Below are 72,089 nucleotides of genomic sequence, written 5' to 3'. Positions count from 1 at the left end.
ATTGGCAACCAATGATATAGAACAGCATTGGGAAACATTTAAAGCGGTGTTCAGCAGAGTCCAGGAAAATATATTCCACTAAAAAATAAGAACAACTTAACACGAATGAGACACCATGGATAAATAAAGACATAAGGTAAAAATTGAGAGTAAGGGAAGAGGCATACACTAAATGGACAGACAGCAGGGTTTGCAGAGGCGCTGCTGTGACAACGCTGTGCCACGCGGATAGCACCCCGGGCCACCGTGCAACTGGCGATGATGTCATCACCGCGCACGTGACCCCTCATCGCTGCATGCTGATCCCTTTCCGCCCCGTGGGGGAAATTGCCCCGAAGTGCAAGCGGATGTCAACAGCAGCTTCGTGGGTCGCAAAGCTGGTCGACATTCACTTGCGGGGTGGAGATTAAAGGGAAGGTCGCTAGTGCTCCGCACCACCATCTTAATTGGGTCGGCTGCACTAAGTGTTCCCTCGCATGGTCTGGGCCGCCATCATGCAGCCCAGCATTCCGTTTTGGGCATTGAAGCACGTCAGCGCTACGTGGGGCATCTGTGTAGCACCGCAGTACTTGTCCCAGAAGCACCTCGGGACCCGCCACCAAAGGAAGTGGAGCACGGGAGATTGAGCTCCACTTTCTTTGACGGGTGTTAATTCCAATTCAATGGTGGGAGCGGGACATCTGCACCGGGCGCAGGAAATCCGGCCCCAGCAGGTTACCGCCCCCAATCAGGGCACAATGCAATTTCACCCCATATTTTCTAAATTGGAGGGCAAGAAGACATTAATAAACTTGTAGAATGGGTATATAATTGGCAAATGAATTTCAACACAGGTAAATGTGAGGTATAAGGAATATAAGGAGGTCAAATATTACTTGGAAAATAAGAATCTAGAGGAGCAAAGGGATCTGGGAGTACATATACACAAATCACAAAGTAGCAACGCAGGTTATTAAGGCCACAAAAAAAAAAACAAGTAATAGGGTTTTTTTTGGAAGGATAGAATTGAAAAGTAAATAGAAAACTTGTATCGAACCTTGGTTAGACCACACTTGGAGTACTGCGTATAATTCTGGTCATCATATTATGAAAAGGATATAGAGGTATTGGAGAGGGTGCAATAAAGATTTACAAGGATGATACCAGAAATGTAAGGTTATACCTTTCAGGAAAGAATGATCAGGCTGGGTCTCTTTTCTCTTGAAAAGAGAAGGCTGAGGGGTGACCTGATAGAGGTCTTTAAAATGATGAAAGCTTATGATAGAGTAGACACAGAGAGAGTGATCCTATTTGTGGGGAAAACCATAACTAGAAGCCATCAATATAAGATAGTCACCAAGAAAGCAAATCATCATCATAGGCGATCCCTTGAACGAGGATGAATTGCTTCCACACGAGTTCACAGATGTTTCAATGAAGGACCCGATATTCCAGACCTGAACTCCAATTGAGGGGGTGGAAGATGCCTGTGCATGGATTTTTTTAACGTGTGGTGACCGTTGCACATCAGCCACCACCAAGAAAGAAAATAGGAAATTCAGAAGAAACATCTTTACCCAGAGTGGTGAGAATGCGGAACTTACTATCACAGGGAATGGTTGAGAGGAATAGTTTATTTGCATTTAAGGAGAGGTTAGATAAACATGAAGAAGAAGGGAATAGGGAGTAATGCTGATAGTTAGATGAGGAAGGAGGGGAGGTGGCTCGAGTGGAGCATAACCGCCAGCATGGACTGGTTGGGCCGAATGGCCTGTTTATGTGAGGTATAATCCTATATAATCCTTTAAGTGCTTACATCTTGCTGCTGTTCTAAAATTTACTTAGGTGCAAAACACAATTGTGGCCCTCAAAGAATGAATAGATTTGAATTTATGATTTCCCCCTTCGTTTAACAGATGTTTCAAATTGAAAGTCAAACACTTTTCAGGTGTTTTTTCTTCTCGAGAATGTTAGCTCAGTAATATATCAGTTTGACATGGCGAGGCAAGGTTAAGATATTAAGGTAATTTAAAACTTTATTTCTGATTAGATCAATATGTCTCATAAAATTTGACAAAATGAATGTGTCAAATTCAAAGTGTTTAGAAGCAGAACCTACTAAAGCCTTTGAACATTATTGATTCCTTATTCATTTTCCTTTGGCAACCAACTCGTTAGCCATATGTGAAAAATCCCTTGTTAAAGTGGCAGTAATGACTTCCAATAGTTTCTTAAATTTTACAGCACTGCTGCAAGATTTTCATTAGTTAAGGTGTCCGACAGAAAGGATGAGGTAGAGTAACAATTATTTTAATCCCAGAATTATGCATTGTAGTGGAAATTAGACGTGCTGAATTCCACCTGTAATTTTAAGTGCATGCCAGATTAAAAATAGATTTATCAATGTGTGTGAGCGCGTTGCGAGTTTTGGAAGAATCATTAGGGAGGCTTTTTATCTAATTACCTGTACTTGAAACTACATAAACACAGGTTTGTAACTTCACTAAAAAGACCAGAAGACTCTCTAAAAGGTGTGAATAACGGTGTGTAAAGGTTGCCCTTGCACACACCCTCCCCCACCCCTGCACTGCCCCCCCAAATATGGATCTTATAATGGATTATTTTTGGTGTTGTGCTTTTATGTATAGAGTTATCAAAGAACAAGGCACATAATTCAGAATAGTTGAGGCTGACCGGGAGCTGGCTACTGCACAAGATTGTTCCCTTATGCTGCACACTCTGCTTTCCATAATAGGCTGCTGCATACTTTGCTGGTCTGCATCATGGATGAATGTTTGCAATTTCCTGAACGCGGACTCTTGATGCGGGAGGATCCCGACCATTAATCCGGGATTTAGGCAGGGTCAAAACGACAGCAGCCAGCAAGTAGAGCACAGCTACCTGTCTATTTAAACCTGGTAAAGATTTCTTACTGTCATTATTAGTGTTGTAAAAGGTAACATTTAAATGTGAATGCCTTGTAACACTACTTGAAACAAATGATTTAATGATTGGTTTTATTGTAGCAGCTTGGGGATAAGATTTTAGAGGTGAGGGAAAACTACACTTGCCTGATGATTTCTGGAGGAGTTTGGTAAGTTTCAAAAACTATAATTTATATACGTTTTATTCAATACACATTGTCTTCTTTCTAAAATGATCATTGGTAATTTACTTTACAACAATGAAGGATGTAACCAAGCACAATTTATTGATGGTCTGTGAACATTAATGCATCTAAATATTTTTAATATACATATCTGATACTATGGATTGCAATTCTACTTCTGTTTATCGGCAGATCTGTCTGTGTGTGCAATTATATCATTTTTAATGTTTTTTTTCAATACTGAAAATTCGGCCGTGAAATTCCACACCTTGGCGCTGGCTGATAATGGCCGGTGTCAGCAAAAAAATGGCAGCCGCCTCGCTTCTGCCCACCTCTGGCGAGGGCCGTGGCAGCCGCCATTTTGGGCAGGTCAGTAGCGCGGCCATTGCCTGCGTTCGTCAGAAGAATGCTATCAGTCAGATCGTGACATCTGCTGATCTGACACACGACCTGCTAATTTGGACGTCGCCGCTCATCTGCACGCCCTCTCCAACACACGAACAGCAGAATGTGCATTCAGCTGCAGGAGCGACCCCCACCTGCGGTACTTAAAGGTATCATCAACAACTTGCAGGTGACATGCCTTTTGATTTCTACTGGCTCTGTGTAAGTTTGTGTAACCGTTTGGAGCTTTCTACAGTTATTTAAAGTTGGTGAGGTTACAGGGATTGGTGCTGCAGGTGGAGAAGGCCTTGCTTCTGAATTCAACGGTTCTGCTCACATCACTTGCTCCCAGTCATGGGGCTCTACTTGCAGTCCCCCTCCCACTGGAGCATGACAGGGAGATGGAGCAGAGGCAGCAAAGAAGAAGACAAGTTGCTCACAATGGGAGGAGGAGGAATGTCAGGAGGGCTCTCAGTAGAAGGTCTTGCCCACCTAGGGTCTTCCAGGAGCAATTTTCCTACCCGCACATAAGCCAGGAGCAGTGTATTCAGCAGCTCCGCTTCACCAAGGAGATGGTCACAGAACTCTGCCACCTCTTGGAGCCAGACCTGCAGCCTCAGAGCAGGGCGATGATGACGCTGCCAGTGGCTCTTAAGGTCACCGTGGCTCTCAATGTTTTTGTCACCGGATCCTTCCAGTCTGGAGCAGGAGACATAGCAAACATCTCCCAGTTTGCTGTCCATCGCTGTAAGTGATATGTCAGAGAGGCTCTGTACTCTAGGAGGAGGGACTTCATTGCCTTCCCTCAGTTTGTGGACCAATATGTGCATTGTGTACTTCCACACCCAAAGATCCCTGGCATTAAGGGGCCTAACCACTGCTGACCGCTCAATAAACTGGCCAAGATTTATTATCTTTTATTTTTGTTAGGCCAAGATGAGCAGAAGTGCTCTTGCTGGCTCCACAGAAATACTCTGACCTTCTACCTTCCCCTGTGCAGCCTCCCCCGCAGGATCTCTCAGCCTCCGCTGCCCCTCCCTCCCCCCCCCCGCCCCCAACCCCCCCAGACCGGACAGTCAGCCATCCGATTTCCCACCCTCCCTGACCGGCAAGATTCCTCAGACTGTCCGATCAGCTGCGTGCTAATGAGGCCCAAGCACCAAGGCCTCTCGATGGTGCGATTGGGTGAGCAGCACAATCGCGATACCTGCCATCTGCCCAATTAGTGCACCGGACAAAAATCACCTCTTCGCTTTAAAAGGTATTTTTGGCCCTTTGTTATACCTTTGAGATATACAACAGCAGAAACAATTGGGAACAATCGTTGGTTACAATCATTCTCATGTCTGTTTTTGATTACGATTTCTATAGGACTTCTATCATGAGACAGATCGCAGGATACAAAGGGGATTGTGCAATTTGCTGTGTTCTCCCTCTCTAAACTATATAATCAACTCACAATTTAACTCATAACTTTCAATTAGCAAAGTCACACAAAAGATACATTAGTATGGCTCATTAGGCACTAAATAGATTTGTTTCCCTCAACTGTTCAACCATTTTATAAACATGGGCCCGAATGTGATGAAGGCCCCCACCCTCCCAAATGCCGCCCAAAGGACTGCCGCTAGCCGCCGAGGTACCTGACGGTACTTTGAGCGGGATTTTCATCGGCGAGGTCCCTTGAAGGTCGGTGGGCGGCAAATGAGTGACGTAAGCCACCAATCTGGGCGGCAGCCGGCGGGAGCTCTCATCCTCAGCGGCAAAGGCGCTTGCCGCCCAAGTGCCGCCGAGGATGGAGTCGGGCCCACGGAGGGTCGAAGAGCTGAAAAACAAAAGCATAAAAAAAAATGTTAAAACCATCTGAAGACCTTCAGAGCATCCCATCCAGGTAAGTCGCTGTGAAAATTGTTTTTTTTTAAAGTTCACTAACCTTTTTTTCAGGATCTTCCTACCTACCCTCGGGGACAGACCAGCCTCCAGCCAGCGGTCCACCCCCGATCTGGCGCCGACTCCTGCCTGCACCAATCTGCCAGCTCGGCGGGCAGGAGGTCACTTACGCCACTCAGCCATCCGCTGACGTCAGCGGTCGGTTCCCGACGGCTCTCCCCTCCCGCCCGCTCCAGCCCACCTCGAAAGTGGCACTGGGCGGATCTGCACGAGGAATGTCGGTGGCGTTGGGCGGTAAGGTGATCAAATTCGAGCCCATAAAATGGTTTCATTTATTTCTTAAGCAAATATTTTAAGTGATTCAAGTGGCCATTTGTTACTCAGGAGTCAGTCACATGATTACTATGCACAAGTGATTTTGCACTCCCATTAGCACAGATCCTCGAATCACAAGACCATTAGCACAGTTTGCAAAATGTCAAACTCCCTTGTGATATAAAATATCATCAGAACTGGAACTTCTTCCTGTTACTTTATTTATTCACTTTACATGGGTAGTACTGCATCTACAAGCTTGCATACGTAGCTGGTTTGTACAAATGGTGTTCCATTCTATACATTGTCCAACAGCGACTTTGGCACTCACTGAGTTAAATATTCAGATTAGTTCCATGACTAACTTGAGAAAGAAATAAGCCTCAGTCATGTTGAGTGTGCCTGGCGAGAAGTTCCATTGCCACGTGTGAAAGAGAGACACCCAGGACACCAGGGGCTGCATTTCCACGGGGTTGCTCCCACTCACCTCGATTACTTTGTTTACAACGTTTTTCCGTGGTTTCCGCAGCTCTTCCACCGAAGTTATGGCGGGCGAACTGCCACGGAGATTTGCTCTCAATGTTCTGGCCCCTTTACATTGACCTGAGGTTTCTGGGGCTGCCCCCCAGAGGGAATGGAGTGAATGCACCTGCAACAGTCACAAACCAAAGGGAGGTGGCGTGCCCAGTCCTCCCAGATCACTTTCCTGAAGGGCGCCCAGACACACGTGCACCTGACGAAACTGTTGCTGGTCCTTGCACCTGCCCCCCTCAGATTTGAGGATCTGCGAGGGCACGCAGCACAATGAGGAAGTCCTAAAAAGGTGTGAGTTTTTATTTTGCAAGGCCTCGTTGGATCCTCTGGGCTTGAAGGGAAACATAGAAACATAGAAACATAGAAAATAGGTGCAGGAGCAGGCCATTCAGCCCTTCTAGCCTGCACCGCCATTCAATGAGTTCATGGCTGAACATGCAACTTCAGTACCCCCTTCCTGCTTTCACGCCATACCCCTTGATCCCCCGAGTTGTAAGGACTTCATCTAACTCCCTTTTGAATATATTTAGTGAATTGGCCTCAACTACTTTCTGTGGTAGAGAATTCCACAGGTTCACCACTCTCTGGGTGAAGAAGTTTCTCCTTATCTCGGTCCTAAATGGCTTACCCCTTATCCTTAGACTGTGACCTCTGGTTCTGGACTTCCCCAACATTGGGAACATTCTTCCTGCATCCAACCTGTCCAAACCCGTCAGAATTTTAAACGTTTCTATGAGGTCCCCTCTCACTCTTCTGAACTCCAGTGAATACAAGCCCAGTTGATACAGTCTTTCTTGATAGGTCAGTCCCACCATCCCGGGAATCAGTCTGGTGAATCTTCGCTGCACTCCCTCAATAGCAAGAATGTCCTTCCTCAAGTTAGGAGACCAAAACTGTACACAATACTCCAGGTGTGGCCTCACCAAGGCCCTGTACAACTGTAGCAACACCTCCCTGCCCCTGTACTCAAATCCCCTCGCTATGAAGGCCAACATGCCATTTGCTTTCTTAACCGCCTGCTGTACCTGCATGCCAACCTTCAATGACTGATGTACCATGACACCCAGGTCTCGTTGCACCTTCCCTTTTCCTAATCTGTCACTATTCAGATAATAGTCTGTCTCTCTGTTTTTACTACCAAAGTGGATAACCTCACATTTATCCACATTATACTTCATCTGCCACGCATTTGCCCACTCACCTAACCTATCCAAGTCACTCTGCAGCCTCATAGCATCCTCCTCGCAGCTCACACTGCCACCCAACTTTAGTGTCATCCGCAAATTTGGAGATACTACATCTAATCCCCTCGTCTAAATCATTAATGTACAATGTAAACAACTGGGGCCCCAGCACAGAACCCTGCGGTACCCCACTAGTCACTGCCTGCCATTCCGAAAAGTACCCATTTACTCCTACTCTTTGCTTCCTGTCTGACAACCAGTTCTCAATCCACGTCAGCACACTACCCCCAATCCCATGTGCTTTAACTTTGCATATTAATCTCCTGTGTGGGACCTTGTCGAAAGCCTTCTGAAAGTCCAAATATACCACATCAACTGGTACTCCTTTGTCCACTTTATTGGAAACATCCTCAAAAAATTCCAGAAGATTTGTCAAGCATGATCTCCCTTTCACAAATCTATGCTGACTTGGACCTATCATGTCACCATTTTCCAAATGCGCTGCTATGACATCCTTAATAATTGATTCCATCATTTTACCCACTACTGAGGTCAGGCTGACCGGTCTATAATTCCCTGCTTTCTCTCTCCCTCCTTTTTTAAAAAGTGGGGTTACATTGGCTACCCTCCACTCGATAGGAACTGATCCAGAGTCAATGGAATGTTGGAAAATGACTGTCAATGCATCCGCTATTTCCAAGGCCACCTCCTTAAGTACTCTGGGATGCAGTCCATCAGGCCCTGGGGATTTATCGGCCTTCAATCCCATCAATTTCCCCAACACAATTTCCCGACTAATAAAGATTTCCCTCAGTTCCTCCTCCTTACTAGACCCTCTGACCACTTTTATATCCGGAAGGTTGTTTGTGTCCTCCTTAGTGAATACTGAACCAAAGTACTGGTTCAATTAGTCTGCCATTTCTTTGTTCCCCGTTATGACTTCCCCTGATTCTGACTGCAGGGGACCTATGTTTGTCTTTACTAACCTTTTTCTCTTTACATACCTATAGAAACTTTTGCAATCCGCCTTAATGTTCCCTGCAAGCTTCTTCTCGTACTCCATTTTCCCTGCCCTAATCAAACCCTTTGTCCTCCTCTGCTGAGTTCTAAATTTCTCCCAGTCCCCAGGTTCGCTGCTATTTCTGGCCAATTTGTATGCCATTTCCTTGGCTTTAATACTATCCCTGATTTCCCTAGATAGCCACGGTTGAGCCACCTTCCCTTTTTTATTTTTACGCCAGACAGGAATGTACAATTGTTGTAATTCATCCATGCGGTCTCTAAATGTCTGCCATTGCCCATCCACAGTCAACCCCTTAAATATCATTAGCCAATCTATCTTAGCCAATTCATGCCTCATACCTTCAAAGTTACCCTTCTTTAAGTTCTGGACCATGGTCTCTGAATTAACTGTTTCATTCTCCATCCTAATGCAGAATTCCACCATATTATGGTCACTCTTCCCCAAGGGGCCTCGCACAATGAGATTGCTAATTAATCCTCTCTCATTACACAACACCCAGTCTAAGATGGCCTCCCCCCTAGTTGGTTCCTCGACATATTGGTCTAGAAAACCATCCCTTATGCACTCCAGGAAATCCTCCTCCATCATATTGCTTCCAGTTTGGCTGGCCCAATCTATGTGCATAATAAAGTCACCCATTATAACTGCTGCACCTTTATTGCATGCACTCCTAATTTCCTGTTTGATGCCCTCCCCAACATCACTACTACTGTTTGGAGGTCTGTACACAACTCCCACTAATGATTTTTGCCCTTTAGTGTTCTGCAGCTCTACCCATATAGATTCCACATCATCCAAGCTAATATCTTTCCTAACTATTGCATTAATCTCCTCTTTAACCAGCAATGCTACCCCACCTCCTTTTCCTTTTATTCTATCCTTCCTGAATGTTGAATACCCCTGGATGTTGAGTTCCCAGCCCTGATCATCCTGGAGCCACGTCTCCGTAATCCCAATCACATCATATTTGTTAACATCTATTTGCACAGTTAATTCATCCACCTTATTGCGGATACTCCTTGCATTAAGACACAAAGCCTTCAGGCTTGCTTTTTTAACACCCTTTGTCCTTTTAGAATTTTGCTGTACAGTGGCCCTTTTTGTTCTTTGCCTTGGGTTTCTCTGCCCTCCACTTTTCCTCATCTCCTTTCTGTCTTTTGCTTTTGCCTCATTTTTGTCTCCCTCTGTCTCCCTGCATAGGTTCCCATCCCCCTGCAATATTGGTTTAACTCCTCCCCAACAGCACTAGCAAACACTCCCCCTAGGACATTGGTTCCGGTCCTGCCCAGGTGCAGACCGTCTGGTTTGTACTGGTCCCACCTCCCCCAGAACCGGTTCCAATGCCCCAAGAATTTGAATCCCTCCCTGCTGCACCACTGCTCAAGCCACGTATTCATCTGCGCTATCCTGCGATTCCTACTCTGACTAGCACGTGGCACTGGTAGCAATCCCGAGATTACTACTTTTGAGGTCCTACTTTTTAATTTAGCTCCTAGCTCCTTAAATTCTTTTCGTAGGACCTCATCCCTTTTTTTACCTATGTCGTTGGTACCAAGGTGCACCACGACAACTGGCTGTTCTCCCTCCCATTTCAGAATGTCCTGCACCCGCTCCGAGACATCCTTGACCCTTGCACCAGGGAGGCAACATACCATCCTGGAGTCTCGGTTGCGTCCGCAGAAACGCCTATCTATTCCCCTCACCATCGAATCCCCTATCACTATCGCGCTCCCAATCTTTTTCCTGCCCTCCTTTGCAGCAGAGCCACCTACGGTGCCATGAACTTGGCTGCTGCTGCAGTCCCCTGATGAGTCATCCTCCCCAACAGTACTCAAAGCAGTGTATCTGTTTTGCAGGGGGATGACCACAGGGGACCCCTGCACTATCTTTCTTGCACTGCTCTTCCTGCTGGTCTTCCATTCCCTATCTGGCTGTGGACCCTTCTCCTGCGGTAAGACCAACTCACGACACGTGATACTCACGTCATTCTCAGCATCGTGGATGCTCCAGAGTGAATCTATCCTCAGCTCCAATTCCGCAACGCAGACCGTCAAGAGCTCGAGGCGGATACACTTCCCACAGACGTAGCGCCCAGGGACACCAGAAGTGTCCCCGAGTTCCCACATGGTACAGGAGGAGCATATCACATGGCCGAGCTCTCCTGCCATGCCTTAACCTTAGATACACTTAAATTGGTAATAACAATGTTACAGTTCACTTACTGATATAAAAAAGAAAAGAAAAGCTACTCACCAATCACCAGCCAATCACTTACCTCATTGGCTGTGATGTCACTTTTTGATTACTTTCTACTTCTATTTTGCTTTCTCTCCTGCTGTAGCTGCCTTTTGATAGGCTGCTCCCGCGTCTCACCAACTGCCGCTGGCTCTCGATCTCCCGCTGGGCCTTTTATAGGCTGCTCCCGCGTCTCACCAACTGCCGCTGGCTCTCGATCTCCCGCTGGGCCTTTTGATAGGCTGCTCCCGCGTCTCACCAACTGCCGCTGGCTCTCGATCTCCCGCTGGGCCTTTTATAGGCTGCTCCCGCGTCTCACCAACTGCCGCTGGCTCTCGATCTCCCGCTGGGCCTTTTGATAGGCTGCTCCCGCGTCTCACCAACTGCCGCTGGCTCTCGATCTCCCGCTGGGCCTTTTATAGGCTGCTCCCACGTCTCACCAACTGCCGCTGGCTCTCGATCTCCCGCTGGGCCTTTTATAGGCTGCTCCCGCGTCTCACCAACTGCCGCTGGCTCTCGATCTCCCGCTGGGCCTTTTATAGGTCGCTCCCCTCTCACCAACTGCCGCTGGCTCTCGATCTCCCGCTGGGCCTTTTATAGGTCGCTCCCCTCTCACCAACTGCCGCTGGCTCTCGATCTCCCGCTGGGCCTTTTATAGGCTGCTCCCGCGTCTCACCAACTGCCGCTGGCTCTCGATCTCCCGCTGGGCCTTTTATAGGTCGCTCCCCTCTCAACAACTGCCGCTGGCTCTCGATCTCCCGCTGGGCCTTTTATAGGTCGCTCCCCTCTCACCAACTGCCGCTGGCTCTCGATCTCCCGCTGGGCCTTTTATAGGTCGCTCCCCTCTCAACAACTGCCGCTGGCTCTCGATCTCCCGCTGGGCCTTATATAGGTCGCTCCCCTCTCACCAACTGCCGCTGGCTCTCGATCTCCCGCTGGGCCTTTAATAGGTCGCTCCCCTCTCATCAACTGCCGCTGGCTTTCGATCTCCCGCTGGGCTTTTGATAGGCTGCTCCCGCGTCTCACCAACTGCCGCTGGCTCTCGATCTCCCGCTGGGCCTTTTATAGGCTGCTCCCGCGTCTCACCAACTGCTGCTGGCTCTCGATCTCCCGCTGGGCCTTTTATAGGCTGCTCCTGCGTCTCACCAACTGCCACTGGCTCTCGATCTCCCGCTGGGCCTTTTATAGGCTGCTCCCGCGTCTCACCAACTGCTGCTGGCTCTCGATCTCCCGCTGTAGCTGCCTTTTGATAGGCTGTTCCCGCGTCTCACCAACTGCCGCTGGCTCTCGATCTCCCGCTGTAGCTGCCTTTTGATAGGCTGCTCCCGCGTCTCACCAACTGCCGCTCTGGGAAGAGACTGGTCGCTGTGTATAACGCAAACTGACCAGCCTGGCTTTCCTTGGGAGGTGTTGTGGAAACAAGGTGGGAAGGGCAGCAAGGAAGCGTAAGTATTTCTCTCTTCATAATTTAGAGCCTTAAATTCAGATGACACAGTCAGAATGTGTGGAGGGAAATAAATAAAAAAATAGAATAAAAACAGGGAAGACATGGGAAAGGAAGGACGTTGGGAGGTTGGGCTGAAGGAAGGTGAAGGAAAAGGGGAGACATGGAAAGGAAGGTATTCCTTTCTGCTTTAGCATTGAAAATTAATCAGCATAGAACTTAACTGAATTCTTTAAAGCCATTTTGTACATGGTTCCTGCTAAGTCATGTTAATGGTTATTTTAGATGAACAGTTACATTCTGCTTCATTTTTGTGGGGAGTTACGGAACATAATTTAACTTTTTACAATGCAGTCTGGAACAAATGTAAATAAAAGGAATAAATGCATGGAGTTCTACTGTAGATGCCCTCCCCTGATGGGCAGTGCACAAGACACTGCTGTATTTATTTAGTTGATTGCCTGTTTGTGTGTCACTCAGTCAGCCAAGTTTAACTGCATTTGGGGATCAGCTGCTTTAAACTTTTGGGTCTTTCAGCCATATCTGTGATTATTCTTGGATAAAGTTCATTTTTATCCATGCCTCATCCTGTGAAAGAAAGACAAGGAGGGGAAGTGCAAAAGAATTCCATTGAAGGAATAGCCGTAACACTTATAGTGGCCTCATCTTTGTTGCAAACTCATTTTGAGGCATTTGTCAGAGGGGCAGCCTCGTCCTTTCTGATCATTAAAACGGATTCCCCGGAGAGTTGCTTTCTTTTATCAGCTAACAGCTGTGGGAATTAAACCCTGCAGAGGAGGGGAAAAAAAATCACAGAACAAATTGCTGGCAAAATGCCCAGCCATTTATGTTAAACCTTCAACATGGAGCGAGGGTGGGTGTCACAATTGCCGCTTTTTCAACTACATGCAAAATGCGCATTCAGTAAAACGCAACGTGAAGTTACGTATCTGTTGTGTTTAAGGAAATTAAATCATACCTGCAGGAAAGAATCCAATACCTCCTTCAGAGTAAAAGTGTCTTTGGAGCACCATCTTTTGAATCTGTTCATTTAGGGTATTTTCAAGTATTCAAGAATTATTGAATAGCATCTGCCTGCAGCTTCATGTGGCTGAGCACAACATCAACGGTTTGACTATGGACAGTGGCCAAGAAAGCATGGAGGTGATTAATGTCACTCAGCAATGTTCCCTCTAATTTTTTTTTCCGGTGCGTGGCCCCTTTAAAGATTTGTGTGGCCCATTTACATGTTTGCGCATGCGTAGTTTTTTCCATTTAAAAGCCGGTGAGCGGCTTGCACGGGACCTTCAGGCCACAGTGCAGCCGTACAGCTTAACGGTTGTCACTCAGTCTGTGGCACAATTTAGCTCATTTACAAAGCAGTAGTGTTGAATTACCTTTAACTCAGTCTTCATTAAACTCCAAACATTTGGGACCTGATATTTACCGAGCTGTGTGTTCGGAGTGGGGGATTGGTGAGGGGTGGGGGATTGGTCGGGGGGGGGAGTGGGGGGGGGAAGTTAGAGACTGGAAACCCGGAAGTACGGTTTTCCCAAATGTCTTGCAATTTTTAACAGATGGACGTGTTCACAACTTCTTTCTCCACGTTTCCTGCCCAGCAGCCAGCCTGATTATCGGGTCAGCCTTCAACAGAAGGATGCAGTGGAGGAGCAGGTAGGTCTAGTGGGGGGGATGTGACTGCGGGGTGGGGGTTAGATTTGGTCAGGATGGTTTTACAGGGTAGTTTGTTGGACAAAACACTCCTGCCCCTCCTGGCCCACAAGCAGTGCTGTAAAGGTGCTTCCCTCATAGATCCAGCCCTACTTGCCTCCTTTATCCTGCCGGATTTCCTGAGGCCTGGGAAATCCAGCCAACGTAAATTAAAAATAGAAATCATGTTAAAATGGAGGAACGCAGCCTCCTTAAAAGCTTTCAATGACTGATCTGCCTGCTGATAGCGGATTGGTCAACCACCCCGCCCCCTGTCCCGCCTCCATTAAAACAGCAAGTGGGTGGGTTCTAGGTGTGTTGGGTTCGGGTTTGGAATTTTAAAAATTTAAACTTCCCACCTGACCCAAACCGTCTCATTTTTTTGGGGTTAAAATTATTCTCCTTGTTGTCAATTTATTATATTCAAAACATGTCATTTTGACAAATATTACTTTGCCATCATTCACGTTGATTTATTGATGTGAAGCAAAAGCTTGTGAAGCAACAGGACTATTTAAACTTAAATGTGGGTGCTGATATAAAATTTGCCAAATGATTTATTTTACACAGCTGTGATGCAAGACATTTTGGTTGAAACCAAAATGGGGCGGGGGGAATAAATGTATGTTTTCTCCAATTCATCATTTTATTTGGTGAATAATTGTGATTACCACACAATGTCCCGAAGTAAGACTGTCTGAGCTATGACCAACAGGATGAGATATCGCCCAACGAATAACCATGTTTTAATTGTCATTAAGGACAACTCTTGCGTGGTCCAGGTGCAGTGCAACAGGAATACTCCAAAGAAAACTTTCACATGTCTTTTCTGGTTTTTGGGGACCAGCTTCTCTGTTTAGCACTGCATAAGAACATAAGAAATAGGAGCAGGTTTAGGCTACATGGTCCCTCGAGCCTGCTCTGCCATTCAATACGATCATGGCTGATCTGATCATGGACTCAGGTCCACTTCCCTGCCCGCTCCCATAACCCCTTAATCTCTTATCGGTTAAGAAAGTGTCTATCTCTGTCTTAAATTTATTCAATGTCCCAGCTTCCACAGTTCTTTGAGGCAGCGAATTCCACAGATTTACAATCCTCTGAGAGAAGAAATTCTTCCTCATCTCAGTTTTAAATGGGCGGCCGCTTATTCTAAGATTATGCCCCCTAGTTCTAGTCTCCCCTATCAGTGGAAACATCCTCTCTGCATCCACCTTCTCAAGCCCCCTCATAATCTTATCCATTTCGATAAGTTCACCTCTCATTCTTCTGAATCCCAATGAGTAGAGGCCCAACCTACTCAATCTTTCCTCATAAGTCAACCACTTAATTCCCGGGATCAACCTCGTGAACCTTCTCTGAACTGCCTCCAAAGCAAGTATATCCTTTCGTAAATATCGAAACCAAAACTGCACGCAGTATTCCAGGTGTGACCTCACGCAAGCAGCATTCGAAATAAAGTAAATGAGTTGATGGCACAAATCATTACAAATGAGTATGATTCGGTGGCCATTACAGAAACATGGTTGCAGGGTGGCCAAGACTGGGAATTAAACATATGGGGTATCTGACAATTCGGAAAGATAGACAAGAAGGGAAAGGAGGTGGGGTAGCTCTGTTAATAAAGTATGATATCAGGGCAGTTGTGAGAGAAGATATTGGCTCTAATGAACAAAATGTTGAATCATTGTGGGTGGAGATTAGAGATAGTAAGGGGAAAAAGTCACTGGTGGGCGTAGTTTATAGGCCCCCAAATAATAACTTCACGGTAGGGCGGGCAATAATCAAGGGAATAATGGAGGCATGTGAAAAAGGAACTGCAGTAGTCATGGGGGATTTTAACCTACATATCGATTGGTCAACTCAAATCGCACGGGGTAGCCTGGAGGAGGAATTCATAGAATGCATATGGAATTGTTTCTTAGAACAGTATGTAACAGAACCTACAAGGGAGCAAGCTATCTTAGATCTGGTCCTGTGTAATGAGACAGGAAAAATAAACGATCTCCTAGTAAAAGATCCTCTCGGAATGAGTGATCACAGTATGGTTGAATTTGTAATACAGATTGAGGGTGAGGAAGTTGTGTCAGAAACGAGCGTACTATGCTCAAACAAAGGGGACTACAGTGGGATGAGGGCAGAGTTGGCTAAAGTAGACTGGAAACACAGACTAAATGGTGGCACAATTGAGGAACAGTGAAGGACTTTTAAGGAGCTCTTTCATAGTGCGCAACAAAAATATATTCCAGTGAAAAAGAAGGGCAGTAAGAGAAGGTATAACCAGCCGTGGATAATCAAGGAAATAAAGGAGAGTATCAAATTAAAAACCAATGCGTATATGGTGGGCAAGGTTAGTGGGAAACTAGAAGATTGGGAAAATTTTAAACATCAGCAAAGAATGGCTAAAAAAGCAATAAAGAAAGGAAAGATAGATTACGAAGGTAAACTTGCACAAAACATAAAAAAAATGGTAAAAGCTTTTACAGATATATAAAACGGATAAGAGTGACTAAAGTAAATGTTGGTCCCTTGGAAGATGAGAAGGGGGATTTAATAATGGGAAATGTGAAAATGGCTGAGACCTTAAACAATTATTTTGCTTCGGTCTTCACAGTGGAAGACACAAAAACCATGCCAAAAATTGCTGGTCACGGGAATGTGGGAAGGGAGGACCTGGAGGCAATCATTATCAATAGGGGGATAGTGCTAGACAGGCTAATGGGACTCAAGGTAGACAAGTCCCCTGGTCCTGATGAAATGCATCCCAGGGTATTAAAAGAGATGGCGGAAGTTATAGCAGATGCATTCGTTATAATCTACCAAAATTCTCTGGACTCTGGGGAGGTACCAGCGGATTGGAAAGCAGCTAATGTAACGCCTCTGTTTAAGAAAGGGGGCAGACAAAAGGCAGGTAACTATAGGCCGGTTAGTTTAACATCTGTAGTGGGAAAAATGCTTGAAACTATCATTAAGGAAGAAATAGCGAGTCATCTAGATAGGAATAGTGCAATCAAGCAGAAGCAGCATGGATTCATGAAGGGGAAATCATGTTTAACTAATTTACTGGAATTCTTTGAGGATATAACGAGCATGGTGGATAGGGGTGTACCGATGGATGTGGTGTATTTAGATTTCCAAAAGGCATTCGATAAGGTGCCACACAAAAGGTTACTGCAGAAGATAGAGGTATGCGGAGTCAGAGGAAATGTATTAGCATGGATAGAGAATTGGCTGGTGAACAGAAAGCAGAGAGTCGGGATAAATGGGTCCTTTTCAGGTTGGAAATTGGTGGTTAGTAGTGTGCCACAGGGATCGGTGCTGGGACCACAACTGTTTACAATATACATAGATGAACTGGAAGAGGGGACAGAGTGTAGTGTAACAAAATTTGCAGATGACACAAAGATTAGTGGGAAAGCGGGTTGTGTAGAGGACACAGAGAGGCTGCAAAGAGATTTGGATAGGTTAAGCGAATGAGCTAAGGATTGGCAGATGGAATACAATTTCGGAAAGTGTGAGGTCATCCACCTTGGGGAAAAAAAACAGTAAAAGGGAATATTATTTAAATGGGGAGAAATTACAACATGCTGAGGTGAGAGGGATCTGGGGGTCCTTGTGCATGAATACCAAAAAGTTAGTTTGCAGGTGCAGCAGGTAATCAGGAAGGCGAATGGAATGTTGGCCTTCATTGCGAGAGGGATGGAGTACAAAAGCAGGGAGGTCCTACTGCAACTGTATAGGGTATTGGTAAGGCCGCACCTGGAGTACTGCGTGCAGTTTTAGTCACCTTACTTAAAGACGGATATACTGGCTTTGGAGGGGGTACAGAGACGATTCACTCGGCTGATTCCGGAGATGAGGGGGTTACCTTATGATGATAGATTGAGTAGACTGGGTCTTTACTCGTTGGAGTTCAGAAGGATGAGGAGTGATCTTATAGAAACATTTAAAATCATGAAAGGGATAGACAAGATAGAGGCAGAGAGGTTGTTTCCACTGGTAGGGGAGACTAGAACTAGGGGGCACAGCCTCAGAATACGGGGGAGCCAATTTAAAACTGAGTTGAGAAGGAATTTCTTCTCCCAGAGGGTTGTGAATCTGTGGAATTCTCTGCCCAAGGAAGCAGTTGAGGCCAGCTCATTGAATGTATTCAAGTCACAGAACGATAGATTTTTAACCAATAAGCGAATTAAGGGTTACGGGGAGCGGGCGGGTAAGTAGAGCTGAGTCCACGGCCAGATCAGCCATGATCTTATTGAATGGCGGAACAGGCTCGAGGGGCTAGATGGCCTACTCCTGTTCCTAATTCTTATGTTCTTATGTTCTCACCAAATCCCTGTATAACTGTAGCAAGAGTTCCCTGCTTTTATACTCCATCCACTTTGCAATAAAGGCCAAGATTCCATTGGCCTTCCTGATCACTTGCTGTACCTGTATACTAACCTTTTGTGTTTCATGCACAAGTACCCCCAGGTCCCGTTGTACTGCAGCACTTTGCAATTTTTCTCCATTTAAATAATAACTTGCTCTTTGATTTTTTTTCTGACAAAGTGCATGACCTCACATTTTCCAACATTATACTCCATCTGCCAAATTTTTGCCCATTCACTTAGCCTGTCTATGTCCTTTTGCAGATTTTTTTGTGTCTTCCTCACGCATTGCTTTTCCTCCCATCTTTGTATTGTCAGCAAACTTGGCTACGTTACACTAGGTCCTTTCTTCCAAGTCGTTAATACAGATTGTAAATAGTTAGGTTCCCAGCACTGATCCCTGTGGCACCCCACTAGTTACTGATTGCCAACCAGAGAATGAACCATTTATCCCGACTCTCTGTTTTCTGTTAGTTAGCCAATCCTCTATCTATGCAAATATATTACCCCCAACCCCATGAACTTTCATCTTGTGCAGTGACCTTTTATGTGGCACCTTGTCAAATGCCTTCTGGAAGTCCAAATACACCACATCCACTGGTTCCCCTTTATCCACCCTGTTCGTTACAGCCGCAAAGAATTCCAGCAAATTTGTCAAACATGACTTCCCCTTCATAAATCTGTGCTGGCTCTGCCTGACCGAATTATGCTTTTCGAAATGTCCTGCTACTGCTTCTTTAATAATGGGCTCCAACATTTTCCCAACCACAGATGTTAGGCTAACTGGTCTATAGTTTCCTGCTTTTCGTCTACCTTCTTTTTTTAAATAGGGGTGTTACATTTGCAGTTTTCCAATCTGCTGGGACCTCCCCAGAATCCAGGAATTTTGGTAAATTACAACCAATGCATCCACAATCCCTGCCGCTACTTCTCTTAAGACCCTAGGATGCAAGCCATCAGTCCAGGGGATTTATCCACCTTTAGTCCCATTATCTTACTGAGTACCACCTCCTTAGTGATTGTGATTGTGTTAAGTTCCTCCCCCCTATAGTCCCTTGATTATCCACTGTCGGGATATTGTTAGTGTCCTTTACTATAAAGACTGATACAAAATATTTGTTCAGAGTTTCTGCCATCTCCATGTTCCTCATTACAATTCCCCGGTCTCGTCCTCTAAGGGACCAACATTTACTTTCGTCACTCTTTTTCTTTTAAAATACCTATAGGACCTCTTGCTATCTGTTTTTATATTTCGTGCTAGTTTACTTTCATAGTCTATCTTCCATTTCTTAATCATTTTTTTAGTCATTCTTTGTTGGCTTTTAAAAGCTTCCCAGTCTTCTGTCCTCCCACTAGTTTTGGCCACTTTGTATGCCCTTGTTTTTAATTGGATACCGTCCTTTATTTCTTTAGTTAGCCACGGATGGCTATCTTTTCTTTCACACCCTATCCTCCTCACTGGAATATATTTTTCTTGAGAGTTGTGAAATATCTCCTTAAATGTACGTCACTGTTCATCAACCATCCTACACTTTAATCTATTGTGTGTGAAACTAATGACAGATTACAAGTGCCATAATATGTCAGTCACTACTGTTAAATCCTGAAGCAACTTTACTCTATGTAAATGATGCCATGATTTGCCTAGCATATAAATATAAAGTTCAGCTTTAATTGTCAGGTTTAAGTACGAGTGCGTTGAAGAGTTAACTTACTGTACATTCTGTCTAAGCCCCCAGACACAGCATGCCTTGTATACAGGCAGCTTCTCTTTTTCAATTTATTAAATAGCATCAGTCCAATGTTATGTATTACTTTCAACACCATGCCATGGTGATCCAAATGTATCACCCTTTGTTTCCCTGGCGGAAAAATACTGGGGATGAAAGTCCGGCTAGTTGTTGTCTCAATTTACCACAAAGCAAAAAATGCTAATCTAAGTGTTGAGGCTACTTTGGGTGGTATTATCATCGTTTTTCAGATTGTAACATAGCTTTTACATAGTGATGAGTCTTAACCAGTTGACTAAAAACACTTATGAGCTGACTGTCAGGATTAGATACAATTAACTTCAGCAGTGCAGCAAATGCTGAGTTGTGGCATGTTGTACTTTACTGGCAATCCAGACTATGCCTTCATTTCTACTACTAATATGTGTGTCAGACTAAATAAATTGTGAACACCATTCTAATGTTTCGTACGTTAATACTGGACAGTTGAATCCACATTAGCGTTGATGCAATATCTGCAAATAACTCACTTTGGGCTGCATTTTTTTGAGGGGAATTGGATACAAATGCAACATTTGCATGGAGAAAAGAACTTCTCCGTTGGACAGGTTAGAAGCAGGAAAAATGTTCCCGATGTTGGGGAAGTCCAGAACCAGGGGTCACAGTCTAAGGATAAGGGGTAAGCCATTTAGGACCAAGATGAAGAGAAACTTCTTCACTCAGAGAGTTGTGAGCATGTGGAATTCTCTACCACAGAAAGTTGTTGAGGCCAGTTCATTAGATATATTCAAAAGGGAGTTCGATGTGGCCCTTACGGCTAGAGGTATGGAGAGAAAGCAGGAATGGGGTACTAAAGTTGTATGATCAGCCATGATCATATTGAATGGTGGTGCAGGATCGAAGGACTGAATGGTCTACTCCTGCACCTATTTTCTATGTTCCTATGTTTCTATGTTACTGGTACAAATTAAGGTGCCCTTTGCACAAGTATATTAAGGATAGCAGGACTCGCAGGTTAAAGGAGCTCCATGTATCAGAGCATCTGTGTAACTATCATTACTTGTACCCAGTCATGTGACCAACATACTAAAGGCTTCAACTCCACAGGTAAAATGTTACAGATTCACACCCCGAGAATGGAAGCATGGTGATTGTGCCCCAGCTAGTAAATGCTAGCGGGGATGGCACTGGGAGGCATGTTCCAGGAGATCAAGGGAATGGTAACATAGTGGTTATGTTGCTGGATCAGTGATTCAGAAGCCTGGACTAATGATCTAGAGATGTGAGTTCAAATCCCACCATGGCAGCTGGGGAATTTAAATTCAGTTAATTAAATAAATCTGGACTGGTAGTGTAAGGGGAGGGGGGCAGGGGTGTTTCTGCCTGTCTCTATGAGGGGGTCAGGTTCCCTTCTGACCAACTTGAGCGGTTTAGAATTGCTCCCCCTCCCTTGGGTTCTGTGACTCTGGATTTATTTGGGGGGGGGGGCTGACAAAAGTGCAGAGGACACTGGTTTGATGCAAAGAACTTTGTTTTTATTACAGTCAAGATAATACAGGCTTTTTACTCTAGTAAGAAAATACAAGGCCAGGCTTACAATCAATCTAATAAAGAACAATACAAGGAAAGGTACAAGGTCAAACTTAAAATCACTCTAATAAAGTACCATACACTACACATTCAAAGGGGGTTGCAGTAAAATTATACCTTCCACCTCCCAAAACCTAATTCTAGCTAGGTTAGATTCCAGGGCAGCAGGAACTTATGCTTACCAATCCTTTTGATAGTTAATGGTAAATGGTGATGTTCTTCCTTCCTTCAGGACTTCAAGACTTCGAGGTTGGAGAGTCTCTCCCCTCTCTCCTCTTTCTCTCTCTCCTCTCCCTCTCTCCTCTCCCTCTCTCTAACCTCTGTTGAAAACAGTGGCCAGTTATATGATTTCAGTGTTCTAATCTTGCCACCCAATCTGTTCACAATCCTTTGTATAATTTTGGCGGGCTTGGTTCTTCTTTGTAATATTTTGTCGGGCTCATTAAGGTTGATATGTCTTGGGTGGATTGATGTTCAAAAAACTGTTTCCTGATGGAAATATTAGTTTGGTAATTGCAATGTCCTTTTGTGCTTAGTCTTTTGCATAGAGGCTGGATTGGGCCTCTTTGTGATGTATATGCTGAAATGGTTTGTCCAGACCCATGTTGATGGGGAGCTATCTCTGGGTCATACTGTGATGGTAATGTCTCTTGTGGAGGAAGATTTTCAAATAATCATTCTTCCAGACAGGTTAACTCAGTCCTCACACCCAGACAGTTCCAATAATCAAATGAACTTCTTTTGTTCCCTAGGTCCGCCCACAGGCTTGAATTTGTCTTGTATAAGTTCATAATTCTATTAAAGTTTGTAGTTTTTTTCCATAGCATTTTAGAGTTCCAAACTTTTCAGTAGATAGTCCCAAATTAAATTTCCTTTCGAATGAGCCCAAACACAAGGTGGGGGGGGGGGGTTCTGGTGAATTTTGCTCTCTGCAGTTCCCCCTGTTAACACTCTACACTCCTTGAGTGTCAAACAAGGTAAGCAAAATTCCTGCTCCCGAGAGTCAACGTTCCCTGCATTTATACTAGCTAAGCATTACCCTGCATCCCCCGTTGAAATGCAATGCAATATACAGGCGAATAGTCATTACAATTCGGTTATAGCATAGAGGGGGTATGATGTCCCTCTTTTACTCGGTTTTCACAGTAAAATGACGGTATACAGTCAAACACAACTTTAAGTAAAGTAAAATAAACACACATAGTAACACATTCTCAAATCGCATAAAAGGTCCATAGTCAAACACGTTTTAAGTTCAGTAAAATAAAGGTACATAGTCAAAACATTTAAGTAGCACTCTTACAACACTCGCGATGTTGAGGTTTATAGCAGGTAAAATCAAATGCAAATTAAACATGGTAGTATGGTATCACCCCTCCCTGCGCGATTCCCAAGTTCGGCCAAGGAGCGTATAGCACCCTTTGGTGCCTGACCTGACGGCCTCTGCGTTTCACTCGGCAAGTGAGACACCATAAGTAAAGTATAATCACGAGTTGACAAATAACTAAAGTGTGGGAAGCAATTTGGATCCAGACTGGGACCTCTATATTTCTGAAAAGGTCCCACCAAGGCGGAATGGTGATCTCAAGAATCTTTTTCACTATCTCAATGGTTTTCTGTTCTAGAGTATAGAAGTGTTTTTATGAGATAATTACGGCTTTTAGAAGAGCGGCAAGATGTTCGGGTCGAGGGGGAATTGCATAGCCAAAATGCACAACATAATCCTGCAGGTTTGTAATGTTTTCCTTCACAGTGAGGTGGACAGTGGAGGGTTCAGGAATGGGGACAATCCGTTCCTGGGCCACTTGAACTGATGCCTCAGATTTGAAGCAAAAACTGCTGTCACTTACCAGACATCAGAAGTGTCCATGTTGGTAGTGGTGACACAATATGTCCCACCCCCTATGTATGCTACCTGTGCAGGAACATGGTTTTGTGCCATTACTCCCATGGTGCAATTAATGGGCTGTGCGCCAGCAGCTTTAAACCCACACTGTGACTTTGAATGGGCACTCAAGTACTGGGGACACAGTATTACGTGTGCACCCCGGCTCCGGCACCCGGAGAGGTCAGTACCCGTTACAGCGTGTTCCCACTTTATGACATAGGGTGGGACTGCTGCGAAACGAATGTGTGCACCTCCCTGAATAACTTCAATGTTCTTCACCCGGTATACCGGTGCGGGTTGGGCTGTTTCACCCATGACCGGCATTCTTAATATTATTCCCATAATGGTGTGGTTAGATTTCCCACAGTCTACTGGGACAGGGTAGGCTTCAGAGGCTAGGCGGAGCTGGCACGGGCTTAGTGAATTGCTGTACGGGTAGAGGGCTGCAAGGTGCTTGTTCCTGATCCAAGAGGGGACTACACCTTGTTTTAAATCCACCAGGTTGTTGCGGCCCTCGCCCAACAACCATGCCCCATATAATACGCACACCTCGTTCTGTGCAGCCTGGTCAGAAGCGTTTCTATCCTCCCGTATAAGTGCATTCACTGTCTGTGCATGTTTTTCCAGCTCAGCCACTATTTCTTTTAAATGGACAGTCATAGCCTGGTCCTCATGTAGTTCTGATCCTACTACAGTATTCTCCTGTTTCAGGATTTTTCTCAATTGGGTCTTTAAACTGTTTATCTGTGTTTGCAGTTCAATGCCATCGAGGCTATTTATTACACAGGATGCTGTATTGTAGGTAGTGAAAATGTTGTTTATGGTTCCCCTTCTAGGTCTCCCCGAGCCCATGGTGTCCCTAGCGTTTAGGGTGTATAGATCTGCTTTGTCTACATTTCCAAAGGCTAAATCATAACATTTCTTGAACATGTCTCTAAGTAGGGCCTGGTATAGCAGCTCTGTTTCCTTCCGACACCATGCAGGCAGGTGTACCTCGGTAAGGTTTAATATTACTTAAGCTACTGCATAATGTACCCCCTGATATAACACCTTTTCGGTCGGTACCAATACTAATTCGTTTCCAGGTCCATGGTGATGGTAGGACACCTTTCTATTACTGTGCGTATTGGCGGGGTTGTGGGTAGTGGTTTCTTAATGTGTGCTCTTAGTTCGGTGGTGTTAATTGGGAGTGGGGAGTGTGGAACCGCGCACCTATGTAGGCTAGAATCCCACCCCATCCCGTCCCCTTCATCTTGCCATTGCCTGGCGAAGGCGATCGATATGCCTGCGGGACAAATACTCTCTGATCCTCACATGCAAACATAAATTCCTTGTTTGGATTCCCACCATTTGTCCCAGCACACTGTCACTCCTCCCCGTGTCCCCGTGATGGTGTGGTGTGTATCATTACCGAGTCTTTCCCAGTCCGATTCCTGGTCCCATGCGTCTTTGCTGAGTTTTCTGAGCCACCACCGTCTTCCCAGGGGAATGTTCCCTGTGCAAGTCAAACACATACGCTTTCCCTCTGTAACACTGACTCGGGCAGTGATGATCCGTATCCGGGGGCATGAAAGTGAGGCCTCCCCGTAGGTAAAACCTTCCTGGCTGGAGTAGCGGGTAGAATTAGATCTCAGCCACCCTGGCCATCTTCCCTCGTGCGCGTAAATGGCGAGTTTTTCCACGTCCCGGGGGCCACCCCCGGCGGTTACGATCGGTGCTCTTCCTCCTGAACACCCGTAAATGAGGGATTCTTCCACATCTCCTCGGTCGCCGCTGCTCCTCCTTATCAGGACGAGCAGAAACAGGATCCTTCTCATGCTGTCCACTTTCCTGTAGGGGCACATAAAACAGATTGTCTAGCCCTGAGAAAGCTCTCTGGCTTGACAAAGGTGACTGAGTTCCAAGTTGGGCTCATAGTCTTTAATTGACTGGCTGTCTTATTCAGTTCCTTGTGGACTGATTGCCTTTAACTTTATCTCACAGTCGTTCTGCTTGTTATCTTACCGGTGTTTCCTTAATAGCCATACCGGGAGATTCTTCTTACTCCCGGGGATTACCCAGCCTGTGCTTCTTTTAACAGCTGCACAGGTAGATTCCTTTCCTTACCCCAGTTAACTAATACATATATACTTATCATTACACAGATAATCTTACACTACTCTAAATTTATTCACTAAACATACTTAAATTCATATTGCTAAACATCCTTAAATTCACATCGCTATATATGTACATCTGCCACCCGTCTCCGGGTGGCCAGGTTAATTCCTGCCTTCTCGCTTTCTTCTTCTTCTACTGGGTGTCCAGCGAGGTAGGTGATAGATCGGTCTGCACCGCCTAACTCTAAGTACCCTGACCGGACGTGGGTTTGAGTCCCACACTATTGTGGGAACGTCCCCTCCGATGCTGCAGCATACCGCTCCTTTGGGGGTGGCTGCCTGGTTCCTTTCTTCCCCTGGGGGTTCTGTCTGGTTGAGGGCTACGGGCTGGGGACTCTCACTTGGTGGCTGTTCCACCGCTATCTCTTCTGGGGGTTCCTGGTTTCCCGAGGCTACCGGCTGGGTGTCCGTGCTCGCAGGCTGGTCCCTGACCTTAGGTGCCCTTTTGCGACTGGTCCCTCTCCCGGGGTTGAACCATTCAAATTGGAGCACTGGTGACCACGGTGTCTTTGGCCGTGGTGTGCGGGGAGTCCTTCTTAAGGCTCCGGCTGCTGGGGGTGGATCCGAGTCCCAAATGATTGGGGGGACAGCTCCTCCAGTAACACAGTTCACCGCCCCTCTAGGTACAGTCTGTGGGTCTGCCACGTCCCCTGTGGGATCTCCACAGTCGGGGGCTGATGGCTGGGGGTCCCTGTCTTTAGTGCGGTTTACAGTTTTTGATTGTCCCTTACGTTTAGCTGCTGGCCCTGGGTTGAAAAGTTTGCACTGATTTATGTGGAACCACTTTGTACGGCAGGGCAATTTTATGGCATAGACCATGGGGCTTGCCTTGTCGGCAATGTGGTACGGTCCCAATGTGGTAGTGCCTCAGAGACCCCTACTCTAGCGTAGTTTCTCACCATAACCTGGTCCCCTATCTCACACTCGTGGTGCTTGCGGGGTTCTAGCAGCAGTCAGTTGCTCCGATGCTGTTTTCCCATGTTGCTAGCAGCCTGCCAGTGAATCTCTTTAAAGGTGTTCAAACAGATTCCTGACAAAGCTGTCTCGGTTCGCTTCCCTAAGCTGACCTTCACTTGAATACCGGGGCTAACACATGGGTGGGGGTGCGCATGGCTCTGCAGGTCATGAGCTCGTACGAGGAGTACCCCGTGCTCTTTGACTGGCTGGCCCGGATCCCCATGAGGACTAGTAGTACCCCCCCCCTTTGGGTGAGTCCCTGTCTCTTTGTGCAGCCTTTCTTTGATGGTATGGTTTAAACGCTCCACAGGCCCGGATGACTGCAGGTTGTGGGGGTGACATGCCATTTCCCTCTGATGCTGAGTACCTCAAGGGTCTCCCTGCATCACCTGCCCGGTCAAGTGACTCCCTTGGTCGGACTCCACGTATTGTGGTAGTCCCCATTGGGAGAACACTTCTCTGTCCAGGATCCTAGCTGTTTCCAGGGCAGTGGCTGTTTGGCATGGGAAGGCTTCCACCCATTTAGTGAATACGTCCACCAATACTAGGCAGTACTTGTAACCTCCCTGGGCAGTGGGTAGGGGCCCGATGTAGTCGATTTGGATCGAATGCCAGGGTCCCTCTACCCTGATATGTCCCATAGACACCTTTCTTTTCTGGGGGTCAGGGTTGTTGGCCGCGCACACCAGACAGCTAGCGCAGAACTTGTGGACGTCTTCCCTGAGTCTTGGTCACCACCCTGCCTGTTCTACTCGTTGCCAAGTGGTCTCAGGTCTGGGGTGTCCTGCTCCTGGACCCTCGTGGGCCAGCTGGAGGAATCCCATTGTTCCCCCCTGAACAGCATGCCGCCTTTAATGGCAATTGCTGCGGCGCCCTACGGGCCGTCTACCCTTTCCCCTTTTGCTCGCATGTTCAGGACAGTTTTGAGGATGGGGTCTTGGGTCTGGACAGTTTTTAGGTCCGGGGGCAGAGCTATCCCTGCCTTCCCTGCTGTCCCCATCCTGCCCCTGACTGCTGCAATGAGTCCTGGATTGTACGGATCCCAGAGCTTGCCCGTGCGGGCTCCCTGCTTGGCTAACATGTCAGCCTGCTGGTTTCCCTCGCTACGGGATTCAGTGGTGGAATGTGCCTTCACTTTATGTATGTAGATATTCCCTTCCTCCCCTACGGCTTTCATGATCTTTTCCAGTAAGGGCTTAATTGCCAGGGGTCTCCCGTCTGTGAATGTGTATCTGCGGCGGGACCAAATAGCCAGGTACTCCATACATGAATTGCATGTAAACATACTGTCTGAGCAAATTGTGTATGGGGTAGGGAATTCTTCGGGGTGTGTGACTACATAGACCACTGCAGGCAGTTCAGTGTGCTGGGCGCTCAGAGTACTGGGGAGTTTAATTGCCAGGGCAATGCCTGCCTTGGGGTCATAAACTCCGCAGCCTGTGAGTCATTCACCCGCAGATACCGTGCTTGAACCATCCACATAGATCACTCGGCCCATGGAATGTAACCCAGCCCGAAATCCTATGTCAATTTCCCATACCCCTTCTATGGAACACCGATGGATTGCCCCTGGATAAACCATGTTGGCTGCGAGTCTTGGCTCGCAGAGACCCTTTACCCTTAGATCCATTTGAGAGAGGAGCAGGGTCCAGTGAGCAATGCGGGCACTGCTCACTGTCCCGTCCTTGATTCTCCCATCCAGGAGCATTTGGGTGGGTGTCTGGTGGGTAAGGAGTGTGATAGGGGACCCCCCCCTGTGAAGATCAGTGATCTTTTCACAGCCCAGTGAGTGGCTAGGAGGTGCCGCTCACAGTTGGAGTATCCTTTCTCCACGTCCGTGAGTATCCTGGAGGAGTAGACCACTGGTCTCAGCCGGCCGTGCCGCTCTTGGAGCAGTACTGCACTCAGGCTGTCCCTACTGGCTGCTAGCTCCAGGAAAAATTCTTTATCCCCATCTATGGCCCCTACAGCTGGCATGGTCTGCAGGTCTTTCTTGAGTTGGATAAATGCTGCCTTGCAACCTTTGTCCCATTCCCACTCCACTCCCTTGTGTAGGAGTCGTAGCAGAGGAGCTGCTGTGGCTGCATAATCCTCAATGAAGTCTCTGCAGTACCCGGTTAGCCCTAGAAAAGATCTTACTCCTATTACTGTGTTGGGGGTGGGTAACTTCTGCACTGCTTCCCTTCTAGCTTTGTCAATGGCTCTCTCCCCAGTGCGCACAGCCAGTCCCAGGAATTTTACTTCCTTCAGGCCGATCTGTGCCTTCTTGGGGTTTACTTTAAATCCCTCTTCTTTCAGCAGTTCCAGCAGCTTAGCCAGCAGTGGGCCATGTTCCTCCCCCTCATCCATGGACAGGAGCAGGTCATCTACATACTGTACTAATTGCTGGGGTCTGCTGAAACTCTTTAAACAGTTGGCCACACACTGATGGAAAATACTGGGGCTATTGTGGAAGCCCTGAGGGAGACAGTTCCAAGTATATTGCTGTCTTTGATATCTTCACAGAGCACAGCACACACAGCTTCCAACATGGCAGGCAGCTCTCTTGAAAGCCTCCGGAATCTGCCTGCTTCTGTTTATTATTAACTCTGCAGTTGCAGTACATAATACGTCCACATTCACAGTGTGGAGCTACAAACATTACAAGCTTACAGACATTACACTTCTCCCTCCTCAATGAAGAAGTTATTATAACAAACATCATACATAACGTTCAGGTTTATACATAACACAGGATATAAACTTTTTTTTTCCATATTTACAAATTTAACTTGATCACTTGTTTTCTGTTTCGAAGAGGATACCTTCACTCTCAAACAGAATCTTCCAAACCTGGTGTCGAATCTAAACTCATCTGAGGCTCATCCTGAGGAACGTTTTCCTCCACAGAATTTCCTTGATTTTCATTTGAACTCACTCTAACTTCAGGCTCTTTGTTTTCCTGACTCGGACTCAGACTTTCATTCTGATTCTCTCCTGGATTTGTTTCCAGTACATTGGATTTAGAATTTGCTACTGGTGTATCAAAACTATCTGATGAGTCAGAAATAATTGAATCATTCCCAACTTCAACTCCTTCCATGTCTGTAGGTAAAATATGATCAATATGAACAAACCTAACCTGTCCATTATCAAACATCTTTACCAAATATGTGCGAGGACCACATATCGTCACCACTCTTCCTGATAACCACTTTAACCATTTATGGTGATGGTTTTTCACTCTCACCTTCTGGTTTAATTTCACACTTCTCTCTTTTACTCTACCTCTATCATGATTCTCTTTCTGTTTTAATTGTGTCTCTTCAACGGACTGTGCCAAATTTGGTTTTAACAACGAGAATCTGGTTCATGGCTGTCGTTTGAGAAACAACTCTGCTGGTGTTCTACCAGTAGTTGTGTGAGGAGTATTTCGATATGTAATCAAAAAATTAGCCAATTTGTAATCCAATGTCAACTGTCGTTTCCTTGGATTTGGATCTAACATTTGTTTTATGAGGGCACGTTTTACAATGTGTAAAGTGCGCTCTGCTGCACCATTCGAAGCAGGATGGTATGGTGGAACCTTGGTATGTTTCACACCATTTTTGCTCATGAATTGTGCAAATTCTTCTGAACGAAATTGTGGTCCATTATCCGAAACAATTTCTTCAAGGAGGCCAAATGAAGAAAATAATTTTCGTAAAATGTCCAATATTTTACTTGTTGTTATTTTCCACATTGGAAACACCTCAACCCACTTCGAATGGCTATCAATCACAATGAACAATTGTTGTCCTTCTAACTCAGCAAAATCAATATGTAGCCTTTGCCACACCCTGGGAGGCCATTTCCATGGCTGTAATGGTACTGGTGGTGGTTGCTTGCTTACCAATTGACATGTCGTACACTGACTCACGATGTACTCTATATCTTTATCAAGACCTCTTCAGCTGTGACTGGCAGTTCATCAATGTATGAAAAATGAAACACTTCTTCCCTATCGGGTGTAACTTGTGATGGGAAAGGCAACCTAGACATGGCATCAGCATTATGTGATCAGCTGATCATCTGTATCAATATCATATGTATATGCTGACAAAATCAAAGCCCATCTCTGCATTCGGGCTGCAGCTAATGTTAGAACTGGGGGCTTTGGATGGAGGATTGCTGTTAGGGGCTTCTGGTCTGTAACGATGGTAAACTTACGACCATACAAGTATTTGTGAAACTTCTTGACCCCAAAAATTAATGCCAAAACTTCCCTTTCAATTTGCGCATAATTACTCTCACTGGCACTGAGAGTGCGTGAAGCAAAAGCAATTGGTCTCTCCTCCCTACTACATGAGAGATCACTGTCCCAACTCCATACGGAGAGGCATCACGTGCTAGCTTAATCTCCTTAGATATGTCATAGTGAACTAACATGATGTTCTCTACCAATTTGCTTTTACACACCTTGAATGCTATATCGCATTCTTTTGACCACTCCCAATGGATCTGTTTTTTCAAAAGTTCATTCAGTGGATGTAATACTGTAGCCAAATTTGGTCGGAACTTCCCATAATAGTTCAAAAGACCCAAGAATGAACAAAGTTCAGTGACATTCCTGGGAGTGGGTGCATTTCTAATTGCATCCAATTTTTCCTTGGTTGGATGTAAACCATCTTTGTCTACTCTGTACCCTAAGTACTCCACTGAGTTTTTAAATAACTCACACTTACGAGCAGACACTCATACTCTGTGCTTCTCTAGCCATTTGAGGACTTCATTCAATATGTTACTATGAATTTGCATATTTGGTGCTGAAATTAGTATGTCATCTAAATAACATACTACCCCTTCAATACCTTGCAAAATCTGGTTCATCACCCCTTGGAATATGGCAGGGGCGGAAGACACTCTAAACGGTAGCCTATTAAATTGATATAGGCCTAGGTGAGTATTTATAGTCAAACATGACTTGGACTCCTCATCTAGTTCAACCTGTAAGTAGGCATTCGTAAGATTCGGTTTTGAGAAGATCTGACCACCTGTCAGTGTTGTGAACAAATCTTCTATATTCGGCAATGTATTGGGGACATTACCCTCTAGAACCTGGTTTACGGTTACCTTATAATCACCACACAATCTTACCTTACCATCAAACTTAGGTACAACAACAATGGGTGTAGCCCAATTACATCTATCTTACAAATAATGGTCTCAGTCTCTAGTCTTTTGAGTTCTTGCTCAACTTTCTCCTTGAGTGCATATGGTATGGAACGTGGCTTGTAGTAAACCGATCTAGCGTCCTTCTGTACCCTGACACTCGCCTTGAAGCCTTGGATCGGACTGCCCGTTTCGCAGAACACCTTCGGATACTTCTTGATAACCTCATCCGTTGATGAAAATCTCGCTTCCACACAGAAAATCTTACTCCAATCCAGCTTCAGTGAGCTCAACCAATTTCTTCCTAGTAAAGCAGTCTTGTCTCCTTTCACTATTATTAGAAGCAAGTTCTGAAATTGATCTTTATATTTCACCGGTACGGTGATACGACCTACCACAGGAATTTTCTCTCCCGAGTAGCCTCGCAGCTCTATCTTGGATTTCTCCAGTTGGAAATCACGCAATTTGTCGAGGTACAGTGACTCCGGTATTACACTCATGGATGCACTCTTGTCAATTTCCATTGGTACCTTGAATCTTGCAACATCTATGTGGATTTTGATGCTTTCCGAATCGCTGTCCATTAACCTCGTGCTCCTGATGACGTGTAACTCTAACATCTCCTCGTCCTGTTGTTGTTCTTCCATGCTATGTAGTCTCTTTGGATTTCTACTCATAGCTTTGAACGCTGGACTCGTAGCTTTAAAAGCTGGCTTACCCTTCAGTTGGCATGCCTTCGCAAGATGCCCAGTCTTTCTGCAGAAGAAACACTCTGCCTTCACGTATGGACAACTTTGAGCAATGTGTTGTCCCAGGCACCTATAGCACGACTTCGACGCTCTGGTAGAATTTCCAGTTTCTGAGACTTTCGGCCATGCCCGTCTTTTACTTTGAACCTGCAGGTGATTTACCTCGGTTGACTGACAACCGTAATTATTATTTAATTCTCGGGAATATTGTTCGGCCATGCTCATCAACCTCGCTGTCTGACAAGCAATCTCAAAAGTCAAGTCATCCGTCGTCAATAACTTCCTTCCGATCGCATCATTTTTCACCCCACAAACAAAACGATCCCGTAATGCTCGGTTTTGAAAGTTTCCAAAATTACAGTGCATCGATAGCTTTTTTAATGCTACGATGTAATCACCGATACTTTCATCAGCCTTTTGATTCCGAATACGGAAACGATAGCTTTCAGCAATTCCTAACGGCTTGGGGTTATAATGCTGCTCCAGCTTCGTTAAAATCTCTTTAAGCATTGTGTCCTTTGGCTCGTCAGGCACAAGCAGATTTACAAGGGTTTCGTACAATGTCGGACCTGCCTCCGATAAGAAGATCGCTCTCTTACGTTCCAACACAGCCCAGTTCTGGACTGCATTGTCTGGAACTTTGATTATGTTATTTGCAGTGAAATACATTTCTAGCCGATCCACATACACTTTAAAACATTCCCGGTTGTGTCTATATTCCCCCAAATGTCTGATTACACCTGCCATTTTAATCTCTAGCTGTTCACACTGTGTGTTGCATTTTACCTCTGATTTTGTAGCTTTTTTCCAAAGACAGAAACTTGCAAAGTCTCTCTGTTGGCTGGCTGAATCCTTCCCCAACAAAATTTAAGCTTTAAATCATCCGAAAAATCCCATCTCATCGCCAAATGTGATATATTCACAGAGCACAGCACACACAGCTCTTAACATGGCAGGCAGCTCTGTCAGAAGCCTCCGGAATCTGCCTAGTTCTGTTTATTGTTAACTCTGCAGTTGCAGTACACAATACGTCCACATCCACAGTGTGGAAAGCTACAAACATTACAAGCTTACAGACATTACACTGACCTTTAACGGTAAAAGCAAACTTGTACTGATCTTCACTTCTTAAAGGTGTGGACTAGAACCCGTTGGAAATATCCAGCACCATGAAGATGGTCACGGAGGCTGGGATACTTCCAATGAGATCGGCGACAGCAGCAACAGTGGGTGCACAGGCGGGGATGTTACGGTTGAGTACTCGATAGTCCACCGTGGCTCTCCATGAGTTGTCCGGTTTCTTAACCAGCCACAATGGAGAGTTCACATGGGTAGTTATTGGTCTCAATATCCCCTGTTTAACCAGCGAACCCAAGACTGTTTCCATGTCTGCCTCCGCCTCCCTGGGGAAGTTGTACTGTTTCTGTGGTCGGGTCATGAGGTCCCCATCTATGCTAATCTCGACCCCATTTATTCTCCCACAGTCATGTTTGTGAGTGGCAAAAACTGCAAGGTTTTTCCTCACATATTCTTGATATTCTACAGGGGTGTTACTGACCAGTGATTCAAGGTCGTAACCCTCCTTTGGTTTCATGGTGCACACCGTCCCTTTTCCCTGTTTTCCCGGGATAACCATCACCTCACTCTCCTGTCCCATACAGACTGACCCCCAAAGAGAGTGGTTTCTTGAATCCACTAGGATCCCATGGCCTAGGATGAAGTCAGCCCCCAGTATCCCCCTCCCTTCCTGCTCCCACTTCATCAGGACACAAGTCCACTTAATGTGGAGTGTACCTAAATGAATGGAGAGCGGAATGGAGAATGAGCCAGTCTGTTCAGTGCCTGTGAAACCCACCAAGCTGTAGGGGACCCCGTTAGACAGAGGTGAGGCGGCGGGGTTAGCTGCATAGACAAGGGTGCTTGAGGCACCGGTGTCCAACAGGTAAGTCCCTTTCACCTTTCCCACTTCTATCTGTACGGTCGGTCTCCCCCCACGCATCATACTCGAGGGCACACAGGTGGACAGGCTACGCCTGTCCGAGTCACAGTTTTGGTTGGGAGGGGGCAGATGGGATCTCGGTACCGATGGTGGTGGCTACCTTCCCAGGGTCATCTAACATGGCTCAGAGCGCAGTTAAAAAGGTCTCAAACGAGTAGGGAGGGACTGGCTTATCTGTCTCGGTCTTTTGGGCAGGGGCTGGAGAATTCTTTCCTGCATATTCTTCCAAGGATTTTTACAATCCCTTCTCCAGTGCCCACTCTTTCCGCACCCAAAGCAGATACGTTTTGTATCGGAGGAGTTGCCCCCCTCGTGGCGCCATTCCCTCTTGTCTTAGTTAAGTCGGATTTTGTGAACTCTTCCCTTTTGTGGGTGCTCTTCTGTCCCTCTGCCGTTTCTGTAAGCTAGGGTCAGTTGCCTAAGCACTCCCTGTTCTGTGGCTTGGGAATCTCTAGGGTCGAACCAGGTCTCAGCCTTGGTTCTTATTCTGGGTAAACTGTTAGCTACCAGGCTTCGGTGCCAGTGTGCTAATTTGTCCGGGTTTAAATGATCTCTGTCTATGTCCCCAGTACAGGTGCTTTTGTACACCGGCCACAGTCGGTCTGCGAGAGCCTGTGGGGTTTCTCCTGTGAGCTGCACCGTTTTCTCTACTCGAGAGAAGGGACTCCCGTCATTGCAGCCCATAGCTTCTAAAATGTCTTTCTGGATGGCAGCAAGTGTTTTCTGTCCTCTTTTGCTCTCAGTCGAAAGGGACCGGTACAGTTTGCTATCTAGAGATAGGAGAAGCATCTTTGCCATTTCTGCATCATCGGACCCATTAATATCCCCTGCCTGTTCCACTTCCACAAAGTGAACCAAGGGGTCTCCCTTTGGAGTGAGCTTTCCCAGGTGGCTTATCATAGCCCTAAGCTGGTGGGGAGTGTGGGGGACCACAAACTGACTTTCAGGGGCCCTGGACCCCCGTTAAGGGTGGGCGGGACAAACTTCTGTTGTCGGACCGGGCACATTGGCCCTGGTTCTGGCTCTCCCTGTTCTGGCTCGCCTCCCTCTCTTCCCTGCGGCCAAGCCGAGCTGAAACTCGGTGCTACAGGTGGTGGTGGTTCACTATCCCTGTCCGCCCCGCAACTGATTTGCCCCTCCTGCTGCTGAACCGGTGTAGTCACCGGTGCCACAGGTAGTGGCCAGGTAGTTTCTTCCTTCTCTTCCAGGTTTATCTGGGGCATACCCCGGCTTATTAGGCATACCATGCCTTTTGCCTTGGACAGAGCAAGGTTTAAACTTTTAATTTGTTGCTGGCAGGGACCGAGGTCTCCTGATTCAAATCCATTAGTGCTAGCTACTTTATACGCTGCTTGCACATCTTTTAATCTTTCCTGGAGCTCTTTTACTTGTAGGGTGAGACGAGTGCTTTCCTCCCTCAGTGACTTTTCATTACTTTTGGCCTCGGTAACCTGACACTGAAAATAATCCTGACTTTTTTTAAACCTTTCCATTATTTGGGTCCTTTCCTGTTTTAGTTTATGGAGTTCTCCTGACATAACCCTTTCCTGATAGTTCTCTGCGCATTCCCATAACTCTGCCTGTAATGTTTCATTCATTCTATCTAGCAGTTGGACCTGTCGCTGGAGACAGACCAACCAAATTGCTTTCTCTACTGCTTCTTTGTGATCTTTACTTGCTGTCCACTGGGCTGCAGCGTCAGCCAGATGCTTAGCGCAATAGACTAAGCACCCATTCCTTAGTTACATTCACTTTCTTATACACATAGGTGGAAATCCTCTCTTCCATTTTGGTTCTTTACCCCAAACCAGCACTCTCTACATCACATCCGTGTACCAGAGTCCTGCCACGGTCACCATTTTGTAAGGGGGGGATGGGGTGTGTGTTCTCTATGAGGGGGTCAGGTTCCCTTCTGACCAACTTGAGTGGTTTCGAATCGCTCCCCCTCCCTTGGGTGCTGACCTCTGGATTTATTTGGTGGGTGTGACAAAAGTGCAGAGGACGCTGGTTTGATGCAAAAAACTTTGGTTTTATTACAGTCAAAGTAATACAGGCTTACTACTCTAGTAAGAAAATACAAGGCCAAACTTACAATCACACTAACAAAGAACAATACAAGGAAAGGTACAAGGTCAAACTTAAAATCACTCCAATAAAGTACCATACACTACACATTCAAAGGGGGGTTGCAGTAAAATTATACCTCCCACCTCCCAATACCTAATTCTAGCTAGGTTAGACTCCAGGGCGGCAGGGACTTATGCTTACCAATCCTTTTGATAGTTAATGGTAGATGGTGATGTTCTTCCTTCCTTCAGGACTTCAAGACTTTGAGGCTGGAGAGTCTCTCCCCTCTCTCCTCTCTCTCTCTCTCTCCTCTCCCTCTCTCTAACAGTGGCCAGTTATACGATTTCAGTGTTCTAATCTTGCCGCCCAATCTATTCACAATCCTTTGTATAATTTTGGCGGGCTTGGTTCTTCTTTGTAATATTTTGTCGGGCTCGTTAAAGTTGATATGTCTTGGGTGGGTTGATGTTCTAAAAACTGTTTCCTGATGGAAATATTAGTTTGGTAATTGCAATGTCCTTTTGTGCTTAGTCTTTTGCATAGAGGCTGGATTGGGCCTCTTTGTGATGTATATGCTGAAATGGTTTGTCCAGACCCATGTTGATGGGGAGCTATCTCTGGGTGATACTGTGATGGTAATGTCTCTTTTGGAGGAAGATTTCCAAATAATCATTCTTCCAGACAGGTTAACTCAATCCTCACACCCAGACAGTTCCAATAATCAAATGGGCTTCTTTTGTTCCCGAGGTCCGCCCACAGGCTTGAATTTGTCTTGTAAAAAGTTCATAATTCTATTAAAGTTTGTAGTTTTTTCCATAATCACTTTAGAGTTCCAAACTTTTCAGTAGATAGTCCCAAATTAAATTTCCTTTCGAATGAGCCCAAACACAGGGGGGGTTCTGGTGAATTTTGCTCTCTGCAGTAGTGACCATTAAACTATCTTCAGAAGCAGTGCAAAACACACATAAGTCAGATGTTTGCACTTTCTGCAACGTGGCACTATGTTTTACTTGTGGCGCCGTTGTAGCTACAGTTAATGGAGAAAGGAATGTCAGCCCCTTAGAGACACAAGTGTTGAGATTCCTTTCAAGGATATCACATTCCACTCATTATGGGCTTGAATTCAAAAACAGGTATACTGAGGAAGGAATCAAACACAACTGTTGGAAACAGAGAAAAGAACATGTTTGACACCATTCAGCATTGAGTTGAAAGGAAACTGTGTTATTTGTGCATGTTTTGTTTTTGGTTTACACTGACCGCCAATATCTCTCAGTTTGGTGTTGAAGAAGTAAGGAAAGCTGAGCCATTGTTTATACAGTATGTCCTGAACCTGCCGTTCCAGCCTGCTGCAGAAGAGTCTCCATTTTTCAAGTGATTTTTCATTGCAAACTCATTCCATTGCATTAGTACAGAAATATGACGAGTCTCAGACCAGCAGTCCACCATATGAAATAAGGCTCGTATTTGAGAGAAACTTGCCATGTATTCTTCTCATCAAGTATATACAGCATGTATCAAAAGTTTTATGCCTGATAAGTTTCATCAGAGAATCGTGCAACCCAAAAGGAGGCCATTTGGCCCATTGTGCCTGTGCCGGCTTTTTAAAGAGCTATGCAATTAGACCCACTTTCCCACTCTTTCCCCATAAACCTGTAAATGTTGCCTTTTCAAGTATATATCCATTTCCATTTTGAAAGTTACTATCGAATCTGCTTCCACCACCCTTTCAAGCAATGCATTCACAGCTCGCTGTGTAAAAATAGGTCTCCTCTTTACCCCTCTGGTTATTTTGCCCCCTCCCCTTCCACCAGTGCAAACACAAGTCCAAAGGAAGGAATATATCTTTAAATAGCTTCAAGCAAAGAAGTCCAGTTTAATCAGAAGCTTCATTTAACCAAGGGAAATTAAAGATGCCAAGATTAAATGCCATCTTTTTTATGAGTACCAAATATTTGAAACATTTATTCCAATTTTCTCCACAAATTGATGTGCACTGAACAGATTGAAAAGGACTGGAGCGAGTTAAGTCGGCCTGATTCTTTAATAACTTTGAAGTTCACCCCAGGAGGGCTAATGAAAGATAAAAAGAATGATTTTCAGCTGGAAAGAAAAAAACATTTGGGCAGCAGATAAAACTTTGCACATGACAACCACAGAATCTTGTTTGTTTTCTGCAAAACAAAGGGCTTCAATGTAGCAGTCCAAAATATACTCATTAAAAGCAGATTGTCTGCTTGACTGTGGTGCATAAAATACTCTTTGTTTGATAAATCCCTGTGCACAGACTGTACACTGCCAAGTAGAAGGAATGTTTGGAACTCAATAAGGTAGGCATATAGTTCTATAATTGGTCTTAGGTCTGTTTTTCAAACAGTAAAAATATATTTGTTATTCCCCTAGTAAAGATCGTTTCTCTAATGAATATAGCCTGCCTTCAAGAAAATCTTGATTAATATTTAAAATCAACAAATTGGCAATTTGCAGGCAAACTCATTAAATTCAGGCCCAAGAATTCTAGTCGAATAAAGTCTGAATGTTCATTTCATAAACTGCACAGTCTGTGTTTAAAACCTGTCAAAGAGGGAAAAAAACAACCTCAAAGTATCATGAACATCTGCTAGTCTTGTTACAGATTGCCCTGTATTTGCTTTCCTTGGTTGTTAAGGGGGGTAAAACAGATACAGATCTTGTCAAGATTGTATTCAGTTCACATTAGGTTGACCTGAACTGAATCCAATACCCTGGAAATTAGGGTTTTCTAGATTTAAGTCTTACGTAGGGCAGTATTCCACTACTGAGAATGCATTGCTGATGTATGTGTCAAGTTTTCCTTCACCAGGATGTTTGCTTTGCCAGCTTATGTCAGCATGATGAAAATGGCCTGCTGTGAAGCCTAAACCACCTAAAAGGTCAAGGGTCAGTATTTTTACACACCCAAGTGTAGTTGGAGAAAATAAAACTGGCATTATTTATATTTGACCACATGATGTGATTTGGCTGCAAATTCATGAGTTTGAAACTCTAATACAAACCATGCTTAATGCGTAAGGGAAATTCAATCCAAAGCACCCTTGAAACACTACTTATTTTGGACAGCATCTAATTGGGTTACTGCAGCAATTTTACATGTTTCCAGATGAAACATCCAGCACATCGAGGAACAGGATCACACAGTTTGCCAAATTTATGCAATAAATGACGGACCATTATGTGAGAAACTAGGAAATTAAACATAACATTTAAAAAGATCTACATTACTGCTGTGAAATGATCTCCCAGGAAAAGGATCCTCTAGGAAAGAGTGATCATAGCATGGTTGAATTACAAATTCAGTTGGAGGGTGAGAAAGTTGGATCTCAAACCAGTGTCCTGAGCTTAAATAAAGGAGATTACAAAGGTATGAAGGCAGAGTTGGCTAAAGTGGACTGGGAAAATAGATTAAAGTGTAAGACATTGATGAGCAGTGGTGGACATTTAAGGAGATATTTCATAACTCGCAACAAAAATATATTCCAGTAAGAAGGAAAGACTTTAAGTGAAGGGAGAACCATCCATGGTATCAAATTGAAAACAATGGCATACAAAGTGGCCAAGATTAGTGGGAGGCCAGAGGATTGGGAAATGTTTTAAAAACAGCAAAGGACGACTAAAAACATAATAGAGGGAAGATAGATTATGAGAGTATACTAGCAAAAAATATAAAAACTGATAAGAGTTTTTACAGGTATATAAAAAGAAAGAGAGTAGCTAAAGTAAATGTTGGTCCCTTGCAGGATGAGAATGGGGAACAAGGAAACGGCAGAGACTTTGAACAAATATTTTGTATCGGTCTTCATGATAGAAGACACTAAAAACATCCCAATAGTGGATAATGAATGGGCTATAGGGAGGGAGGAACAAACACTATCACTAAAGAAAAAGTACTCGGTAAGATAATGGGACTAAAGGTGGACAAGTCCCCTGGACCTGATGGCTTGCATCCTAGGGTCTTAAAAGAAGTGGCTGCAGAGATAGTGGATGCATTGATTGTAATCTGCTAACATTCCCTGGATTCTGGGGAGGTCCCAGCAAATTGGAAAACCGCAAATATAACGCCCCTATTTAAAAAAGGAGGCAGATAGAAAACAGGAAACTATAGACCAGTTAACCCAACATCTGTCATTGGGAAAATGCTGGATTCCATTATTAAGGAAGCAGTACCAAGACATTTGGAAAAGCATAATGCAGTCAAGCAGAGTCAGCATGGTTTTATGAAAGGGAAATCATGTTTGACAAATTTGCTGGAGTTCTTTGAGGATGTAACGAGCAGGGTGGATAAGGGGGAACCAGTGGATGTGGTGTATTTGGATTTCCAGAAGGCATTCGATAACGTGCCACATAAAAGGTTACTGCACAAGATAAAAGTTCACGGGGTTGGGGGTAATATATTAGCATGGATAGCGAATTGGCTAACGTACAGAAAACAGAGATTCGGGATAAATGGGTCATTTTCTGGTTGGCAAACGTTAACAAATGGGGTGCCATTGGGATCGGTCCTGGGGCATTAACTATTACAATTTATATTAATGACTTGGATGAAGGGACCGAGTGTAATGTAGCCAAGTTTGCTGATGATACAAAGGTGGGTGGGAAAGCAAGTTGTGAGGAGGACACAAAAAATCTGCAAAGGGATATAGACAGGCTAAGTGAGTGGGCAAACATTTGGCAGATGGAGTATAATGTGGGAAAATATGAGGTTATCCACTTTGGTAGGAAAAATAAAAAAGGAAATTATTATTTAAATGGAGAGAAATTACAAAATGTTGCAGTACAGAGGAACCAGGGGGTCCTTGTGCATGAAACACAAAAAGTGAATATGCAGGTACAGCAAGTAATCAGGACGGCAAATGGAATCGTGGCCTTTATTGCAAAGGTGATCGAGTATAAAAGCAGAGAAGTCCTGCTACAACTGTATAGGGTATTGGTGAGGCCATACCTAGAGTACTGCATACAGTTCTGGTCTCCTTATTTAAGGAGTGATATACTTGCAGTGGAGGCAGTTCAGAGAAGGTTCACTAGGTTGATTCCTGAGAAGAAGAGGTTGACTTATGAGGAAAGGTTGAGTAGATTGGGCCTATACTCATTGGAGTTTAGAAGAATGAGAGGTGATCGTGTTGAAACATTTAAGATACTGAGGGGGTTCAACAAGGTAGATGCAAAGAGGATGTTTCCCCTTGTGGGGGAATCTATAACTAGGGGGCATAATTGCAGAATAAGGGGTTGTCCATTTAAAACTGTGATGAGGTGGAATTTCTTCTCTCGGAGGGTTGTAAATCTGTGGAATTCTCTGCCTCAGAGAGCTGTGGAGACTGGGTCATTGAATATATTTAAGGTGGAGATGGACAGATTTTTGAGTGATAAAGGAGTGAAGGGGTATGTGGAGCCGAGCCCAAGATCAGATCAGCCAGGATCTTATTGAATGGCGGAGCAAGCTCGAGGGGCCAAATGGCCTACTCCTGCTCCTATTTCTTATGTTCTTATATACACAACTTGAAGTGTCATGGAGTGAAAATACATACCTGCTGCAATTTATCCTTCATTTTGTAATATCTGACTTATGGAGTAGGCTGCAATTAACATTCATGCTGACATCCATTTATCAAATTCAAGATGAGAATGGGGGCCTCCAGAAATCTAAACCTACTGATCGATAAATGGACTGCACGTACCCAGGAGTGCGTCCCTTTGCATATCCGAAGACATGTTTACAAACTTGCAAAACATCAAAGGCTACTGAAAAATTCAGTACCAGTGGTTAGATTCCTGCAGGGGGAATTGACATAGCAGCTTTCCATTTGGCTAGAGTTTTACTTGCAGTAGTGAGCATGTCTCCTATCAAGGAGGAAGTATTCTCAGTAGAATTTTTTTGCTATCATTATGGAGGGAGTACTTTACATTAAGAACATTTCCCCAAGGCATTGCTCCTGTTATTCACGTATCAGATATGTGATCATTTTGAAGCACCTAGCCAGCATTTTCCATCCGATTTTGATTTTCTTTCTCCAGTATTTCCTATTGCGTTATTAAAGATATGGGGAAAAGTGACCATTCAATCATGTCTTGTACCATGTAGTCAGGATATGTGCTGGTGTCAATGTAGGTGGAGTGGGGGATGGTTTTGTTACATTAATGTCACGGTACTGGGTTCAGTGTAAACCTCGCTGCATTTACGGGTGGATTGAAAAATACTGCAGAAGGAATTAGTTTATTTTCCCAAGCCCCGGTTCTCTGAAAAGGATTCTTTTCTCCACAGGTCAGGTGCTTCTGCACAACACATGGTGCTAACAGTTTACAGACACTCTCAATACTAGGTTTGCTTGTGGACAAGCCACCCACAGGGTCTTGACCTCAGTTTCTTTATATCATGTTCAGGACTCGGACTGCTTCAACAGCTTCTCAGCAAGCATTGCATGAGACCGGCTTCCCTTCCTCAGAAGGGCCAGTTAGTTGTGCATTTTCAAATAGTAGTGACCTTATTGTCCATTGAACGTGATCTGCTTTCAGCTCCCTGCTTTTTATTCCCACAAGGACCGTAATGTAGTGAGTAATATGGTACCAAGCTGTCTCCAGCTGACCGTATTCAATACAGGAGACTATGTAGTCCAGAGCCCCTGCCTTAGGGGTCGTCAGCTGTGTAGCAGGGGTAACTTTAAGAATATGCACTCCTAGTGAAAAGCTGTGCCCATCACAAATGCATATCGGGAATTCTGGCATCGTGGTCAGCAGATTAATGGATGCAGGCTTTGAGGGTGTCCTTATAGCGTTTCCGCTGCCCACCTTTGGCTCGTTTGCCGTGAAGGAGCTCCGAGTAGAGCACTTGCTTTGGGAGTCTCGTGTCTGGCATGAGAACTATGTGGTTTGCCCAGCGGAGCCGATCGAGTGAGGTCAGTGCTTCAATGCTAGGGATGTTGGCCTGAATGAGGACGCTGATGTTGGTGCGCCTGTCCTCCCAGGGGATTTGTAGCATCTTGCGGAGACATCATTAGTGATATTTCTCCAGTAACTTGAGGTGTCTACTGTACATGGTCCATGTCTCTGAGCCATACAGGAGGGCAGGATCTTGATGACTGGGGGGCAGTGCTGTGCATTGAGGATAGGCTGGTGGAGGACCTTTGTCTTACGGATGTTTAGCATAAGGATCATGCTTTCATACGCCTCAGTAAATACCTGATAAAGTGCGACAGCCCCACTACACCTGGTAGTCCCTGGCCCAAGACCGCCCTAGGTGGAAGAAGTGCATCCGAGAGGGCGCTGAGCACCTCAAATCTCGACGCTGAGAGCATGCAGAAATTAAGCATGCGGCAAACCAGTCCCGCCCACCTCTCCCCTCAACAACTATCTGTCCCACCTGTGACAGAGTCTGTGGCTCTCGTATTGGACTGTTCAGCCACCAAAGAACTCAATTCAGGAGTGGAAGCAAGTCTTCCTCGATTCCGAGGGATTGCCTATGATGATGATGATGATAAATGGATGGAAAATACTGTAGTGCTCACTGACCTCCATGCCCAAATTCCTGATGTGGACTCTCAATGGGTGAAAGTCTATGCCAGTAGTACACATTCATAAAATAACTCGAGCAAACTTCCCACTGCCCATTCCAAATGCATTAAAAATAGAAAGCTCTATCTACTACAATTCAAGCTACTTCCCTGTTCTATTTGAGCTTTTAGTTTCAATCATTTTCTTGGGTTTAGCATCTCAGACCATTCCATAAGGCCCAGAACCTGTCCAATATCACAGCAATTTGTTACAAACCTGGGGATCAAACTGAAAACTTGTGTTTTCAGCCACTAATTATTATCATATAAAATGATCAAATAAACAGTGCACGAGACGATGGCTTAGTCTATTAATTGACAAACAGATTTATCAAATGGTAAAGTGAACAGAAGGAAGAGCATACTATAAAATTCCACTAGTTAATGGGTTAACGTTTCTTCCTCAGAACACAAACAAATTCAAAAACTGTCACACCTGCTGACTAAACTGCATTGTAAACTGAGCTGAACACAAGGTCCTTGAATATTAATTTTTGCAAGGTCATTTGCTGCTGCCTGTCCATGGAAATCTTTCTGGCCCATCTATCATGCTCTGTAGGTTTCAGACAGACCATTCATTCGGAACAAGACATCCGGAGAAATACTTTTTGATATTCGGCCAGAGCAAAACAATTTGTAATATCTAGCTCTGAAACTCAAATAGAGCTGCCAATCAAACATATATTCAAACCAAATCAACAAATTACTTATATCTGAATTGAATGGTTCAGCCGTCTCCCTCTACTCCTGACCCATAGATAACAAGGGTGATTTTCAACATTCGCCCATATCGACGGGCAGTGGGCAGAGCGAGTGCATCACATGCCAGTTACCAGTAGCATGACCTCGAACTATTTTCCTGACCAGGCCTCATTTGTATTGGGTCAGCCAATGGGCAAGCCCTCCATAGGTAACCGAGCCAGACCAAAAGTGTAAAGGGAGAAGCACTGAGTGGCCCGGCAGTGGGAGACAATATTTTTGTGAGCAGCCTATTGCAGTTCATTTCAGGACTACCGGGTAGGCCATTCAAGGCCTAGGGCCCAAGTTTCCACATGATTCGCGCCTGATTTTTAGGAGCAACTGGTGGAGAATGCACTATTTTAGAAATCGCAATTCTCCACATTTTTTTTTCTGCAGTTCTAGTCAGGTAGAACAGTTCTAGTTTAGAACAGAATTTTTTCTTCAAAAGGGGGCGTGTCCAGCCACTGACGCCTGATTTGAAAGTTTCCACAGTGAAAATGTACTCCAAACTAAAGTAGAATGGCGCCAGTGAAGATTTTTGTAGAACTGAAAAAACCTGTTCCACACATTAAAAAATCAGGCGCAGGTTACAAATTAGGCGTCCAGAACGAGGTGGGGGGAAGGGAACTCATTAAATTCGACAATAAATCCTTATTTATACTTCTACAAATATTATGCAAATAAATCCAACCTGAATAAACATTTATAAGCCAAGAAAAGATTAAATCTTCCTACCTGTGTAAAAGTGCTTCAGAGAATTCTGCAGCTGTTCGTGCCGCTGAGCGAGAGGGAGAGAGAGGGGAGGGAGAGAGGGGGAGAAGAAAGATGGGGGGAGAAGGGAGGGTGGGGGGGAACAGGGAACAGGAGCGGGGGTCGGGTCGGGGGGGGTGGGGGGGAGCGGGTGTCGGGTCGGGGGGGGGGGGGGGGGAGCGGGTGTCGGGTCGGGGGGGGGGGAGCGGGTGTCGGGTCGGGGGGGGGGGAGCGGGTCGGGGGGGGGGGAGCGGGTGTCGGGTGTCGGATCGGGGCGGGTGTCGGGTCGGGGGGGGGGGGGGAGCGGGTGTCGGGTCAGGGGAGGGAGCGGGTGTCGGGTCAGGGGAGGGAGCGGGTGTCGGGTCGGGGGGGGGGGAGCGGGTGTCGGGTCGGGGGAGGGAGCGGGTGTCGGGTGTCGGGTCGGGGGGGGGGGGGGGGAGCGGGTGTCGGGTCAGGGGAGGGAGCGGGTGTCGGGTCGGGGGGGGGGAGCGGGTGTCGGGTCGGGGGAGGGAGCGGGTGTCGGGTGTCGGATCGGGGCGGGTGTCGGGTCGGGGGGGGGGAGCGGGTGTCGGGTCAGGGGGGGGAGCGGGTGTCGGGTCGGGGGAGGGAGCGGGTGTCGGGTGTCGGATCGGGGCGGGTGTCGGGTCGGGGGGGGGGGAGCGGGTGTCGGGTCAGGGGAGGGAGCGGGTGTCGGGTCGGGGGAGGGAGCGGGTGTCGGGTCGGGGGGGGGGGAAGCGGGTGTCGGGTCTGGTCGGCGGGGGGGGGGGGGGGGAGAGGGGGAGCGGGTGTCTGGTCGGCGGGGGGGAGCGGGTGTCGGGTCTGGTCGGGCGGGAGCAGGAGCTGGCCGTGGGAGGAGCCTCATTCACGCAGCCCCAGTGAGGCCATTGGGCCAGGGCTAGGGGCTGCGTGCTTCGGGCCCCTCCCACACAGTTCGGCGCCTGGAGCTACTGCACTTGCGTGCCGACTGTAGCGTGCATGTGCAGAGGTCCCGGCACTGTTTTCAGCGCCGGGACCTGGCTCCGCCCCCCCCCACAGCTCGTGCTGGCTGCGCCGAGTGCCACAGGACCTGTAAGTCAGTGGAGAATACCGAGGATTTTTTTAGGCGCCGTTTTAGGCGCGAAAAACGGGCGCCCAGCTCGGAGGGGCGCCCGTTTTTTTCTTGTGGAAACTTGGGCCCCTAGTGTCAATGGGCACTCATTGAAAATCAATAGTGGGGTCCTATAACTGGCATAGGACCCCAATTGTACATAGTCAAGTAAACTTCTCATTGTTTCGGGAAGGAGCGCTAGCCGCTCATTTACAGGGTAGTCTGACAATCGCATAGGGCAGCCAATGGGGCAGTGTTTAATTTTTATATTTGCAATTATAGGCTGCCCCATTAACCAGTGTCAATGGCATGGATGGCAACTGAAAATCACCCTCAAGGTTCATATTCTGAGTCTGCTGTATGAGTGAACCCGCCTTTTAATTTCATAGATACCATGATCAAAAGATAGAAAGCTGTTAAATGATTCGTCATAGACAAGAATTCTTATTTTTTGCCACATTCACAATACCAATTGTTCATGCCCCTCCCTGCGTCTGGGACCTCCTGCAGCCCTACAACCTCTGAGATCTCTGTGCTCCTCCACTTCTGGCCTCTTGCACATCCTCAATTTTACTGGCTCCACTTTTGGCAGCCATGCCTTCAACTGCCTAGGCTCTAATCTCTGGAATCCTCTCACCAAACCTCTCCGCCCCTTTACCTCTTTCACCTCATTGAAGACGCTCCTTAAAACCTACCTTTTTAACCAAGTTTTTGATCACCTGTTCTCCTTATGTGGCTCAGTGTCAAATTTTGTTTGGTAAAGCTCTTGTGAAGCACCTTGGGAAATGTTACTATGTTAAAGGTGCTATATAAATGAAAGTTGTTGTTATTGTTGCTTTCCAGAAGCCAACTTCTATAGACACACCCACACTTCTTCTGAATCAAAACTTGTGCTTACCAGTGAAACAATCTAGGATAATGGGTCACAGGACAAACTGTGGACACTTATACTGTTGGGAGCAAGCGCCAGAAATGAACAGGATACCACAGAGTTCTCCAGATTCCTGTATGACCGAAAAACAGCATCTTAACAATGCCCCTCAAACTGAACTACTGCAGGAAGTAACGGCCCTGAAATTGTGGCCTCCCTGATGGCGTACTCTCAGAGTATGCCGTGGTAATCCATTTCAAGGCCCTGCAACTTCCGGGTTTGCACATGCATGAAATCCGGAACTTGCGATCTGACAAGGTACGCCTCGACAGATCATCCGAACTGCATGGGAACACTGTATTGCTGGGGCAGAGTTGGGCTATTTGTCCAAAAACCGCACAGCAATTGCCCACAAAACTCTTACAGCTGGTAAAAGCAGGTATAGGGCCTGCTTACATCAATATAAGGGTATATATAAGCCTTGAATTAAACACATACAAATAAAAAATGATGCACAACAATTTTGAATTCGTTTATGCAAATATTGGCCCGGTTATAAGATATTTAAAATTATTCATCAAAAAAATTAAATTTTTATTGAGGTTTGTGCAATGAAGGGACTTATGAATAAAATTGAAATGCAGTACATTTATATTTAATAGAATTGTATAAATTATATAATAACTTGGGGATTTCATTTGGAAATGATTGCAATGGAATCCTCTTTTGTGATTGGAGGACTGGGCCCGCGTGATCCCAGGGATGTAGTCGGTTCGGAAGCGTCCCTGGGATCCATGGGCCTTTATGCTGACGTCTGGAGGCCCGAGACCGCAACTCTTCGCTACCTGGAGGTGGGTTCGATTTGTTTCACAGGTCAGAGGCTTACTCCAGAGGTACGTCTCCGACCGCAATTTCTGCCGCAATATTATGTAAAATGATAAATTAGCAAATGATAATATCAAGTCCAGTACTTGACTTTCTTCGGTGCATTAAAATGTTTTCTGAGATCAATCTATTAAATCCGTTCAAAATTCTTAATAATTTTCAGCTAGCATTAAATTAATGAAGCAAAACATGGTAGTAACAGAGCCATAGGAACATTGAAAAGAAAGAAAGTCTTGCATTCATATCGCGCCATTTCACAAGAAAAAAACATAAGAAAAGGAGTAGGCCATTCAGCCCATCGAGGCTGTTCTGCCATTTGATGAGATCATGGCTGATCTGCGACATAACTCCATGGGCTAGAATTTCCCTAACCTGTTTATCTGGTGCCCTCGCTCGAGGTGCGCCGCTTTTATTCACCTCCAAGCGCGCTGAAAAAAGACCTCTATTCTGGCTGCTCCCCAGCCTCTCTTCAGTCATGTGGCCCAATGGATTGGGGCGGAGCCAAGTCCCGGCGCGGAAAACAGTGCCGGGACCTTTGCACATGCGCGCTAGAGTCTGCGAGCATGTGCAGTAGCTCCTGGCAGGCCATTTCTGCAAACGCACGCTGCAGGCTGTGTGGGAGGGGCCTGAAGCACGCCGTCCCTAGCTTTGGCCGAATGGGCTCCCTCATCGGCGGCCAGAGTGTGCTCTGCAGGCTGTTTGTCATCTGATTGTTTTCTTCCCTTCATGTCAGAAGATGATTTGATTCCTTTCAGCCTTGGATTAGGGGATTTACAGATTAGAAACACTTTAAGAAAATCAAGATGGAACTTTGGTCTGGGAGAGGCCCGTGGTGATGGTTCTTGAATCCGCCAGTGGCGACGCTTCTGACCTGATTGTAAAACTCCCGAAGAGTTTCTGGGGGGTCTGGGTTTGTAACTCTCGACCAGATGAACCGGGGATTCATGCGGGTGTTTGATGCCATGCTAGACATCAGTCTAGACGTGCTTCGCAAGAGGGTACTTCCACCTCCGCACCCCCCCCCCCCCCGCCCTCCTCTCCACCGCCCTCTCCTCTCCTCTCCCCCCCTCCCCCCCAGCCCTGGCCGAATGGGTTTCCTCATCGGCGGCCCACTGCATTCCCTAAGGTAGGACTTCTATTTTTTATTTGTTATTTACTGATTGATTTTGGTGCCTTAGGTGTAGGGTTCCTTCTATTTTTTTATTTGTTATTTATTGATTGCTTATTACTTTGGACTTGGTGCTTTAGGTGCAGGGTTCCTTATATTTTATTTGTTAATTAATTGCTTATTACTTTTTGTGCTTTGTTTGGTGCTTGGTGGTGCTTTAAAGGTAGTTACTTGCGCCAATTCCTTAACTGTAAGTAAGGTCTTTCTGTGCGGACAAAAGTGGACACATACGTTGCCCTAAGTTAGTTTAGTACAACACAACTTTTTTCTGGCCAAATTGGCATAAATGGTGTAAGTGGCTGGGAATGCCCCCTTTTGCAAAAAAAACCTGACCTAACAAAAAACCTAACTAACTCACTTACACTGGCGCAAATTAAATGGCCATCTTTGCAACTAAAAAGATACACCAGAAAAATCAAGTTACACCAAAAAAAAACGGAGCAACTCATGGGGAAATTTGGGCCCCATATACCCACCTTTGGCCCGTATCGCTCAATACCTTTGGTTAACAAAAATCTATCAATCTCTGATTTAAAATTAACAGTTGATCTAGCATCAATTGCCCTTTGCAGAAAAGAGTTACAAACTTCTACTACCCTTTGTGTGTAGAAGTGTTTCCTAATTTCACTCCTGAAAGATCTGGCTCTAATTTTTAGACTATGCCCCCAGTCCTAGACTCCCCAACCTGCGGAAATAGTTTCTCTCTACCTACCCTATCCATTCCCCTTAAAACTTCCTCCTGAAAACTTTGATTAGATCACCCCTTAACCGTCTAAATCCTAATTTGTGTAATCTCTCCTCATAACTTAACCCTTGAAGTCTGGGTATCATTCTGGTAAACCTACACTGCACTCCCTCCAAGGCAAATATACCCTTCCTAAGCTGTGGTGCCCAGAACTGCTCACAGTACTCCAGGTGTGGTCTAACCAGGGCTTTGTACAGCTGCAGCATAACTTCTGCCCCTTGTATTCTAGTCCTCTAGATATGAAGGTTCGCATTCCATTAGCCTTTTTGATTATTTTCTGTACCATGCAGCCCCTTCATACCACAGTGACTCAGTCACGCAGCTTCCAAGTGAACTGAAGTCATTCAGGATTCAACACAGGTATATCCAGTATAGGCATTTTCCTCACATCTTAAAACAAAAGAATCCATCGCTCAGTAAGCAAGTTTCTTAAAAGAAGTGCTGTAGGGGTCAGCAGATTTGATGCACTGATAATTCTGATACTGAGCTTCAGGTGTTGGGAGTGTATATTGGGAATTTTAATGGGCAGAAAGTCCTGCAGGACCAACTAACCTCTGTTCCTGAATTCCTGATCACTGCTGCCGGCATACAAAGCTCCGCACCAGCACTGCGAGTTTATAGAATCTACTCTAGGGAGATTACTGGGGCTTGAAAGCAGATGAACTGACTTCTCACTCCATTCTACAGAAACAGGAGCCTCCCCACGGCAATTGCCGGCTGAAATCCATTTTAAAAATATCACGGTGTGCGCCGAGCTAAACTTACGCTTTAAAAATGTATACTGTTCAAGTTTTAAAATTTAAGACCTGATGGATGCCTATGGCTGTTACACCAGCCCCAAAATGCCTTAGGATCCTGACATTTAGAAACATATAAAACAAATAGACAGGAAAAGACCAGCTGGTGCATTGAGCCTGCCCCATACGGTTATGCTACTAGTAAGCATCATGACGCCAGTGCTCCCTACCCACAAACACTCATGTCAGTTTTTTTTAAAATTCATTCCAGGGATATGTGGGTGTCCCTGGCAGAGCCAGCATTTAGTGCCTAACCCTAATTGCCCTTGAGAAGATGGTGGTGAGCCGCCTTCTTGAACCGCTGTAGTCCTTGTGGTGAAGGTTCTCCCACAGTGCTGATATGGCGGAATTTCCAGGATTTTGATCCGGTGACTATGAAGGAATAGCGATATATTTCCAAGTCAAGATGGCATGTAACTTGGAGGGGATCTTGCAGCTGATGGTGTTCCCATGCGCCTGCTGCCCTTGTCCTTCTACGTAATGTTGGTCATGGGTTTTGGAGGTGCTGCCGAAGAAGCCTTGGAGAGTTGCTGCAGTGCATCTTGTAGATGGTACACACGACAGCCACGGCGCGCCAGTGGTGCAGGAAGTGAATGCTTAGGGCCCAAGTTTCCACATGATTCGCGCCTGATTTTTAGGAGCAACTGGTGGAGAACGGACTATTTTAGAAATCGTAATTCTCCACATTTTTTTTCTGCAGTTCTAGTCAGGTAGAACAGTTCTAGTTTAGAACAGAATTTTTCTTCAAAAGGGGGCGTGTCCAGCCACTGACGCCTGATTTGAAAGTTTCCACAGTGAAAATGTACTCCAAACTAAAGTAGAATGGCGCCAGTGAAGATTTTTGTAGAACTGAAAAAACCTGTTCTACACATTAAAAAATCAGGCGCAGGTTACAAATTAGGCGTCCAGAACGAGGTGGGGGGGAGGGGGGGGGAAGGGAACTCATTAAATTCGACAATAAATCCTTATTTATACTTCTACAAATATTATACAAATAAATCCAACCTGAATAAACATTTATAAGCCAAGAAAAGATTAAATAAATCATCTTCCTACCTGTGTGAAAGTGCTTCAGCCAGGGAGAATTCTGCAGCTGTTCGTGCCGCTGAGCGAGAGAGGGAGGGAGGGAGAGAGAGAGAGAGGGAGGGAGAGAGAGAAGGGGAGAGGGAGAGAGAGAGAGAGGGAGAGAGAGGGAGGGGAGGGGGGAGAGAGAGGGAGGGGAGGGGGGAGCGAGGGGAGAGAGGGGAGGGGGGGGAGAGAGGGGAGGGGGGGGAGGGGGGGGAGGGGGGGGGGGGGGAGGGGGGGGGGGGGGAGGGGGGGAGGGGGGGAGGGGGGGAGGGGGGGGAGGGGGGGGGGGAGGAGGGGGGGGAAGAGGGGGGGGTCGGGGAACAGGAGGGGGGTCGGGGAACAGGAGGGGGGTCGGGGAACAGGAGGGGGGGGTCGGGGAACAGGAGCGGGTGTCGGGTCGGGGGTGGGGGGGAGCGGGTGTCGGGTCGGGGGGGAGCGGGTCTCCGGTCGGGGCAGGGGGGGGGAGCGGGTGTCGGGTCGGGTCTCGGGTCGGGTCGAGCGGGCCTCGGGTCGGGGTGGGGAGCGGGTGTCGGGTCTCGGTTGGGGCGGGGGGAGCGGGTCTCGGGTGTCGGGTCGGGGCGGGGGGGGAGAGCGGGTGTCGGGTCGGGGCTGGCGGGGGGGGAAAGCGGGTGTCAGGTCGGGGCGGGGGGGGGGGGAGCGGGTCTCGGGTGTCGGGTCTCGGTCGAGGCGGGGGGGAGCGGGTCTCGGGTCTCGGTCGAGGCGGGGGGGAGCGGGTCTCGGGTCTCGGGTTGGGGGGGGGGGAGCGGGTGTCGGGTCTCGGTCGGGGCGGGGGGGGGGGGGGGGGAGCGGGTCTCGGGTGTCGGGTCGGGGCGGGGGGGGGGAGAGCGGGTGTCGGGTCGGGGCTGGCGGGGGGGGGGGGGGAGAGCGGGTGTCGGGTCGGGGCGGGGCGGGGGGGGGGGAGCGGGTCTCGGGTGTCGGGTCTCGGTCGAGGCAGGGGGGAGCGGGTCTCGGGTGTCGGGTTGGGGGGGGGGGGGGAGCGGGTGTCGGGTCGGGTCTGGTCGGGGGGGGGGGAGAGGGGGAGCGAGTGTCGGGTCTGGGCGGGTGGGAGGAGCCTCATTCACGCAGCCCCAGTGAGGCCATTGGGCCAGGGCTAGGGGCTGCGTGCTTCGGGCCCCTCCCACACAGTTCGGCGCCTGGAGCTACTGCACTTGCGTGCCGACTGTAGTGCGCATGTGTAGAGGTCCCGGCACTGTTTTCAGCGCCGGGACCTGGCTCCGCCCCCCCACAGCTCGTGCTGGCTGCGCCGAGTGCCACAGGACCTGTAAGTCGGTGGAGAATACCGAGGATTTTTTTAGGCGCCGTTTTAGGCGCGGAAAACGGGCGCCCAGCTCGGAGGAGCGCCAGTTTTTTTCTTGTGGAAACTTGGGCCCTTAAGGTGGTGGTTGGGGTGTCAATCAAGTGGGCAGTTTTGTCCTGAATAGTGTTGAGCTTCTTGAGTGTTGTTGGAGCTGCATTCATCCAGGCAAGTGGAGAGTATTCAATCACAATCCTGACTTGTGCCTTGTAGATGGTTAAAAGATTATGGAGAATCAGGAGGTGAAACACTCGCCACAGAATACCCAGCCTCTGACCTGCTGTTGTAGCCACAGTATTTGTGTGGCTGGTCCAGTTAAGTTTCTGGTCAATGGTGACCACCAGGATGTTGATGGTGGGGGATTCGGTGATGGTAATGCAATTGAATGTCATGTGGTAGTGATTAGATGCTCTCTTGTTGGAGATAGTCATTGCCTGGCACCTGTGTGGCGCGAATGATACTTGCCACTTATCAGCCCAAGGCTGAATGTCATCCAGATCTTGCTGCATGTGGGCATGGACTGCTCCATTATCTGAGGAGTTGAGAATACAACTGAACATTCATCATCATCATAGGCAGTCCCTCAAAATTGAGGAAGACTTGCTTCTATTTTAAAAGTGAGTTCTCAGGTGGCTGCACAGTCCAATGCAGGAATTATCGTCCCTGACATAGGTGGGGCAGACAGTGGTTGAAGGAAAGGGTGGATGGGGAGCCTGGTTTGCCGCACACTGCTTCCGCTGTCTGCGTTTGGTTTCTGCATGCACTCGGTGTCAAGACTTGTGATGCTCAGTGCCCTCCAAAGTGCTCTTCCTCCAATTAGGGCGGTCTTGGGCCAGGGATTCCCGGGAAGCGGTGGGGATGTTGCACTTTATCAAGGAGGCTTTGAGGGTGTCCTCTGTCCTCTGCCCACCTGGGGCTCACTTGCAATGTCGAAGCTCCGTGTAGAGCACTTGCTTAGGGAGTCTCGTATCAGGCATGCGAACAATGTGGCCTGCCCAACAGAACTGGTCGAGCATGGTCAGTGCTTCAATGCTGGGGATGTTGGCCTGAGCAAGAACACTGACGTTTGTGCGTCTATCCTCCCAGTGGATTTACAGGATCTTGCGGAGGCAGCGCTGGTGGTACTTCTCCAGTGCTTTGAGAAGTCTCCTGAATGTAGTCCACGTCTCTGAGCCATATAGGAGAGCGGGTATCACTACTGCCCTGTACACCATAAACTTGGTGCCAGATTTGAGGTCCTGGTCTTCAAACACTCTTCCTCAGGTGACCGAAGGCAGCGCTGGCATGCTAGAGGCAGTGTTGGACCTCATCATCGCTGACAGTAGGCTCTCGTGGTATGGGAAATGGGCCACGTTGTCCAAGGCAGCGCCTTGGATTTTGATGACCGGGGGGGCAGTGCTGTGTGGCGGGGTCAGGTTGGTGGAGGACCTTTCTCTTACGGATGTTTAGTGTAAGGTCCATGCTTTTGTACGCCTCGGTGAAGGTGTTGACGATGGCTTGGAGTTTGGCCTCTGAGTGTGCGCAGACGCAAGCTGAACACTGTACAATCATCAGCGAACATCCGCACTTCTGACCTTATGATGGAGGGAAGGTCATTGTTGAAGCATCAGAAGATCATTGGGTCTAGGACACTGCCCTGAGGAACTGAGGTATGATTCCCATTGACTTCAATTTTACTAGGGCTCCTTGATGCCACACTCGGTCAAATGCTGCCTTGATGTCAATGGCAGTCACTCTCACCTCACTTCTGGAATTTAGCTCTTTTGTCCATGTTTGGACCAAGACTGTAATAAGGTCTGGAGCCGAGTGGTCTTGGCGGAACCCAAATTGAACATCGGTGAGCAGGTTATTGGTGAGTGAGTGCCGCTTGATAGCACTGTTGACAACTCCTTGCATCACTTTGCTAATGATTGAGAGTAGACTGATGGGGTGGTAATTGGACGGATTGGATTTGTCCTGCTTTTTGTGGACAGGACATACTTGGGCAGTTTTCTATATTGTTGGGTAGATGCCAGTGTTATAGCTGTACTGGAACAGCTTGGCTAGAGGCATGACTAGTTCTGGAGCACAAGTCTTCAGCACAACAACCAGGATGTTGTCGGGGCCCATAGCCTTTGCTGTATCCAGTGCGCTCAGCCGTTTCTTGATATCACGTGAGTGAATTGAATTGGCTGAAGACTGGCTTCTGTGATGGCAGAGACCTCGGCACTTCTGGCTGAAGATGGTTGCACTCGCATTCTGAACTCCGCCATCACTGACGATGGGGATGTTCTTGAAGCCTCCTCCTCCCGTTAGTTGTTTAATGGTTCACCAACATTGACAATTGGATGTGGCAGGACTGCAGAGCTTTGATCTGATCCATTGGTTGTAGGATCACTTAGCTCTGTCTGCAGCATGCTGCTTCCGCAGTTTAGCATGCATGTAGTCCTGTGTTCCAGCTTCCCCAGGTTGGTACCTCATTTTTACGTATGCCTGGTGCTGCTCCTGACATGCTCTTCTACACTCCTCATTGAACCAGGGTTGGTAGAGTGAGGGAAATACCGGCCCATGAGATTACAGATTGTGAGGGAGGTTTCCTTGCCCATGCTTGACCGGAAGCCATGAGACATCATAGGGTCCAGAGTCAATGTTGAGCTCCTGGGTCATGTAGGCTGAGGTCAGCTCCAATTTTGAAAAAAGTTTGCTACCAGATAGCATCGCAAAGAGGTCCTCCACTCTCGGTAACGGGTACTGGTCTTGGAGTGACACCCGATTGATGGTGGCCTTGTAATCGCCATATATCCTGACCGACCCATCCGCCTTGAGCACCGGCACGATTGGGCTCGCCCAGTCACTGAATTCGACTGGTGAGATGATGCCTTCCCTCAGCAGGCAGTCCAATTCGCATTCTATCTTTTCCCGTATCACGTACGGCACTGCTCTGGCCTTGTGGTGTACTGGCCTGGCGTCCGGGTTCATGTGAATCACTACCTTGGCCCCCATGAAAGTGCCGATTCCGGGTTGAAATAATGAGTCAAATTTGTCCAGGTCCTGTGAGCATGATACTCGCTCCACAGAAGAAATTGCATTGACATCGCCCCAATTCCAGTTCATGACAGCAAGCCAACTCCTCCCCAGTAGTGTGGGACCATCCCCCGGGACAATCCAGAGTGGCAACCTGTTCTCCGAATCTTTATGGGTCACGACTACCGTGGCGCTGCCTAGCACCGGAATGATCTCCTTTGTATATGTCCGTAACTGTGCGTCAATCGACAATAATTTTGGCCTCCTGGCCTTGGACACCCACAACCTTTCGAACTGTTTGATACTCAAAAGGGACTGGCTGGCCCCCGTGTCTAGCTCCATTAATACCGGGATGCCATTGAGGAGCACTTTCATCATTATCGGTGGCGTCCTGGTATACGGACTGTATATGTGCTCCACATGAACTCGCTGAACTTCAGCTTCCAGTGATTTCCCCCAGTATTCATTTGGCCTCATAGGGCTTACATCAGGCCCGTCCTCCTTGTACATCAACCTGGCTGCAGGCTTCCTGCACATATGCGCCAAGTGACCGCTGACGTTGCAGTTTCTGCAGGTATATTGCTGATACCTGCAAGCTCTAGCTGGCTGTTTGCCTCCACACCTCCAGCATGAGCCGTTGTTGGAAACAAAAGGTCCATTACCAGTCGATCGTCTCTGACTGTCTCTGTAACTGTCATTAAGCAGGTGTTGATGGCTCCATTACTGGCCACATTGTCCATTGCGATGGCATGAATCGCCGTTCAGCTAGCCATTGTCTCTGTTGAATTCCCCCTTTGGGTTCGACTACATGCTGGGGCATGTCCGATTGCCCTTGTCTGCCTAGAGAACTTTGTGCCGCGTTAACAATGTTGACTCCCTGGTCGTTTGCCGCATTTGAGCCAAGATTTTTGTCACACATTATTCTGGTCTCTTCCTCCCCGGAGATAAATGTCTGGGCTATCAGAGCCGCCGCTTCCAAGGTCAAGTCTTTGGTCTCAATCAATTTCCTGAAAACCCCAGCATTCCCGATGCCCTCAATAAAAAAGTCTCGCAGCATCTCCGCTCTGCTTGCATCTGAGAACTTACATAGGCTCGCCAGTCGCCAGAGGTCTGCCAGAAGTCTGGAACGCTTTGCCCTTCTCGCCGCCGGTGCGTGTAAAACCAGTGTCTCGCCATGTGCATGCTGCTCGCCGGTTTAAGGTGTTCCCCGATCAACTTACTGAGCTCTTTGAACATCTTGTCCGCCGGCTTCTCTGGCGCTAGAAGGTCTTCATCAGGGAATATGTTCTGGATCCACAAACCATCAGGAGATGAGCCCTGCGTTTGTCGGCTGAATCCTGTCCTAACTATTCCTTAGTGACAAAACTTTGCTGTAATCTCTCAATGAAGTCGTCCCAATGATCACCAACACAGTACCTCTCTTCTGTGCTGCTTGTGGCCATGCTTGCATGGTTTAAATCCCAGTTTCTCGTCGCCAATGATATGTCCTTACTATACAGTATAAATGCACACGAGGCTCATACTTGAGAAAAGGTCACTCTGTGATCAGTTACCTTTATTACCATGACCTCAAGTGATGAAGGTGGGTGGAGCTTCCCCTTTTATACCTGAAAGTCCAGGTTAGGAGTGTCTCCCACAAGCTCACCCCCTTGTGGTCAATGTTCTCAAGGTGTACAACTTAGGTCAGCTTATACATGGGTTACAATTATTGTTGAATACATGACAGGGACATTGGCAAAAAGGTAGGATTCTGTTAGTCTGACGATGTCAGGCTGTTGCTTGACTAGTCTATGAGACAGCTCGTCCAATTTTAGCATAAGTCCCCTGATGTTAGTGAAAAGGATTTTGCAGGGTCACCTGGGCTGGGCGTGCCACTGTCGTGTCCGAAGGTCGATGCCAAGGAGTCCATCCAGTTTTATTCTTATTATAGTTTCTTGTGCCGATTTGTTATAACTGAGTGGCTTGCTAGGCCATTTCAGAGAACAAGTCAACCACATTGCTGATGTCCGTAGTCACATATAGGCTAGACCAGGTAAGGGCAGCAGATTTCCTTCCCTCAAGGATATTAGTGAACCAGATGGGCTTTTACGACAAACCGGTAGTTTCACGGTCATCCTTACTGACACTAGATTTTATTTCAGATTTATTTAATTAACTGCATATAAATTCCACAGCTGCCATAGTGGGATTTGAACTCACGTCTCGGGATCATTATTCCAGGCCCCTGGATTACGAGTCTCATAACTTAACCGCTATTCTACCGTTCCCTTGACCGCCTGGATCATGCCTACCAGTGCTAGTGCTATCTGTAAAGTCCTTACACATTACCACAAATCCACATGAGGCACATTCTATGGACAAGGTCACTCTGTGACCTGCACATTTATTCACAGGACCAAGAAGTGATGACCCAGCGTGGGACCTCCCTTTATATACCTGGATGACCTAGGTGAGGAGTGTCTCCCACAAGTTCACCCCCTGTGGTCAAGGTGTGCATTTCTCAAGTATATACAGTATTGCAGTGTTGTTACATGAAGGTTACATACATGACATCACCTCCCCCCCAACGTCTTATTGGGATCACAGGTTAAGTCTTTCGGGTGGTCTGCGCTCCCTCGTAGAGCGCCGCAGTTGGGGCTCTGGCTGATGAGCCTTGGCCTGTGTGTCTGTCCCCTGTGGTGATTCCGGCCTGTCCGGGCTGACCGCAGGGACTGTGCATGCTGCTGAATGTTCTTGTTGCTCGTTCACTGGCGGTGGTGTGAATACCATCTCATGGTCTTCCTCAGGTTCCTCAGAGTCCATGCTGAACCTTTTTTTTAAAACTTGGTCCAGATGCTTACGGCATATCTGCCCATTGTTAAGTTACCACGATAACCCTATTCCCCTCTTTGTCTATTACAGTACCTTCAAGACATTTGGGCCCCAAAGCGTGATTGAGAACAAATACGGGGTCACCAATTTCTATATATCTCCCCCTTGAATTACGGTCATGGTACTCATTTTGGGACTGGCGCTTGCCTTCAACAATGTCGGACAAGACAAGATGAATGAGGGACAGGCGAGTTTTGAGTGTACGTTTCATAAAGAACTCCGCAGCAGGCGGGACCCCCGTGAGCAAATGCGGTCGGGATCTATAGGCCAGCAGGAGGCACGATAGGCGGCATTGAAGGGAGGGACTTTGAATCCTGAGTAAGCCTTGTTTTATGATTTGGACCGCACGTTCCGCCTGGCCACTGGGAGGCTGGCTTGAACGGTTCTGTCCTGACATGGTTGATGCCATTACCCGACATGAACTCCTGCAATTCGTAGCTAGTGAGACATGGGCCATTAACGCTAACAAGGATGTCCGACAAACCGTGGGTCGCAAAGACCGCACGTAGACTCTCCACAGTGGTGGATGTCGTGCACGAATTCAAAATGATGCACTCGATCCATTTCGAGTACACATCAACCACAATGAGAAACATTTTCCCCATGAATGGACCCGCGTAGTCTACGTGAATGTGTGACCATGGCCTGGTGGGCCAGGGCCACGGACTGAGCGGGGCCTCCCTGGGGGCATTTCCCAGCTGAGCACATGTCGTGCACCTGCGAACACAGTGTTCCAAGTCTGAATCAATTCCCGGCCACCAAACGTGTGTCCGGGCAATGGCCTTCATCAGCATGATGCCTGGGTGCTCGCTGTGGAGTTCCCTGATGAAAGCTTCCCTGCCCCTCTGGGGCATGACTACCCGGCTGCCCCATAGTAGGCAGTCGGCTTGGATGGAGAGCTCATCCATCCGCCTGTGAAACGGTCTGACCTCCTCAGGACATGCTCCGTGTGCGGGCGCCCAATCCCCAGTCAGGACACATTTCTTAATCAAAGATAGGAAGGGATCTCTGTTTGTCCAGATTTTGATCTGGCGGGCTGTGATGGGGGAGCCTGCGCTGTCAAAGGCATCAACAGCCATGACCATCTCAGCGCTTTGCTCTGCTGCCTCCTCAGTGGTGGCCAGTGGAAGCCTGCTGAGCACGTCAGTGCAATTTTCAGTACCCAGCTGGTGCCGGATGGTGTAGGCATACGCAGCCAGCATGAGAGCCCATCGCTGTATGCGAGCTGACGCGTTGGCATTGACAGCCTTGCTGTCTGACAACAGGGATGTTAATGGCTTGTGGTCCGTTTCTCATTCGAACCTCCTGCCAAAAAGGTACTGGTGCATCTTTTTCACCCCATAGACACATGCGAGTGTTTCCTTCTCAACAATCCCATATCCCCGTTCTGCTTGAGAGAGTGACCTGAAGACATAAGCCACAGGTTGTCGTTGACCCTCAGCATTATACTGCTGCAACACGCACCCAACCCCATAGGACGATGCATCGCATGTCAGAGCCAATTTCTTAGAGGTTGTACAGGGTCAACAACTTATTTGAACAGAGTAGGTTACGTGCCCGATTGAAAGCCCGTTCTTGACAGTCCCCCCAAAACCAATCGCAACCCGTACGCAGGAGCACGTGTGGCAGCTCCAACAATGTGCTTAAGTTCGACAGAAAGTTCCCGAAATAGTTCAAGAGTCCCAGAAATGAAGGCAACTCCGATGTGTTGCAGGGCCTGGGCACTCATTGAATTGCCTATGTTTTGGATTCGGTAGGCCGAATCCCGTCTGCAGCAACCCTCCTGCCCAGAAACTCGACTTCGGGAGCCAAAATTACACACTTGAGTTTCTTGAGTCGCAGGCCTACCCGGTCCAGTCAGCGTAGCACCTCTTCCAGGTTGTGGAGGTGTTCCTCGGTATCCCGGCCCGTGATGAGGATATCGTCCTGCAATACGATCGTTCCAGGAATGAATTTGAGCAGGCTATCCAGGTTTCTTTGAAAGATCGCAGCCGCTGATTGAATGTCAAAAGGGCACCTGTTGTAAACAGCAGTCTCTTGTGCGTGGTGATTTTGGATTCGTCGGCCAGTTCCTGGGTCATGTAGGCTGAAGTGAGGTCCAACTTGGTGAACAGCTTGCCGCCTGCCAGCGTGGCAAAAAGATCCTCCGCTCTCGGAAGCGGGTATTGGTCTTGTAGGGACACCCGGTTGATAGTGGCCTTGTAGTCGCCACAAATCCTGACCGAGCCATCCGCTTTTAGGACGGGAACAGTGGGGCTCGCCCAGTCGCTGAATTCAACGGGCGAGATGATGCCCTCTCTCAGCAACCGGTCCAACTCACTCTCAATTTTCTCCCGCATCACATACGGCACAGCTCTGGCTTTGTGGTGCACTGGTCTGATGTCCAGGGTGATGCGAATCATTACTTTGGTACCTTTGAACGTCCCAACGCCAGGTTGGAATAGCGACTCAAATTGCTGTAGGACCTGTGAGCATGTATTTCGCTCCACAGATGACACTGCGTGCACATCCCCCCATTTCCAATTCATCTCAGCTAACCAGCTCCTCCCCAACAGTGCAGGACCATTGCCCGGGACAATCCAGAGCGGCAGCCGATTCACTGATCCATTGTGTGTGACAGCCAACATTGCACTGCCTAGCACTGGAATGATTTCTTTGGTGTACGTCCGTAATTGAGTCTCAATGCGTTCTAGTTTTGGGTCTGCTGGCTTTGAGTGGCCATAGCTTTTCGAAGTGTTCATGAGTGACTGCCTGGCCCCCGTGTCCAGCTCCATGCATACCGGGATGCCGTTTAATAGGACCTTCATCATCATAGGTGGCGTATTGGTATATGAGCTGTGAATGTTTGCCACATGAACCCGCTGAACTTCAGCGTCCATTGATTTGCCCCACGTGTCATCCTTCCTCGCAGACCTCTCTTCTGGTCCATCTGCCTCATAAATTAGCCTGGTCACGGGCTTCCTGCACATTCTGGCTAAATGGCCAGTGAGGTTACAATTTCTGCAGGCGAACTGTTGAAACCTGCAAGTCCTGGCAGCATGTCTGCCCCCACACCTCCAGCATGAACTGAGATTCCCATTGTTGTGAACAAAAGAGCTGTTACCAGGCATTCCTTGCTGATTGTCCCTTTGACTGCTCTTGAGCACCCTGTTAGTGGGTGTCAATGGCCTCATCCCAGAACGCATTGTCCACTGGGATGGCGTAAATGTCCATTCAGCCTGCCATTGTCTGTGTTGAAAACCTTTTTCTGGGGTTTATTGCTGCCTGGGGTGTGTCGAACTGCCCTTGCCTGCATGCTGGGCTCTGAGTCGCGTTTATGATATTGACCCCCTGATCCATCACCACGTTGGAGTCAGGGTTGCGCGCATATATTATCTTGGTTTCCTCCTCCCCGCCATAAAAGTCTGAGCCAGAAACGCCGCCACTTCCAAGGTCAAGTCCTTGGTCTCGATTAACTTTCTGAAAATCCCGACACGACCGATGCCCTCAATAAAGAAATCCCTTAGCATCTCTCCCCTGCAGGCGTCTGTGAACTTACAGAGGCTGGCCAAGTGCCGGAGGTCCGCAACGAAGTCCGGTATGCTCTGTCCTTCCCGATGTCGATGGGTGTAAAATCTGTGTCGGGCAATGTGTATGCTGCTCGCCGGTTTGAGGTGCTCACTGATTAACTTGCTGAGCTCTTCAAAGGTTTTGTCCGCCGGCTTCTCGGGTGCTAACAGGTCTTTCATGAGCCTGTAAGTCTTAGATCCACAGCTGGTCAGTAGATGAGCCCTTCGCTTGTCGGCCGCTGCATCTCCCAGCCAGTCCTTCGTGACAAAGCTCTGCTGAAGCCTCTCAATGAAATCGTCCCAGTCCTCACCAACACAGTACCGTTCCTCTGTGCTACTGGTGGCCATTCTCGTGGGTCGTTGATTCCCGTTTCTCGTCGCCACTGTAAAGTCCTTACACAATACTACAAATCCACACGAGGCACATTCTATGGACAAGGTCACTCTGTGATCTGCACCTTTATTCACAGGACCAAGAGGTGATGATCCTGCGTGGGACCTCCCATTTATTTCCTGGATGACCCAGGTGAGGAGTGTCTCCCACAAGTTCATCCCCCTGTGGTCAATGTGTGCATTTCTCAAGTATATACAGTATTGCAGTGTTGTTACATGAAGGTTACGTCCATGACACTATCCCTGCTGGCATTTACAAGGTTGGGGGAAAGACGGCTAATTACCATGGGGCTGGCAATCAGCCGCCACACTGCAGGTGCATCCTGGGAGCCTGCCTGCCCCACACGTCTGTGCAATTTATCCTCTACTGTGAGGTCTGGAGTGGAGCATCAGAGGCCCTCCTGGGAAAGCTCAATGTCCGCCCCAAGTGACCCGCTTTGTAAGAGGGCTTACAAAGTGGGTAACTTTGTAAACACAGAAGAAACATTCACTGTGCAGTCAGTCTTGGGGAGTCCAGGCCACTTCCTGGGTCATTAAAGAACAAATGCAATTCAAGACAGTATTAGCCAGACTGGCAGCTATATTCAAACATTTTCTATGTCCAAAATCTTAAAGGCAAAACATTTATATATAGGTTCTGTTGAGTACATTAGTATAGGAGGGGTGTTCTATTTTGAAAGCATGACAAGCTGTAATAGTGATGATGGAGTTCGCTTTCATGTATTTGTTTCTCTGGAAACTTTCCTATAAAAGGCCGTCATCTCCCGTGCAAAATACTGCACGCCTCCTGTACAAATGGTTCACAGGAGCTCTATTATATGAGGGTGTTACGCAGCATTACTATCTCAACTATTATATATACCAGTCACTTATCAGTGGCTCCATAAGATGAATAAATAGGGTTTCATTATGACAGCTGATATGTAGACTATTTATAATACAAAGTTTAATTTGAAATGGTTACCTGGTTACAGTTTGCAACTTTTTAAAAACATGGCCACACAATGTATGTAGTTCCCAAGTACAGCCAAAGAGAAAGTTACAGCAGAAGAAAATGTGTAGTTTAATTAAAGCATAAATCATGCCAAGTTGAAATTAATTCGTTATCCCATATGTGTTTCTTATAGGTATACTGCACAGCTTATCACAGGCTGAAATAAGTGCTATTTCTGTATGGAGAAGGCTGTAACCAATATTCTTAAACTTTGAATTTCATCATTCAGTAACGTACTGGACTATCTACTCCAGTAGAAATAAATGTTATTTTAATAATATCTTTGAATTTAATTCTACGTAAAAATTCCATTGCGTTTTCATGCACTATGACATGTAAGCAAGACTGTAAACAGGATATTAAAAGCTATGAACTGTTAAATATCTGTTCCTGCAGCTCTTTGTTTGTTAGGGTAAGTTTACAAAAGCCACGAGTCTCATTCTACGAGCGGTGTGTGATTACTTTTTTGTGGCATTGGGAAGGAAACAGCTGTGCCAAAGAATTTGTGAAAGACTTGTTTGCCTGGAGTTACTGTTTATATTTTTGTATTTTCTCAATTACTGGCATGTTTTGGTTGTTAGTTTAACATCCCCCAGGGAAATCTGTTCTGCTGGCACTGGCTCCCACTGCAACCTGCAAAGTTAGTTGCACTTTCTGAAAGTGACTCTGGTATTGATCCGCAAAGGACGCTGATCTTTTTTACTTCAGCATGTTGCTGGTCCCTGGTGGAGAGATGCATCTGCTGCTAACTTTGCTGGACACTAAGGCATTTTGTCTCCAAAGTAACATGCCTGAGGCTGAAGGGTTGGCAGATTTAACTGTTTAATATCAGGTGGAGTGGTGAGACAGTAAATTATGAACAAGGTTTGGAATTTTAGGTTCTAATTAGCACTATATATTTTGGCTTTAGATACATTTACATTTGAAATATCTTGTATGTGCGTGTGAGTTTCTGTTGTATTTCAAAACAGGATTTGACATAGATCTGATACATGTTTGTCCACCGAAATTGGCACTTAGAATAGCAATAGGATAAGACGTGAAAAAGAAGATGGATTATAAATCATAAAACAAAAAGAAAGAATTACTGATATTCAGATAGATCATAAAATGTGAGATTGAGGGTGATCAAATTGATGTGGTTAAAATGTTAAAATGATTTGATAGGGGTATATCCAGAGAATATTTCCTTTGGAGGGAGAATCAAGAACAAGGGTTATAATCTTAAAATTAGAGATAGGCCATTCAGGAAACACTTTTTCACACATCGGGTAGCAGAAATCTAAAACTCTCTCCCCAAAATGTGAGAAAGAACTCTGAATTGTATTCCTGCTTGGACTACTGTATGTCAAGGGGGCTGTATTAAGAGGGGAGGAAGTGATGCTTCAGTTGTATAGAGCCTTGTTCAGGTCTCATCTCAAGTACTGCGTTCAGTTCTGGGCACCAGATCTCAGGAAGGATATATCGACCTTGGAGGGCCTGCACTGCAGATTCACCAGACCGATATCAGGCCTGAGAGGGTTAAATTATGAGTACAGGTGGCATAAACTTGGCTTGTAATCCTTGAGCATAGAAGATTGAAGGGTGATCTGATTGACGTGGTTACGATGTTAAGATTTGATAGAGTAGATAGGGAGAAACTATTTCCTTTGGTGGAGGAATCAAAAATAAGGGTTATAACCCTAAAATTAGAGCATGAAATCAGGATGCACTTTTTCACACAAAGGGTAGCAGAGATCTGAACCACTCTCTTTCCCACAAAGGCTGTGGATGCTAGAACAATTGGAGCTTTCAAGACTGAGATCGATAGGTTATTGTTAGGTAAGAGTATCAGGGTATGTGGAGCTAAGGTGGGTAAATGGAGTTGAGGTACAGATCAGTCATGATCGAATTGAATGGTGGAGCAGGCTCGAGGGGCGGAATGGCCAAATACTCCTGTTCCTAATGTTCCTAAAGAGTGGCACACGACATTGGAGGGAGTGGGTGAAATAAGAAAAGGACAGAAACGACATTTTTAAAAAAGGAAAAAATACTGCATATTATAGTTATTGATGGGATTTGCATTTTATCATAAAAACAAGTTATAACAAGCTTTGTCATCTTGTACTTTTGAAGTTTTTGGATTGTTCTTACTGTATGTCCTTTGATATGCTGCAGTCACATCACTAACAGTGACAGCTGAAATGTAAGTCTCTGTGACTTCGGGCCCAAGTTTCCACACGATAAAAAACGGGCGCCCCTCCGAGCTGGGCGCCCGTTTTTCGCGCCGAAAATGGCGCCGGAAAAAAACCGCGCGATTCTGGAGCGCCCTGCAGCTCCATGTCTGCTTGGCGCGGCGCCCAGGGGGGCGGAGCCTACCACTCGCGCCAATTTTGTAAGTGGGAGGGGGCGGGCACCATTTAAATTAGTTTTTTTCCTGCCGGCAACCCTGCGCGTGTGCGTTGGAGCGTTCGCGCATGCGCAGTGTGAAGGAAACATTGGCACTTGGCCATTTTTGTAGTTCTTTGTAGCTGTTTAATTTTTGAACATTTTTTAATAAAAGCACATTGCCATCAGCACTGAGGCTTCTTGCAGCAGTGAGAAGGCTGCAGGAAGCCTCAGAAAGTTGAGGCAGTCGTTTCCCGACGGCCTCCCCCCCCTGCCGTCGGGAAATGGCTGCTCAACTTGTGAGGCTTCCTGCAGCCTTCTCACTGTCTCCTTCCCCCCCCGCCCGCCATCAGGAATGGCTTCCTCCCCCCCCCCGCTGCGTTCGGTCGGTCGTTCGGGCCCAGACTCCCTCCCTCCCTCCCTCCCTCCCTCCCCCCGCCCGCCCGCCGTCTGGAACGGCTTCCTCCCCCACGTTGCGGTCGGTCGGTCGGGCCCGCACTCCCTCCCTCACCCCCCCCCCCGCCCGCCGTCGGGAACAGCTTCCTCCTCCCCCCCTGCCGTCAGGAACGAATGGCTGCCTCAACTTGTGAGGTTTCCTGCAGAATTCTCCCTGGCTGAAGCACTTTCACACAGGTAGGAAGATGGTTTATTTAATCTTTTCTTTGCTTATAAATTTTTATTCAGGTTGGATTTATTTGTATAATATTTGTATAAGTATAAATAAGGATTTATTGTAGAATTTAATGACTTCCCTTCCCCCCCCCCTCCCCCCCCCACCTCGTTCTGGACGCCTAATTTGTAACCTGCGCCTGATTTTTTAATGTGTAGTCAAGGTTTTTTCAGTTCTACAAAAATCTTCACTTGCTCCATTCTAAGTTAGTTTGGAGTACGTTTTCACTGTGGAAACTTTGAAATCAGGCGTCAGTGGCCGGACACGCCCCCTTTTGAAGAAATAATTCTGTTCCAAAGTGAAACTGTTCTAACTGACTAGAACTGCAGAAAAAAAATGTGGAGAATTGCGATTTCTAAGATAGTCCGTTCTCCACCAGTTGCTCCTAAAAATCAGACGCAAATCATGTGGAAACTTGGGCCCTGTGATACTAAAGATAATTTCAGGCAGTGTCTCCAGTGCAATCTAACATAGTGCAGTAATACTCAGAGTGCACTTTTCAACATCGAGTTTTAGGCCCTTGGCAGACCTGGAATTGCATGTGAATCTGGATCGAAGTTTATGACCAGCCAGCCATGGGTTGTAACCAGGACTGGAATTCAATGCTATTACTCCCCTCTTACTGTGAGTTACAGAAAGAAAGGGAAGCTACAAGGAGACAGCAATGCCTTAGCATCCATAAAGTAAATAGCTCTATTAAAACTATTGCACCTATAGAAGTAACAGAGGGCATTTTTATCCTTCCTGTGGGGAAGTAGGTGGCCTCCAACTGGGGAACTGTGGATCCAGTATGTTGGTGTGTTGTTGGAATTGTTCTTCAACCAAAACGTGCCCTCAGCATTGGGGCTGTCAACAAAGACTGAACAACAACAACAACAACTTGTATTTATATAGCGGGTATGAAATTGCCCCTGTCTATAAGCCCGTGGCCACCTGAAAGCGGCGGCCACAGGTCGGTGCTGAATGGCCGCCGAGAGTCCGCGGAGGGGCCGCCATTTTAAACATCGCCCTTCCTCCGCCCATTTTCCCACCGTGGCATGCACGCACTGAGTCCTTACTGACCAGCGGCGACCCCTTCCCGAAATTGCCCCGTGGGAAATTGTCCTTTTGCGGAATTGCCCCGCAGGAGCGGCTCGCTGTCGGTCGGTGCCCCCGACAGCTTTTTCTGTCAATGCACTCCTTTTTGGTCAGCGGCGCGGCCGCCCTTAAAGGGGAGGTGGTGCTGCCAGCGACGCCATTTTATTTTTTGTCGGCCAACTGCCAGGTCGGCCTGACAATTATGCCCTCGGGTTTCACCGGGCCACCAACAGGCAGCCTGGCACCCCCTCTTGGGTGCCAGGATGCTGGCCCGGCCGAAACCCTCCCTAGTGGCCCAGTGAACCGATGTGAAAAATATGCAGAGCTCGCAGCGGCCCTCCCCTTACTTAAAGGGGAGGGACATTGTTACACGTCAGCGCGGGTTGCGGCGGAGAAAACCTTTAAAAGTCTAAGGGTGCACCCCGTTTCAGACTGAGGGCGATTTCTACCCCAGCGCCTTTAACATAGTGAAACATCCCAAGGTGTTTCACAGGAGTATCATGAGAAAAAAATGACACTGAGCCACATAAGGAGAAATTAGGGCAAATGACCAAATGCTTGGTGAAAGAGCTAGGTTTTAAAGGAGTGTCTTGAAGGAGGAAAGAGAGATAGAGAGGCGGAGAGGTTTAGGCAGGGAGTTCCAGAGCTTGGGGCCCAGGCAACAGAAGGCACGGCCACCAATGGTTGAGCGATTATAATCAGGGATGCTCAAGAGGGCAGAATTAGAGGAGCGCAGCCATCTCGGGGGGTTATAGGGTTGAAGGAGATTACAGAGATAGGGTGGGGTGAAACCATGGGGGGATTTGAAAACAAAGGATGAGAATTTTGAAATCGAGGGGTTGCTTAACCTGAAGCCAATATAGGTCAGCGAACACAGGGGTGATGGGTGAGCGGTGCGAGTTAGGACACGGAGTTCCGAGTTTTGGATCACCTCTAGTTTACGTAGGTTAGAATGTGGGAGGCCAGCCACGAGTGTATTGGAATAGTCAAGGCTAGAGGTAATAAAGGCATGGATGAGGGCTTCAGCAGTGGATGGGTGGAGACAGGCGATGTTACGGAGGTGGAAATAGGCGGTCTTAGTTATGCTGCGGATATGTGGTCAAAAGCACATTCCAGGGTCAAATAAGACACCCAGGTTGCGAACAGTCTGGTAATGCAGTGTATTACTCCTACTGTATTATACAGTGTAAATGGTGAAATATCAGATATATTTCACAAATTCGAAAGGCCTAATTGCACATGGATGAATTCTAAAGATCTAGCTTATGTGAAATAAAGCAGGTGATTTATGTTAAAATAAGCTGACTTTTTCCATTTCCTACCTCCCCTCCCTTCCTCTCCTGAAACTGTTAACTTGCTGGTTATGGTACCCAGGTGGGTGCCCTTCGCCCAATCCACAATTATTCAAACGTTGGAGTTAACGTAGGCGTCTCGCTTGGCTATTTCTAATGTGTGTCACAGCTGACCCTGATCTTGTCCTCTGCTGATGTCCAGACATGCCGATTTACAGCAGGAATCCCCTGATAGTAATCAGGAATGGAAACTTTGGCTGATTCTAATCCCCATAACCCATGCATTCTGAGCCCAATAGTAGCTCCCCAGGTGCCACTGTGGGAATCAAAACGGGGACTTTTCGATCTGTATGGGTCTCACGGGTTATATTAATCGAGCCAATTGTGCCCCTTTTGTCAGTTTCAATGGAAATTTTTAAATTGCAAAAGATGTTGTAATATTTCAGTGACCTATTTTTCTCCAGAAATGAGTGTCTAGCTTTTTGGAAATCCCCAAACATGAATTTATTAATAGATTCATGGGCCATCAGCTCCAGACACTTATTTTTTTCACCAATGAATCAGGGTTTACTTATACCACAAATATGACATTTTAGCTCTAGTGACAAGAAACAAAAATGACAATTAATCTTATCAGATTGATCACTGTATGGAACAATAGATGGCCTTATTCTTTCAGAAAACTGCCTCGGTGGTGTAGACTCAGTGAAAATAGCGGAGGTTCATTTGATTAACTGGAAGAATAAACTGTTATGTCTGTAATGCACTTATGAATGACTCCACGAGGTAATGTGTTATACTCAAACTGTAGTGACCTTGGTCCATTATTCGTAACTCCAGAGTGAGGCACAAGCATGGTGGGCAGCCTTTTATACTGGGCCCTGCACACCTATGTAGGTGAGCCTCACGTCTCCCACCACATGAGCAGGAAACCCCAGTCTTCACCAGGTGCATCCTCTAGTGGTGCCAGCATAGTATATACACAGTGTAAACCTTATTGAAAGTACATCAGCGAAACCAGTCTCCATCTTATGCAACTGTACAGTGACTACACAGAGAGTATATCTATAGCCTGCATATATAACATCACTTTCCCCCAAGTCCTTTGTGCCAATTACTTTTGCACTATGTGCTCTGGCTTAGCTCGCCCTAGACTTAAGTGCCAATAGCCCTTGCACCTTGGCTGTGCTTTGGATTGGCTCTCTCCCAGTTAACCCCCAAGTCCTTTTGCCACAACGTTGGATAGTGGGTACCAGTTTGGATGGTTCGAAGATGCAGTGGAGGTTCCAGTGGGTTCTGGGTGTGATCCGTGTGTGTGTCCATGGCTACATACATCCATTCCCCCCCCCCCCCCCCCCCCCACAGCGAGAGCATGCAGCAAGCCCATTACATTAACATACAGGATCAGACATGGTGCATGTACAAAGATACAGTTTTAGCATGACATCTTGGTTCAGTGACTTACATTTGTTACGTTTTACAGTTGTGCACCAGGATTGGGTAGATTGCATTCATGGTTCAGTCATGGTCAGTACTGAGGATGCTAGTTCCAGAGCAACCGGACAGGATCCTAGTCGTCTAATGGCAGCGCTGCGCCCCCTGCTAGCGGGCTGGGCTTGGTTCGCTCAGCTTTGCCAGGACTCAGGGCCTTTGCTGTTGCCTAGTGGTGGGCAGAGCCACAGATGTGTGTGGCCTCCCTGTCCTTTGAGGGCTGCAGAATCTTCTGCCTGCTCTCTAATGGTGTTGGGAACCTGGCTGTTCCAGGTCCCGTTTGGGGAACTCGTTGGTTCTGACCTTTCGCTCCCGGACATGGCCGAGGTAGCGCCTGGGTCTGGGGGCTGCGCCATCTCCACCCGGGTGGTGGGCAACGGCCGAGTGCGCGTATTGGCGCCATTTTCGTTTCCAGGTCCGTGGCGAATAGTGCCATCGGGTGCCTGCAGCGTGGGATAGACCTGGGGCAGGGTATCAGGATCAGTGCCTTCACCCACCTGAGGTCGCTGGCCTATAACTTGTGGGGGCACATGGGGCAGGGCATCAGGATCAGCGCGTTTACCCCCCCCGAATTCGCTGGCTTGTTACTTTTGGGGACATTCTATTCCTGACATCTCACAACAACATTTTGTTCACAATCTTAATTGGTTCATTACATTGATTGCCATGCATACAATGTCTCTTTAAGTTCAGTTGGTTGCAGATCTCCTTTAAGAGAACCCTGCTGGCTTTACCCCAATCAAATCCTCTGTTAGACATCACGTGTTGATCCCTCAGCGTTGCACCTCGTGATATGGCCGCGGACATCTTTTTTTTCAGCCATGCTGCACCTCGCTGCAGCAGGGATGCCATCTTGCTTCTGTCCTCGAGGTCGACTGCCTTGATCCTTCTCTCCCGCGATTCTGCCACAAAAGCTGGAAGAGTGCCTG

At 46.9% G+C, this 72,089-nt stretch overlaps 1 protein-coding gene and 1 long non-coding RNA gene across 2 annotated transcripts; one reads left to right on the top strand and one right to left on the bottom strand.

Moving 5' to 3' along the window:
• Positions 1-21,421: 21,421 nt before the first annotated feature.
• LOC139278516 (uncharacterized) lies at positions 21,422-47,542 on the bottom strand. Its single transcript, XM_070897369.1, has 2 exons — positions 47,504-47,542; positions 21,422-25,216 (listed from the first exon to the last, which is right to left on the bottom strand). Exon 2 carries the CDS (start codon positions 24,314-24,316, stop codon positions 23,345-23,347), a length of 972 nt encoding a protein of 323 aa, XP_070753470.1. The 5' UTR covers positions 24,317-25,216; positions 47,504-47,542; the 3' UTR covers positions 21,422-23,344.
• A 5,797-nt stretch (positions 47,543-53,339) lies between these two features.
• LOC139277982 (uncharacterized) lies at positions 53,340-64,599 on the top strand. Its single transcript, XR_011596192.1, has 3 exons — positions 53,340-53,421; positions 59,359-59,515; positions 64,397-64,599. It is a non-coding gene; the product is annotated as an uncharacterized lncRNA (long non-coding RNA).
• The last annotated feature ends 7,490 nt before the right edge of the window (positions 64,600-72,089 follow it).

This window comes from Pristiophorus japonicus, chromosome 13, assembly GCF_044704955.1.
Source record: "Pristiophorus japonicus isolate sPriJap1 chromosome 13, sPriJap1.hap1, whole genome shotgun sequence".
Classification (NCBI taxonomy): Eukaryota; Metazoa; Chordata; class Chondrichthyes; family Pristiophoridae; genus Pristiophorus; species Pristiophorus japonicus.
The sequence above is the reverse complement of the archived record's forward strand: the minus strand, read 5'-3'. Positions and strand labels throughout refer to the sequence as shown.

What these genes read in the sequence shown, in the direction of transcription:
- LOC139278516 (XM_070897369.1), bottom strand. Translation starts at nt 24,316, where the DNA reads ATGTTCAAGAAATGTTATGATTTAGCCTTTGGAAATGTAGACAAAGCA.